Source organism: Coregonus lavaretus, assembly GCF_964263955.1.
Source record: "Coregonus lavaretus genome assembly, chromosome: 7".
Lineage (NCBI taxonomy): Eukaryota > Metazoa > Chordata > Actinopteri > Salmoniformes > Salmonidae > Coregonus > Coregonus lavaretus.
Genome location: NC_139994.1, coordinates 56,634,260 through 56,706,348, shown reverse-complemented (window position 1 = coordinate 56,706,348; position 72,089 = coordinate 56,634,260). Strand labels below are relative to the sequence as shown.

At 46.5% G+C, this 72,089-nt stretch overlaps 1 protein-coding gene across 1 annotated transcript; it reads left to right on the top strand.

The window, feature by feature from the left end:
- The first annotated feature begins 31,885 nt into the window (after window positions 1-31,885).
- Window positions 31,886-40,847, top strand: LOC311133079 (NXPE family member 3-like). The gene is made up of 5 exons (XM_084166514.1): window positions 31,886-31,980; window positions 37,374-38,134; window positions 38,296-38,366; window positions 38,462-38,674; window positions 38,788-40,847. The coding sequence occupies exons 1-5, from the start codon at window positions 31,900-31,902 to the stop codon at window positions 39,336-39,338; spliced, it is 1,677 nt and encodes a 558-aa protein (XP_084022640.1). The 5' UTR covers window positions 31,886-31,899; the 3' UTR covers window positions 39,339-40,847.
- Window positions 40,848-72,089: the final 31,242 nt, after the last annotated feature.

Genomic DNA, 72,089 nt, shown 5'->3' with positions numbered 1-72,089 from the left:
AAGATACAGGTGTCCTTCCTAACTCAGTTGCCGCAGGGGAAGGAAACCGCCCAAGGATTTCACCATGAGGCCAATGGTGACTTTAAAACAGTTTCAGAGTTTAATGGCTGTGATAGGAGAAAACTGAGAATGGATTAACAACATCGTAGTTACTCCCAGGAGCGCAACTTTCACTGGGGACATTCTGAAATTGCATTTTTGTCCCCCCCCCCCCCCCCCCAGTTTTATAATTGGAATGTGATACAAAACAAGGCAACAGTGGGCTTTAGGGCAGGCTGTTTGGAATGTAAAAAATGAAAAAATAATTATAATAATTATGTCCCCCCATCTTCTGAAACCAAAGTTGCGCCCCTGGTATCTCCACATTACTAACCTAAATGACAGAGTGAAAAGAAGGAAGCCTGTACAGAAGAAAGAAATAAAAAAACATGTATCCTGTTTACAATAAGGCACTAATGTAAAACTGAAAACAATGTGGCAAAGAAATGAACTCCATGTGCTGAATATATATATATATATATATATTTTTTTTTTTTCACCTTTATTTAACCAGGTAAGCCAGTTGAGAACAGGTTCTCATTTACAACTGCGACCTGGCCAAGATAAAGCAAAGTAGTGCAATAAAAACAACACGAATACAAAGCGTTAGGTTGGGGCAAATCCAACACAACACATCACTAAGCACCACTCTTCATATTTTCAAGCATGGTGGTGACTGCATCATGTTATGGATATGCTTGTCATCGGCAAGGACTAAGACGTTTTTTTTTGATAAAAAGAAACATAATAGAGCTAAGCTCATGCAAAATCCTAGAGGAAAACCTGGTTCAGTCTGCTTTCCAACAGACACTGAGAGACAAATTCACCTTTCAGCAGCACAATAACCTAAAACACAAAACCAAATATACACTGGAGTTGCTTACCAAGATGACATTGAATGTTCCTGAGTGGCCTAGTTACAGTTTTGACTTAAATTGACTTGCAAATCTATGGCAAGACTTGAAAAGGGCTGTCTAGCAATGATCAACAACCAACTTGATAGAGCTTCAAGAATTTGCAAAAGAATAATGTGCAACTATTGTACAATCCAGGTGTGCAAAGCTCTTAGAGACTTACCCAGAAAGACTCACAGCTGCAATCGCTGCCAAAGTAAATTCTAGCATGTATTGACTCAGGGGTGTGAATAATTATGTAAATGAGATATTTCTGTATTTCATTTTCAATTAATTTGCTAAAATATCCAAAAACATGTTTTCACTGTCATTATGGGGTATTGTGTGTAGATAATTTTTTTTATATTTAATCCATTTTGAATTCAGGGTGTAACACAACAACATGTGGAATAAGTAAAGGGGTATGAATACTCTCTGAAGGCACTGTATGTCCTTGAACCGATTATTTTTAAATCCACAGAATAAATTAAAAGCATAATTTAGTTGCTAATGGTAGCCTGCAGTACCTCAGTCGGCCTTCAAAATTATTCAATGAGAAGGGGCAGCACTGAACTAGCCTACAATATCACTTCCTGGAATAGCTCATACTGACCATGTTATGTCTCTGTGAGACATTTACATTACATTTTAGTCATTTAGCAGACGCTCTTATCCAGAGACTGAACTAAGAGACTGAAACAAAGATTACCTTCTGACCATAGTTAAGTGTTTTAACATTTGTGAAGTTGGTTATAACCACACTTGATTACTTTAAGTGTAGTGCAAACAAGGGCATGTGGTTAGTGTTATATCCGCTTGTAGGGTGTGGCTAGCACTGACGGGAGTGTGGAGGTGGGCCAATTTTATTATAAAAGGAAGGAGTACGATAATATACTATTGTTCATTGTTTTTCTTTTGGACGCTGAATATCTGACAGACCTGTGAGTATTCTGAGGTCATTTTCTTTACAAGTTGTGGAGTTAGTATATTTATAACTAACCCAAGATAGTTTATCTGTGTCGTTTACAGTGGGAGCAAGAAGTTAACATTTTTATCTTGTATTGTACTGTTGATTGTAATTTAAGTATACATACTTTTGTTCCTTGGACACTAAATAAATATTGCTTGATTATTTTAGTATGACGAAAGAAAAACCTTAACAGACCTGCATGAGGAGCTATATGCACAGCTGATGTGTTCGCTAAAGTTATGTTTTTTGTTTTATTTCTTGTATGCTTTTTATGATTTCTTATATAAAATTGATAAAAGGTTTAAGGAGAATACGTTTGCCAGAAATGTATATGGTTTACTTTTTGATCTTAGAGGTAAGCAATAGGAATGGATGTAATTGAAGACTTCGAAATCCTACTGAAAGGTGTCGGCGAGGTAAGATGTATACTGTTAATTTGTTGAAGTGAGTTAAACCATGATGGGATCTGGTAAACGTACAGGACATACTTTCAGTCTAGGTCAAATCTGTATTAGGGATGTACGGGCTTAAACTATGGTGTTGCAGTGGAATATGTGTCCAAGCTGAAGTGAGGCTTGGTGGAATGAGAAACATTTTGTAGATGTTACTAGGTCAAAATGTTAGACTGGAGCAATAATGATAAAGCATAACTGCTGATTGTGACCTTAAGTTTCTAAGTTTCTTTTTTCGTTCCAAGATGGCGTAGTAGTGCAGTTGTGTTTTTATCGTATGTCTGTAAATAGCCTGTAAATACCCTATTTTTCTGTATTTTTCGTACATATTTCCATATCAGACTTTTAATCCTTCTACAAAATATACTTTCCTGCAACCCGCCTCACTCAATGTGGAACGGATTCTATTATTGACTTACCTTTATCTAGAATCTAGAATCTCCAGTTGAAACTAGCTAGCCAGCTAGCCAGCTAACTAGCTACTTGCTATTAGCCTCAGCTAGCGGTATTTCACCCAGAACATTGGATTTTTTCTGCGGGATTAATTTTAATCACTGGACATTAATCACCGGATATTCGGCCAGTCTGCACAGCGCGTTATCGACCCAGAACATATCAGTTTTTCCGCCGGAATCACTGAATCACTGGACCTTTAACTCCGGATTCATCGCTATCAGCTAGCTACAACAAAACGGACGCTGTGGTCTGGCTAATCATCCTGAGCTAGGCCCATCTCCCGGCTATCTACCTCTCTGTCAACCGGACGGGACCACCTAGTGTTGACACGGAGCCCCGCCGATCCTACACGACTGGTCTGCCGACGAAATCGTCTGATGTGGTTACGACGTTAACCACGAAGATTCCATCCATCTGCTAGCCCCGGCCCGCTAGCACACGCTAGCCGTGGCCTCTTACTCACTAGTTTACCACCGGACCTTATGATAACTCAGCTATACAGCTGATGTCTGCTGGACTGTTCTTTTTTACGGTACTACATCCTGTTTATGTTTAGCCTCAGCCCAAACATGGTTAGTTTATTGTTGTTTCGGTTATTTCTAATTTTACTATATCACTGTAGACCCCCCAGCCTAGCTAAACCTGCCTTAGATAGCTCCTTTGCCCCTCCCCCTATACACGCGGAGACCGACTCAATTGATGCCTCCAGCGATGCTATCTCTTTCATTGTTACCCAACGCTTAGGTTTACCTCCACTTTACTCATATCCTTCCATATCCTTGTCTGTACATAATGCCCTGAATCTTTTCTATAACACCCGGAAATCTGCCCCCTTTATTCTATGTACCCAACGCACTAGAAGACCAGTTCTTAAAGCCTTTAGCCGTATCCTTATTCTAGTCCTCCTCTGTTCCTCTGGCGATGTAGAGGCTAACCCAGGCCCTGCAGCCCTCAGTATCATTCCTACTCCCCAGGCGCTATCATTTGATGACTTCTGTAATCGCAAAAGTCTTGGTTTCTTGCACATAAATATCAGAAGTCTACTTCCTAAGTTTGAGTTATTCACTGCGTTAGCACACTCTGCCAACCCTGATGTTCTAGCAGTGTCTGAATCCTGGCTCAGGAAGGCCACCAAAAATTCTGAAATTTCCATCCCCAACTATAACATTTTCCGTCTAGATAGAACTGCCAAAGGGGGTGGAGTTGCAATCTACTGTAGAGATAGCCTGCAGAGCTCTATCATACTATCCAGGTCTGTGCCCAAACAGTTTGAGCTTCTACTTCTAAAAATCCACCTTTCCAGAAATAAGTCTCTCACTGTTGCCGCTTGCTACAGACCCCCCTCAGCCCCCAGCTGTGCCCTGGACACCATATGTGAATTGATTGCCCCCCATTTATGTTAAGGCTATGGTTCAACCCAGCACTCAGAGAAACCAACACGACAAAGGGAGTGGAAGAAACAAAAATGTTTTAATAAAAGTTCAAATTGTCTTAGTCCAAAAACAACTGAAGTAAAGGAACAGAGTGGGCTAGTCGGCTCCGGAGGAAGGAGAGGCTGAGGCAGGCAGGCAGGCAGGCAGGCAGGCAGACCGACCGGCAGGAAGGCAGGCAGGTTGGGAGGTATGTCCGAACGCTCTGGTAAGAACAACGATCTGGCGCCGGTGGAGAGCCATGCCCAGGAATAAGTAGTGCAGGTTGATGAGAGAATAGGATGCAGCTGCATAGGCAGGAATCACTGGAAACAACCCGCAGCTGCACAGGAGAGGCAGATCCTGAGCACGCCCCCTGCTCCACTCCAGACACACCCACATAAAGGGGACAAACACACATACAACAGAAAAAGAGGGGACAAAACAAGGAGGAAGGGAAACAGAAAAGGGAGAGACAAGCTGCCCACATAACAATTTATCCTCAGAGTTTGTACTGCTTGGTGACCTAAATTGGGATATGCTTAATACCCCAGCCATCCTACAATCCAAGCTAGATGCCCTCAACCTCACGCAAATTATCAACGAACCTACCAGGTACAACACTAAATCCGTAAACATGGGTACCCTCATAGATATCATCCTGACTAACATACCCTCTAAATACACCTCAGCTGTCTTCAACCAGGATCTCAGCGATCACTGCCTTATTGCCTGCGTCCGTAACGGGTCCGCGGTCAAACGACCACCCCTCATCACTGTCAAACGCTCCCTAAAACACTTTAGCGAGCATGCCTTCCTAATTGACCTGGCCCAGGTATCCTGAATGGATATAGATCTCATTCCATCAGTAGATGATGCCTGGTTGTTCCTTAAAAGTAATTTCCTCTCAATCTTAAATAAACATGCCCCATTCAAAAAATACAGAACTAAGAACCGATATAGCCCCTGGTTCTCCTCAGACTTGACTGCCCTTGACCAGCACAAAAACATCCTGTGGCGTACAGCATTAGCATCAAATAGCCCCCGCGATATGCAACTTTTCAGGGAAGTTAGGAACCAATATACACAAGCAGTCAGGAAAGCAAAGGCTAACTTTTTCAAACAGAAATTTGCATCCTGTAGCACTAACTCCAAAAAGTTTTGGGACACTGTAAAGTCCATGGAGAATAAGAGCACTTCCTCCCAGCTGCCCACTGCACTGAGGCTAGGAAACACTATCACCACCGATAAATCTACAATAATCGAGAATTTCAACAAGCATTTTGCTACAGCTGGCCATGCTTTCCATCTGGCTACCACTAACCCGGCCACCAACTCTGCACCCTCTGCTGCAACTTGCCCATGCCCCCCCCGCTTCTCCTTCACACAAATTCAGACAGCTGATGTTTTGAAAGCGCTGCAAAATCTGGACCCCTACAAATCAGCTGGGCTAGACAATCTGGACCCTTTCTTTCTAAAACTAGCCGCCGAAATTGTCGCTACCCCTATTACTAGTCTGTTCAACCTCTCTTTCATAACGTCTGAGATCCCCAGAGATTGGAAAGCTGCCGCGGTCATCCCCCTCTTCAAAGGGGGTGACACTCTAGATCCAAACTGCTACAAACCTATATCCATCCTGCCCTTCGAAAGTATTTGAAAGCCAAGTTAACAAACAGATCACCGACCATTTCGAATACCACCATACCTTCTCCGCTATGCAATCCGGTTTCCGAGCTGGTCACGGGTGCACTTCAGCCACGCTCAAGGTCATAAACGATATTATAACCGCGATTGATAATAGACAGTACTGTGCAGCCGTCTTCATCGACCTGGCCAAGGCTTTCGACTCTGTCAACCACCGCATTCTTATTGGCAGACTAAATAGCCTTGGTTTCTCAAATGACTGCCTCGCCTGGTTCACCAACTACTTCTCAGATAGAGTTCAGTGTGTCAAATCGGAGGGCCTGTTGTCTGGACCTATGGCAGTCTCTATGGGGGTGCCACAGGGTTCAATTCTTGGGCCGACACTTTTCTCCGTGTATATCAATGATGTCGCTCTTGCTGCTGGTGACTCTCAGATCCACCTCTACGCAGACGACACCATTTTGTATACATCTGGCCCTTCATTGGACACTGTGTTAACAAACCTCCAAACGAGCTTCAATGCCATACAACAATCCTTCAGTAGCCTCCAACTGCTCTTAAACACTAGTAAAACTAAATGCATGCTTTTCAATCGAACGCTGCTGGCACCCGCCCACCCGACTAGAATCACCACTCTCGACGGGTCTGACCTAGAGTATGTGGACAACTACAAATACCTAGGTGTCTGGTTAGACTGTAAACTCAACTTCCAGACTCACATAAAGAATCTCCAATCCAAAGTTAAATCTAGAATCGGCTTCCTATTTCGCAACAAAGCCTCCTTCACTCATGCTGCCAAACATGCCCTCGTAAAACTGACTATCCTACCGATCCTTGACTTCGGCGATGTCATTTACAAAATAGCCTCCAACACTCTACTCAGCAAATTGGATGTAGTCTATCACAGTGCCATCCGTTTTGTCTCCAAAGCCCCATACACTACCCACCACTGTGACCTGTACGCTCTTGTTGGCTGGTCCTCACTACATGTTCGTCGTCAAACCCACTGGCTCCAGGCCATCTATAAATCACTGCTAGGCAAATCCCCGCCTTATCTTAGCTCATTGGTCACCATAGCAGCACCCACCCGTAGTCTGCGCTCCAGCAGGTATATCTCACTGGTCATTCCCAAAGCCAACACCTCCTTTGGCCGCCATTCCTTCCAGTTCTCTGCTGCCAATGACTGGAACGAATTGCAAAAATCTCTGAAGCTGGAGACTCTTATCTCCCTCAATAACTTTAAGCATCAGTTGTCAGAGCACCTTACCGATCATTGCACCTGTACACAGCCCATCTGAAATTAGCCCACCCAACTACCTCATCCCTATATTGTTATTTATTTTGCTCTTTTGCACCCCAGTATCTCTATTTGCACATAATCTCTTGCACATCTAGCATTCCAGTGTTAATACTATTGTAATTATTCTGCACTATAGCCTATTTATTGCCTTACCTCCATAACTTGCTACATTTGCACACACTGTATATATATTTTCTGTTGTATTTTTGACTTTATGTTTTTTTACCCCATATGTAACTCTGTGTTGTTTTTATTGCACTGCTTTGCTTTATCTTGGCCAGGTCGCAGTTGTAAATGAGAACCTGTTCTCAACTGGTTTACCTGGTTAAATAAAGGTGAAAAAAAAAATAATAAAAAAAAAATAATAGTTACAACTGTTAATTTGGCTAAAAGGATGGATTTGAGTTGATTATGGATTATGATTAACTTAATAGTTGAGCCAATATATTACATGTGACTGCTTGCTGACACGTGTTCACATTACAGTATTTCCTTGGTGGGTTACTGATTGACGTTGTAATTTTGAGTTTGAACACTGAATGTGCAGGAGCTTTGGAATGATAGTGGTGCTAAAACCTGGACAATCTGAAGCTTTGCAGCATTGGTGGAGAGAGGCAATTTTCTTCCCTTTTTAGTTAGGCTGAGGGTCACCCTTTAAGTAGAAGAGACTCAGTACAGCAAAAGGAACAATACACAAGTGAAGACTTTTGACAGACTCACCACCAACACTGGCAATGATTCTACAGCGAGTTGAATTAGCCTTATAAAAGGTTCCTATACTGGAGCCTGGTCTTTTTGTTTTTCAGAACTTGGCTCTGTGATAAACCAAGACCGCTGGTGAGTGTGAGCTCTGATCATATACTTGCTCTTTGTAGTCTGAACCTTGTTGCATTAAGAAATGCCTAAATGGGATGTTACTTTTTTGAATAATATCTTCTGTGTGATTTAAGGAGAAGTAAAATGAGGCCTTAAGTGTCGAGGAAGTTTTTTTATGATATGCCAATTAGCAGACGCTTTTATCCAAAGGGTCTTACAGTCATGCGTGCATACATTTTAAGTGTAGGTGGACACGGGATTCAAAACCACTTTCCTACCAACTGAGCTACAGACAACTGGAGGGTTATAGTGAAAGCAGAGAAAAGAGTTAGTGCATACTAATTTTTGTGGGTATGCACTAACTGTCAGTTAGGGTTCAGATGACAGAAAACCACAGATGGGCGTCATGGCCTAAACAGGAAGACCTAAAAGGAAATGAACCAACAATATTTGACTGAAGCTCATTTCCTGCAATCTTATGTATTTTTACATGGCTTAGGCCTATGACCAGGGTGGGGGAAAAAAACACAGGTCTGGTGTATTCAGAATGCTTTGAACATTAAATGAACACAAAGAAATTGACGACTTTGTTACTTTGACATTTTGGGAGGATGAAATGTATTTTTTAGGTGGTTTGACACTTTATTCAGACAGTAATGACATTAGATGGGGAGACAGGCAAATGGGAGAAACAGTGGGAAGGTCAGTGGGAATGCTCTGCACAGGAAATACTAATATTAATGGTTAATGGCAGTGGGTAACAAAAATCCTAGATTGCGGTCTCCTTGTCCATAGACTGCTTTTAAAGGTAAGGACACAAACATTTAGTATTGTTGGTGAACTCTCTCTTTAAAATAGGTCTGGAAGAAAATCCTGCTTGCTCTCCAGGAGGGTTGACCACCCCGGATCTGTTTCAGTGTTGGGAGAAATTAATTGCTATAACAAGAACATTTTCAATCACCCAACCTTCAAAAATGAATATCAATATTCATATACCTACTAGTTGAAGATCCTTGCCATCATTTTACTCTAGACAAAATATATGATGTTTTTATGAGTTTTGAGTCTCCCTCTGACATCTCTGCCTAGCATATGCACCAATGTTCCCTCAAATATTTTTAGGCACTGAGCAAATTTCAGGTCTGCTGAGCGCAACTTCCAGCACGTGTTTACTGTGAACACAGAGGCTGTACTCGCTTTAAGTTACAGTTTCAGACAGTGGCCAGATAGGCTACTGTGGCTATTTGATAATGGCAGGAACGGAGCATATGGAATGGACTCAACCACCTGGAAACCATGTGTTTGATACCATTCCACTGATTCTGCTCCAGTCATTACCATGAGGTCGTTCTCCCCAATGAAGGTGCCACCAACCTCCTGTAATAGAATACATACTGACTTACAGCAAACACTATTCTGGGTGCAGCAGTAAAAGTACTGTAGGGAATACTCAGTAGGGTCTGTAGAATGTACAGTGCCTTTGGAAAAATATTCAGACCTCTTGACTTTTTCCACATTTTGTTAGGTTACAGCCTTATTCTGAAATTGATTAAATATTTTTTTCCCTCATCAAGATACACACAATATCCCGTAATGACAAAGCATAAACTGTTTTTTAATATCACATTTAAATACGTATTCAGACCCTTTACTCATAACTTTGCTGAAGCACCTTTGGCAGCGATTACAGCATTGAGTCTTCTTGGGTATGACGCTACACCCTGGCACACCTGTAGTTGGGGAGTTTCTCCCATTCTTCTCTGCAGATCCTCTCACGCTCTGTCAGGTTTGATGGGGAGCATTGCTGCACAGCTATTTTCAGGTCTCTCCAGAGATGTTCGATCAGGTTTAAGTCCAGGCTCTGGCTAGGCCACTCAAGGACATTCAGAGACTTGTCCCGAAGCCACTCCTGCGCTGTCTTGGCTGTGTGCTTAGGGTCTATGTCCTGTTGGAAGGGGAACCTTCGCCCCAGTCTGAGATCCTGAGCGCTCTGGAGCAGGTTTTCATCAAGGATCTCTCTGTACTTTGCTCCGTTCATCTTTGCCTCGATCCTGACTAGTCTCCCAGTCCCTGCCACTGAAAAACATCCCCACAGCATGATTCTGCCACCACCATGCTTCACCGTAGGGATGTTGCTAGGTTTCCTCCAGACGTGACGCTTGGCATTCAGGCCAAAGAGTTCAATATTGGTTTCATCAGACCAGAGAAATCTTATTTTTCATGGTCTGAGAGTCTTTAGGTGCCTTTTGGCAAACTCCAAGTGGGCTGTCATGTGCCTTTTACTGAGGAGTGGCTTCCGTCTGGCCACTCTACCATAAAGGCCTGATTGGTGGATTGCTGCAGAGATGGTTGTCCTCCACAGAGGAACTCTAGATCTCTGTCAGAGTGACCATCGGGTTCTTGGTCACCTCACTAACCAAGGCCCTTCTCCCCCGATTGCTCAGTTTGGCCGGGCGGCCAGCTCTAGGAAGAGTCTTGGTGGTTCCAAACTAATTCCATTTAAGAATGATGGAGGCCACTGTGTTCTTGGGGACCTTCAATGCTGCAGATTTTTTTTTATTGAATCAATTTTAGAATAAGTCTGTAACGTAACAAAATGTGGAAAAAGTAAAGGGGTCTGAATACTTTCCGAAGGCAGTGTACAGTGCATTCGGGAAAGTATTCAGACCCCTTCCATTTTTCCACATTTGGTTACGTTACAGCTTTATTCTAAAATGGATTCAAGAATTTCTTTTTATCATTAATCTACACACAATACCCCATAATGACAAAGCGAAAACAGGTTTTTAGAAATGTTTGCAAATGTATTAAAAATAATAAACAGAAATACCTTATTTACATAGGTATTCAGACCCTTTGCTATGAGACTCGACATTGAGCTCAGGTGCATCCTGTTTCCATTGACCATCCTTGAGATGTTTCTACAACTTGATTGGTGTCCACCTGTGGTAAATTCAATTGATTGGGCATGACTTGGAAAGGCACACACCTGTCTATATAAGGCAGGGGTGTCAAACTCATTTTAGCTCAGGGGCCACATGGAGGAAAATCTATTCCCAAGTGGGCCGGACCGGAAAAATCATGGTATATATAACTTAAAAACAACAACTTCAGATTGTTTTCTTTGTTTTAATACGATCAACATACAACATAAAGCTGGAGCCTGAGGACAGTGTGTCCAAAATAGTACAAGCACAACATCACTATTAATCATAAAACACGTCAAGTTTATTTGAAAATTCTAAAGAAAAAGAACACACAAACACACAATGCCTCAGTGATTAACAGAACTGTTTCACAGATCACAGAACTATATCAGGGTGTCATTTCTCAGGCAGAAATGTAGATAAAAAATAATGAAATCCTGTTCCCCAAACAAGTGCAAGAACCACAGAGTCAAGAATAGGTTAAATATACAAATAAAATAAAATCAATTAAAAACAATAGCACATCAACATAAAAACATATAAACATAAAGCTGGAGCCTGAGGACAGTGTCCAAAAGCACAACATCACTATTAATCATAAAACACCTCAAGTTATTTGAAAGTTCTGAGGACAAAGAACACACAAACACACAATGCCTCAGTGATTAACAGAACTGTTTCACAGATCACAGAACTATATCAGGGTGTCATTTCTCAGGCAGAAATGTAGATAAAAATAATGAAATCCTGTTCCCCAAACAAGTGCAAGAACCACAGAGTCAAGAATAGGTTAAATATACAAATAAAATAAAATCAATTAAAAACAATAGCACATCAACATAAAAACATATAAACATAAAGCTGGAGCCTGAGGACAGTGTCCAAAAGCACAACATCACTATTAATCATAAAACACCTCAAGTTATTTGAAAGTTCTGAGGACAAAGAACACACAAACACACAATGCCTCAGTGATTCACAGAACTGTTTCACAGATCACAGAACTATATCAGGGTGTCATTTCTCAGGCAGAAATGTAGATAAAAATAATGAAATCCTGTTCCCCAAACAAGTGCAAGAACCACAGAGTCAAGAATAGGTTAAATATACAAATAAAATAAAAACAATTAAAAACAATAGCACATCAACATAAAAACATATAAACATAAATCTGAAAGCGTTGCTCAAACTCCCGTAACAGTCCCGTTATTTTATCTTTGAACCGCTTCATGTCTGCCACATGTTGGGTCGCGCACACATTTTTCAGACAGGGGAAGTGAGCTGCATCACCACCGGCAAGTTGCCTCTCCCACAATGACAGCTTCAACTTGAAAGAACGTATACTGTCATAATACTGCCTGACAACTTTGTTGCGCCCTTGCAGCTGTTTGTTCAAGTTATTCAGGTGCTCTGTAACATCCACCATAAATGCAAGGTCCTGCATCCATTCTGCGGAATGAAATTCTAACACTGGTTTGCCCTTTTCTTCCATGAACTGTTCAATTTCTTCTCGTAAATCAAAGAAACGCCTCAGCACAGCACCTCGGCTTAACCATCTTACCTCAGTGTGGTATGGCAGGCCATAGATGTGGTCTTTCTCTCTGAGAAGGCTGTCAAACTGACAGTGATTCAGGCTTCTGGATCGGATGAAATTAACAGTTTGGATGACCACCTTCATGACGTTATCCATCTTTAATGACTTGCAACACAAAGCCTCCTGGTGCAAAATACAGTGAAAAGTCAAAAAATCACGTCCTCCATTTGCAGATTGCACTTTCTCTCTGAACTTTGTCACAACGCCTGCTTTTTTCCCGATCATTGAGGGCGCACCATCTGTAGCCAGGATGACAGCGCGGGACCAGTCCACTCCGACCCTGTCCAGCGCGCCGACGAGTGCGGTAAAAATATCAGCTGCTGTCGTTGTATCTGTCATCGGCACCAACTCCACGAACTCCTCGGTGACGGTCAATGTGTCATCAACTCCGCGGATGAAAATGGCCAGTTGTGCAACATCTGTAATGTCCGTGCTTTCATCAATTGCAACCGAAAACGCAATAAATGACTTTACTTTTTGCTTCAACTGGCTGTCCAAATCCACTGAAAGATCGGAAATCCTGTCTGCAACTGTGTTTCTTGTCAGGCTGATATTTGCAAAAGCCTGCTGCTTTTCAGGGCACACAATCGCCGCTGCCTTCATCATGCATGTTTTTACAAATTCACCCTCACTAAATGGTTTTGAAGCCACTGCGATTTCATTAGCAATGAGGTAGCTAGCTTTCACTGCAGCGTCACTGATGTCTCGGCTGTGAGTAAACACAGACTGCTGTTTCTTCAGACCCGCCAACAGTTCATTCACCTTCTCTCATCTCCGCTGTCTTGAAAGTTGTCATATTTGTCGGCATGAAGACTCACATAGTGGCGACGAAGGTTATATTCTTTCAGCACTGCAACATGCTCTGAACACACCAAACATACAGCTTTCCCATTCAATTCCGTGAAAAAATAGGATGACCATTTTCCTTGGAACACTCTGCACTCTGCGTCCACTTTTCTCTTTTTTTGACAGAGACATATTGGGGCAATGAGGGTGCCAAAGCACATAATGTTAAAAGTAGAAGCCGTAATAAATATCGCGGGCAAAACAAAGTAGCTCATTGGCTGCACGTGCTTGACCTACTTGCTCTGCCCCGGTATAAACAGTTTGCTTGCTTAACACAATTGATATTGCGCCATCCAGTGGACGCAATTGGAACAGCAGTTTATTTTATTGAAAAATTGCAGCGCATTTTTATACTTTACAAAATTATTAACAAATTATTATTTTTTTTTAAATCATCTCGCGGGCCGGATTAAACCAGTTTGCGGGCCTGATCCGGCCCGTGGGCCGGACGTTTGACACCCCTGATATAAGGTCTCACAGTTGACAGTGCATGTCAGAGCAAAAACCAAGCCATGAGGTTGAAGGAAATGTCGGTAGAGCTCCGAGACATGATTGTGTCGAGGCACAGATCTGGGGAAGTGTACCAAAACATTTCTGTAGCATTGAAGGTCCCCAAGAACAGTGGCCTCCATCATTCATAACTGGAAGAAGTTTGGAACCACCAAGACTCTTGGCAAAACGTGTCGATATATCCTCCAAACACCAGCTTCGAGGGCATTGTCACTTTTATACAACGGGTTACCAACATATTCAAATAATGATTGACATATTTTCATTAAAAACGTTATTTTGATTAATTTATTCATACTACTTCATCCTTCCACAAGATATAGTCCTGATGTATGATGGCGCCGGAGGAGATGGCTGCCGTTTTACAGGCTCCTAACCAACTGTGCTATTGTGTGTGTTCTTTCGCGTTATTTGTAACTTATTTTTTTGTTTCTGCTACCATCTCTTATGACCGTAAAGAGCTTCTGGATATCAGAACAGCGATTACTCACCTCGTACTGGACAAATATATATGGACAAAAATAAGGATTTACTTCAGACACTGGACAAGGCCCAAATCCCTGTCATTCACATGAAGAAGAGACGGAGATATAGGGTACGTAGGTCGGGGTACCTTGTAAGAATCCGATGGTGAGTGGGTAACCCGCCTCTACCTTCACTACTATTAGCGAACGTGCAATCATTGGATAATAAACTGGATGAGCTCCGATCAAGACTATCCTACCAACAGGACATTAAAAACTATATTATCTTATGTTTCACCGAGTTGTGGCTGAACGACGACATGGATAACATACAGCTGGCTGGGTTTTCTGTGCATCTGCAAGATAGAACAGCTGCCTCCGTTAAGACAAGGGGTGGCGGTCTGTGTCTATTTGTCAATAACAGCTGGTGCACAAAATCGAATATTAAGGACGTCTCGAAGGTTGTGCTCGCCTGAGGTAGAGTATCTCATGATAAGCTGTAGACCACACAATTTACCAAGAGAGTTTTCATTTATATCTATCGTAGCTGTCTATTTACCACCACAAACCGATGCTGGTACTAAGACCGCACTCAACGAGTTGTAAAAGGCCATAAGCAAACAAGAAAATGCTCATCCAGAGGTGGCGCTCCTAGTGTCCGCCGACTTTAATGCAGGGGAAACTTACATCCGTTTTACCTAATTTCTACCAGCATGTTACATGTGCAACCAGAGGGGAAAAAACTCTAGACCACCTTTACTCCACACACAGAGACACGTGCTAAGCTCTCCCTCGCCCTCCATTTGGCAAATCTGACCATAACTCTATCCTCCTGATTCCTGCTTACAAGCAAAAACTAAAGCAGGAAGTACCAGTGACTCGCTCAATACGGAAGTGGTCAGATGATGTAGATGCTAAGCTACAGGACTGTTTTGCTAGCACAGACTGGAATATGTTGCAGGATTCTTCCGATGGCATTGAGGAGTACACCACATCAGTCACTGGCTTCATCAATAAGTGTATCGATGACGTCGTCCCCACAGTGACCGTACGTACATATCCCAACCAGAAGCCATGGATTACAGGCAACATCCGGACTGAGCTAAAGGGTAGAGCTGCCGCTTTCAAGGAAAGGGACTCTAACCGGGACGCTTATAAGAAATCCCGCTATGCCCTCCGACGAACCATCAAACAGGCAAAGTGTCAATACAGGACAAAGATTGAATCCTCCAACACCGGCTCCAACGTTCGTCGGATATGGCAGTGCTTGCAAACTATTACGGACTACATAGGGAAGCAAAGCTGCGAGCTGCCCAGTGACACGAGCGTACCAGACGAGCTAAATTACTTCTATGTGCGCTTCGAGGTAAGCAACACTGAAGCATGCATAAGAGCACCAGCTGTTCCGGACGACGTGTGATTACGCTCTCCGTAGCCGATGTGAGTAAGACCTTTAAACAGGTCAACATTCACAAGGCCGCAGTGCCAGACGGATTACCAGGATGTGTACTCCAAGCATGCGTTGACCAACTGGCAAGTGTCTTCACTGACATTTTCAACCTCTCCCTGACCGAGTCTGTAATACCAACATGTTTCAAGCAGACAACCATAGTCCCTGTACCCAAGAACATCAAGGTAACCTGCCTAAATGACTACCGACCCATAGCATTCACGTCTGTAGCCATGAAGTGCTTTGAAAGGCTGGTCATGGCTCACATCAGCCCCATTATCCTAGAAACCCTAGACCTACTCCAATTTCCATACCACCCCAACAGATCCACAGATGATGCAATCTCTATTGCACTCCACACTGCCCTTTCCCACCTAGACAAAAGGAACAGCTACGTGAGAATGCTATTCATTGATTACAGCTCAGCGTTCAACACCATAGTGCCCTCAAAGCTCATCACTAAGCTAAGGACACTGGGACTAAACACCTCCCTCTGCAACTGGATCCTGGACTTCCTGACGGGCCACCCCCAGGTGGTAAGCGTAGGTAACAACACATCTGCCACGCTGATCATCAACACGGGGGCCCCTCAGGGGTGCGTGCTCAGTCCCCTCCTGTACTCCCTGTTCACCCATGACTGCATGGCCAAGCACGACTCCAACATACGACTCTATATATAATCTTAAATATAAAATATAAGCTAGCCAACGACATAGCTAACACAATCACTTCAAACTGAAGCTGGAAAGAATGCAAACTAGCTGCATTTCGTTTAGTTTCTATTGACATTTCTTTGCATATATCCATAAAAAGTATGCCAGCTGATTCATGATTCGACTGGCTGAGAAAAGCTGTCTGCCTCTCTGTATCGTCCCGACATGTTCATTACTATGGGACAGCTAGAGATCGAATTTAAATATTGAAACAATGTTGAAAATGTCGGAGAGCCAGATAGCAAGGTTTATACAAATCTCCGCTGTTGAAAACCAAATGCTTGTCTAAAAGAAATGGGAGAAAATGTCTAGATGCTTTTTATAATGGAGATCAAGTTTATAAATTGCCTGGCTGAACATTTCAACATCACAGCTTTAGCCTGGAATGCAGTTTTTACCAACCAGCATCCAGGATTAGACCTACCCGTTGTATAATGTCGGCTGAATCACATCACATGTGCGCTTACTGCACTACAGAAAACCCGCTAACCAAACAACAGTGTAGGGTATGCTCACTGATTTAAAGGGCAACTACACTCAAAAATCTACTTTTCTTTGATTTGTTCCTGATCTCAAAAGTCATCCCCTGATGTGGTTAAGCATTGTTGTGAACACAGACAATCCAATTATGTTGTTTTTCTATTACAAAAGTGTGAAACCAGAAAAAATAATGCTGGTTTGCAGAAACCAGAAAAACTGGAAAACCTGGAAAAACAAACCAATCATATTTTTTGGGAGAAGAAACAGAAGTAGGCAAAAAATATATATATTTTTAACACATGTAGTGTTTATGAAGGCTTTACAAAGCTTTTATAAGCTACATGTAATTTTAAGCGGGACCATATTTTCTATATTCCTGCATTAATTTGACATAAAAAGTGATCTGATCTTTATCAAAGTCCTTATAATAGATGAAGAGAATCTGATTAAACAAATACAGAAATAATTATACTTTTTAATTTCTTTATTGAACAAATTGATCCAACATTCACTTTTTTTTGTCGGACAAAGTATGTGAATCTTTAGATTCAATAACTGGTAGCAGCAATGATTTCAGCCAAACATTTCCTGTAACTGCTGATCAATCCTGCATATCGGCTTGGAGATATTTTCTTAATATAACTGCTTCAATTCATTGATATTTCATGGCTGCCTTGCATTAACTGCTTACTTCAGGTCCTGCCACAACATTTCAATTGGTTTAAGGCCAGGCACCACACCCTCATAGGGTCATTTTTGTCCCTTAATCATATCACAATAAACGTTCATCAGTTGAATGTAGACACAAACATAATAACTTTTTGTATCTTTTTTTTGTGTGGAAATATTATATTAAATTAGGCAAAATCTCATTAATGCACATATTGCATATTACGCAAATCCGTTTTTCTGGACACTGGATGAAAATATTTTTCTTTCATTTTGTTAAGACACTAGGACTGGACTTGTCCAGAGCCGATTGTGGATAAATACTTTTTTGATCTTTCTATCTGTAAAATACTAAACACAAGTATGTAAAAAGCATTTTTGGCAAATTTTTTCTAATAAAATGTTATCGAAATGTTGTAAAAAAAAAAGAAAAACATATCAACAATTCCCTCTGGGCAAGTCTGGAGAATATACTGTATATAAGGATAACCACACAACATTTGGTGCATGCAGATGCTTCTGAAGCTGAGAAAAATGTGTTGCCGTGTGGGAAGAGTCTGACTTTCGGGAAATTACAGTTAAAGACAAGTACACTGAATTTAGACTACCAAATGTCAATCACCTATTTAGACCCTATCACCGTCTTCAAAGTAAGTTAATAAATATAGTCCCGTTTGTAACACTCTAGTGTGGTTAAAATTCATTACAATGTTGATGACAGTAGTATGATGAACTAAAGAAAATATACATTTTCATCAAGTTTTTGACATTTGTATGTTTACTTTTTGAAAATACTAATATTAATGGACCAAAATACCAACAGATCTCAAAACTGATAGGTAGATGCAAAAATATCATTTCAGCCTGTGCTGCCTGACCTTAAGGTCTAGACTTTGACCTGACCATTCCAAAACAATAAATATATTCTACTTCAGCCATTCTGTTGTAGATTTACTTGTGTGTTTAGGATCGTTTTTGGTTTTGTAACCCTTTCCAGACTGATGAGCATCGACAACTCTTTTTCTGAGGTCCTTAAAAATCTCTTTTGATCGGGGCATGAAACACTTTTACAAACTTGTGAAGAGCAGACTCTGATGGCGACAACCCAAAGCTTTTTGTTTTTTTTATGGGGCTGGACCACCCAAACTCACAACTGAGTGTCATCTCATTGATAGAAACACCTGACTCTAATTACCCCCTTAATTGAGCTGATTAACCTAGAGGTTCACATACTTTTTCCGACAAATACAGTGGGGAAAAAAAGTATTTAGTCAGCCACCAATTGTGCAAGTTCTCCCACTTAAAAAGATGAGAGAGGCCTGTAATTTTCATCATAGGTACACGTCAACTATGACAGACAAAATGAGAAGCTTTTTTCCGGAAAATCACATTGTAGGATTCTTTATGAATTTATTTGCAAATTATGGTGGAAAATAAGTATTTGGTCAATAACAAAAGTTTCTCAATACTTTGTTATATACCCTTTGTTGGCAATGACACAGGTCAAACGTTTTCTGTAAGTCTTCACAAGGTTTTCACACACTGTTGCTGGTATTTTGGCCCATTCCTCCATGCAGATCTCCTCTAGAGCAGTGATGTTTTGGGGCTGTCGCTGGGCAACACGGACTTTCAACTCCCTCCAAAGATTTTCTATGGGGTTGAGATCTGGAGACTGGCTAGGCCACTCCAGGACCTTGAAATGCTTCTTACGAAGCCACTCCTTCGTTGCCCGGGCGGTGTGTTTGGGATCATTGTCATGCTGAAAGACCCAGCCACGTTTCATCTTCAAAACCCTTGCTGATGGAAGGAGGTTTTCACTCAAAATCTCACGATACATGGGCCCATTCATTCTTTCCTTTACACGGATCAGTCGTCCTGGTCCCTTTGCAGAAAAACAGCCCCAAAGCATGATGTTTCCACCCCCATGCTTCACAGTAGGTATGGTGTTCTTTGGATGCAACTCAGCATTCTTTGTCCTCCAAACACGACGAGTTGAGTTTTTACCAAAAAGTTCTATTTTGGTTTCATCTGACCATATGACATTCTCCCAATCCTCTTCTGGATCATCCAAATGCACTCTAGCAAACTTCAGACGGGCCTGGACATGTACTGGCTTAAGCAGGGGGACACGTCTGGCACTGCAGGATTTGAGACCCTGGCGGCGTAGTGTGTTACTGATGGTAGGCTTTGTTACTTTGGTCCCAGCTCTCTGCAGGTCATTCACTAGGTCCCCCTGTGTGGTTCTGGGATTTTTGCTCACCGTTCTTGTGATCATTTTGACCCCACGGGGTGAGATCTTGTGTGGAGCCCCAGATCGAGGGAGTTTATCAGTGGTCTTGTATGTCTTCCATTTCCTAATAATTGCTCCCACAGTTGATTTCTTCAAACCAAGCTGCTTACCTATTGCAGATTCAGTCTTCCCAGCCTGGTACAGGTCTACAATTTTGTTTCTGGTGTCCTTTGACCGCTCTTTGGTCTTGGCCATAGTGGAGTTTGGAGTGTGACTGTTTGAGGTTGTGGACAGGTGTCTTTTATACTGATAACAAGTTCAAACAGGTGCCATTAATACAGGTAACGAGTGGAGGACAGAGGAGCCTCTTAAAGAAGAAGTTACAGGTCTGTGAGAGCCAGAAATCTTGCTTGTTTGTAGGTGACCAAATACTTATTTTCCACCATAATTTGCAAATAAATCCATAAAAAATCCTACAATGTGATTTTCTGGATTTTTTTTCCTCAATTTGTCTGTCATAGTTGACGTGTACCTATGATGAAAATTACAGGCCTCTCTCATCTTTTTAAGTGGGAGAACTTGCACAATTGGTGGCTGACTAAATACTTTTTTTCCCCACTGTAAATGTAATGTTGGATACGTTTGCTCAATAAAGAAATGAAAAAATATAATTATTTTTTTAATCAGATTCTCTTCAACTATTAAAATGACTTAGATAACGATCAGAACACATTTTAGGTCAAATTAATGCAGGAATACAGAACCTTCTAAAGGGTTCACAAACTTTCTCTTACCACTTTGTTTGAAAAACAAACAGGACAGAGTGTAACAATTGCAATTTTGTTTACTGCAGGCCTTAATGCTCAAATCAGTTTTGTTTTTGAAAACTGTTCAGGAATACTGACTGCAGTGTTGCCAAAACATTTTCAGTGAGAATCGCTGTTGGCACCAATTTGCCTTCCTGTTGCAGCACAGCTGCAGTCCCTGACATAGCGTTTCCATCCCTTCTCCCACCACACAACACCCCCCTTTGTGTTTCTCTGACTGTGTGCGCACGTTGCTGTGACTTCTGTTGCACAGTGTTGCACAGACAGCTTCTCCCAATCTCGTTTGTGGCAGAATTGAGTGGTAAAAGTAGCTTCTAAACTCTCCAATATAGCCTGAAAATAATCTGACTTTGTCGCTAGGCTCTTTTACCAATAAAGTCGCTGGAGAGGTCTCAAAATAAGTAAGTAAATACTTTTAAAGCCTCAAAGAATGATCCAACTTTCAAAACAAGTCCTTTTTGGCTAGCCACAACATGCCACAAGCTAGCTAGCTGTTTAGCTTGCTAGCACACTCACTAATTTGTTTGTAATGAATTATCAAGCTAGTTAGCTAACACATTTTCTTGTCAAACTGTCAACACTGTAGCTATGTCACGGTTTCGGCCGAGGCTGCCTCTCTCCCTTGTTCGGGCAGGCTTCGGCGTTCGTCGTCTCCGGAATTCTAGCTGCCACCGATAGATGTTTCATGTTCGTTTGCTTTTGTCTGTTTGTTTCCACACCTGTTTCTGTTTTACGTAATTAGTGTCCTATAAGTTTCTCGTTGTGTTTGTCTAGTGTTGTGTATGATTGTTTCCGTCAGTGTTGTGTTTTGCTCGGTTGAGCGTATTTTCTCCACTGTGCTGGAGCTCAGTTGCACTTGTGTGTGCACCATTTCATTTTGTCGCACCTGTTAGTGCGCATTTGCCTTTTCGCCTTCGTGCGTGGTTTTGCTGTCGGGCTTAGTTGTCCTGTTGCCTGTGTTGGGCCAGAAATACAGCTTTTTGGAACATTCAGTCTGCGTCCTGCATTTGATTCCTACACTACACCTACAACACGCCCTGACAGAATCATACACCTACAATGGAATCAGCAGGAGCCGAAGCAGCCCAGACGAGACTGGAAGCCCAGGTTCGGGACCAGCAAGAGTAGCTCCTGCAGATGGGGACCGCCCTGCAGGAGGTGATTACCACACTCCGAGGCTGGGGTGCGCCTCCACCGCCGCCCGCCCTGCCAGCACCATCGGCCAGCCCGCCCATTCCAGCGCCGGAACCTCGAGGAGTCCGACTATCTCTCCCGAGGGCCTACGACGGGACCGCGGCTGGGTGTCAGGGATTCCTGCTCCAGGTAGAGCTATACCTGGCCACAGTGCACCCGGCACCTTCAGGGCATGAGAGCGTGTCCGCCCTGATCTCCTGCCTGGCCGGAAAAGCGTTGGAGTGGGCCAACTCGGAGTGGAGGAAGATCGACGCCACGACGATTACGTACACCGAGTTCTCCCGCCGCTTCAGGGCGGTGTTTGACCATCCCCCGGAGGGGAAAGCGGCGGGGGAGCATCTGGTCTTCCTCCGGCAGGGGAGGAGAAGTGCCCAGGAATTCGCGCTCGAATTCCGTACTCTAGCGGCAGTTGCAGGGTGGAATGATCGGGCCCTCATCGATCTATACCGATGCAGCCTACGAGAGGACGTCCGTCGGGAGCTGGCGTGTAGGGACACCAGCCTCACTTTCGACCAACTGGTTGATATGTCCATCAGGCTGGATAACCTGCTGGCTACCCGCGGACGTCCTGCGGAGGGTCCGTCCATTCCACCCTCCAGCGCCTCCGAGCCTTGTCCTATGGAGCTCGGGGGCGCTGGCGCTAGAGAGAGGAGGAGTCGGCAGGCTAGGGGGTCCATCCACTGCACCAACTGTGGTCGGGGAGGACACACCGCGGCTAGGTGCTGGGGATGGCCTCCTAGGGGAGATGACGACAGGTCCCGCACTGGGGATTCCCTCCAGGTGAGTAGGCGCCCCACTCACCCAGAGCTCTCTGTTGCCCATTTTTGTATGCCTGTACGTTTTCCACAGGTAGCACCTCATTCCCAGCATAAGGCGCTGGTAGATTCAGGCGCGGCTGGGAATTTTATTGATAAAAGGTTTTGTTTAGCGTTAGGGATTCCCCTCCTTCCTGTTGATGTTCCTTTTCCCGTTCACGCCCTAGATAGTCGTCCGTTGGGTACGGGCTTGATCAGGGAGGTCACGGCGCCACTTAGGATGTGTGCGCAGGGGGATCATCAGGAGATGATTCAGCTGTTCCTGATTGACTCTCCTGCGTATCCGGTGGTGCTGGGCATGCCCTGGTTGAGTACCCATAACCCAGTGATTTCGTGGCAGGAGAGGGCTCTGATGGAGTGGTCTGCTCAGTGTGTGGGTAGATGTTTGGGCGTTTCCGTAGGGGCTACCTCGGTGGAGAGTCCAAACCAGGTGCCCGCATTGCACGTTCCACCTGAGTATGGGGATTTGGCTATTGCGTTTAGTAAGGCGAGGGCGACGCGGTTGCCACCCCATAGGCAGGGGGATTGTGCGATAAACCTCCAGGCAGGAGCTGCGCTCCCACGGAGCCATGTGTATCCTCTGTCTCAGGAGGAGAAGAAAGCTATGGAGATTTACATAGACGAATCGCTGAGACAAGGATACATACGGCCGTCCACTTCCCCCGCGTCCTCGAGTTTCTTTTTCGTGAAGAAAAAGGATGGTGGTTTGCGCCCATGCATCGATTACCGTGGTCTCAATCAGATTACGGTGAAGTATAGTTATCCACTCCCGCTGATTGCGACCATGACTGAGTCGTTGCATGGGGCGCGTTTCTTCACGAAACTAGATCTCAGGAGCGCGTACAACTTGGTGCGCATCAGGGAGGGTGATGAATGGAAAACAGCCTTTAGTACCACCTCGGGCCATTACGAGTATCTGGTCATGCCATACGGGTTGATGAACGCTCCATCAGTTTTCCAATCATTTGTGGATGAGATCTTCAGGGACATGCAGGGGCAGGGGGTGGTGGTGTACATTGATGACATTCTCGTGTACTCACCTACCCGTGTCGAGCATGTGGCCCTGGTGCGCAGGGTGTTGCGGAGGCTGGTGGAGCACGACCTGTATGTGAAGGCAGAGAAGTGTCTGTTTTTCCAGGAGTCGGTCTCCTTTTTGGGTTATCAGTTGTCTGCGTCAGGGGTGAAGATGGAGGTAGACCGGGTGTCGGCCGTGCGTAATTGGCAAACACCAACCACTGTGAAGGAGGTGCAGCAGTTTTTGGGGTTTGCAAATTACTACAGGAGGTTTATCCGGGGTTTTGGAGAGGTGGCAGCTCCCATCACGTCTCTGTTGAAGGGGGGTCCGGTGCGTCTGCAGTGGTCGGCCGAGGCGGACAGGGCGTTTGGGAGGCTGAAGGACCTGTTTACCTCGGCCCCGGTGCTGGCGCATCCGGATCCCTCTTTGCCGTTCCAAGTAGAGGTGGACGCGTCGGAGGCCGGTTTAGGAGCCGTGCTTTCACAACGATCTGGCGCGCCACCTAAACTCCGCCCCTGTGCTTTTTATTCTAAGAAGCTCAGTCGGGCGGAGCGGAACTATGACGTAGGGGACAGGGAGCTGTTAGCCATGGTACAGGCTCTAAAGGTGTGGAGGCACTGGCTTGAGGGGGCTCAACACCCTTTCCTCATTTTGACGGACCACCGTAACCTGGAGTACATCCGGGCGGCGAGGAGGCTGAACCCTCGCCAGGCAAGATGGAGTATGTTCTTGACCAGGTTTACTTTTAAGATCTCGTACATCCCTGGGTCACAGAATGGCAAGGCAGATGCGCTGTCTCGGCGGTATGACGCGGAGGAGAGGTCCGTGGAGCCCACTCCCATACTGCCTGCGTCGTGTCTGGTGGCGCCGGTAGTGTGGGAGGTCGATGCTGAACTCGAGCGGGCGTTACGCACCGACCCTAGTCCACCACAGTGCCCGGAGGGTCGGAAGTACGTTCCGCTCGAGGTTCGGGATCGATTGATCTATTGGGCTCACACGTCACCCTCCTCTGGACATCCGGGTATCGGCCGGACAGTGCACTGTCTTAGTGCCAAGTACTGGTGGCCCACGTTGGCTAGGGATGTGAGGGTTTATGTTTCCTCCTGCTCGGTGTGCGCCCAGTGTAAGGCGCCTAGACATCTACCTAGGGGTAAGTTGCTACCCCTGCCCGTTCCACAACGGCCATGGTCCCACCTCTCAGTGGATTTTATAACAGACCTTCCCCTCTCCCAAGGGAATACTACCATCCTGGTCGTTGTGGACCGGTTCTCTAAGGCCTGTCGTTTGCTCCCCATGCCGGGTCTTCCTACGGCCCTGCAAACTGCCGAGGCACTGTTTACCCATGTGTTCCGGCACTACGGGGTACCCGAGGACATTGTGGCTGATCGGGGTCCCCAATTCACCTCCAGAGTCTGGAGAGCGTTTATGGAGCGGTTGGGGGTCTCGGTGAGCCTCACCTCGGGTTACCACCCGGAGAGCAATGGGCAGGTGGAACGCGTAAACCAGGATGTGGGTAGGTTTCTCAGAACATACTGCCAGGACCGGCCGGAGGAGTGGTCAAGGTACGTTCCCTGGGCCGAGATGGCCCAGAATTCCCTACGCCATTCCTCCACTAACCTAACTCCATTTCAATGTGTGTTAGGTTACCAGCCGGTTCTGGCACCCTGGCAGCAGAGCCAGATCGAGGCTCCTGCGGTGGATGAGTGGGCGCGGCGCTCGGAGGAGACTTGGAACGCTGCACACGTCCACCTGCAGCGGGCCCTCCGACGTCAGAAGGCGAGCGCTGATCTCCACCGCAGTGAGGCACCGGTGTACGCACCTGGTGATCGAGTCTGGCTCTCTACCAGAAACCTGCCCCTCCGCCTGCCCTGTCGGAAACTGGGTCGGCGGTTTGTAGGGCCATTTAAAGTCCTGAGAAGGTTGAACGAGGTATGTTATAGATTACAGCTACCTGTGGAGTATAAGTGTATTAACCCCTCGTTCCATGTGTCCCTTCTCAGGCCGGTGGTAGCGGGCCCACTCCAAGAAGATGAGATCTTGGAGACTCCTCCGCCCCCGTTGGACATCGAGGGGGCACCGGCGTACTCCGTGAGATCCATCTTGGATTCGAGACGTCGGATGGGGGGTCTCCAGTATCTGGTGGAGTGGGAGGGGTACGGTCCGGAGGAGCGGTGCTGGGTGCCGAGGAGAGACGTGTTGGACCCGTCGCTCCTGACGGAGTTCCATCGGAGGCATCCGACGCGCCCTGCGCCGCGTCCCCCTGGTCGTCCCCGAGGCCGGAGTCGGCGCACGTCTGGAGCCGCGCGTCAAGGGGGGGGTACTGTCACGGTTTCGGCCGAGGCTGCCTCTCTCCCTTGTTCGGGCAGGCTTCGGCGTTCGTCGTCTCCGGAATTCTAGCTGCCACCGATAGATGTTTCATGTTCGTTTGCTTTTGTCTGTTTGTTTCCACACCTGTTTCTGTTTTACGTAATTAGTGTCCTATAAGTTTCTCGTTGTGTTTGTCTAGTGTTGTGTATGATTGTTTCCGTCAGTGTTGTGTTTTGCTCGGTTGAGCGTATTTTCTCCACTGTGCTGGAGCTCAGTTGCACTTGTGTGTGCACCATTTCATTTTGTCGCACCTGTTAGTGCGCATTTGCCTTTTCGCCTTCGTGCGTGGTTTTGCTGTCGGGCTTAGTTGTCCTGTTGCCTGTGTTGGGCCAGAAATACAGCTTTTTGGAACATTCAGTCTGCGTCCTGCATTTGATTCCTACACTACACCTACAACACGCCCTGACAGAATCATACACCTACAATGGAATCAGCAGGAGCCGAAGCAGCCCAGACGAGACTGGAAGCCCAGGTTCGGGACCAGCAAGAGTAGCTCCTGCAGATGGGGACCGCCCTGCAGGAGGTGATTACCACACTCCGAGGCTGGGGTGCACCTCCACCGCCGCCCGCCCTGCCAGCACCATCGGCCAGCCCGCCCATTCCAGCGCCGGAACCTCGAGGAGTCCGACTATCTCTCCCGAGGGCCTACGACGGGACCGCGGCTGGGTGTCAGGGATTCCTGCTCCAGGTAGAGCTATACCTGGCCACAGTGCACCCGGCACCTTCAGGGCATGAGAGCGTGTCCGCCCTGATCTCCTGCCTGGCCGGAAAAGCGTTGGAGTGGGCCAACTCGGAGTGGAGGAAGATCGACGCCACGACGATTACGTACACCGAGTTCTCCCGCCGCTTCAGGGCGGTGTTTGACCATCCCCCGGAGGGGAAAGCGGCGGGGGAGCATCTGGTCTTCCTCCGGCAGGGGAGGAGAAGTGCCCAGGAATTCGCGCTCGAATTCCGTACTCTAGCGGCAGTTGCAGGGTGGAATGATCGGGCCCTCATCGATCTATACCGATGCAGCCTACGAGAGGACGTCCGTCGGGAGCTGGCGTGTAGGGACACCAGCCTCACTTTCGACCAACTGGTTGATATGTCCATCAGGCTGGATAACCTGCTGGCTACCCGCGGACGTCCTGCGGAGGGTCCGTCCATTCCACCCTCCAGCGCCTCCGAGCCTTGTCCTATGGAGCTCGGGGGCGCTGGCGCTAGAGAGAGGAGGAGTCGGCAGGCTAGGGGGTCCATCCACTGCACCAACTGTGGTCGGGGAGGACACACCGCGGCTAGGTGCTGGGGATGGCCTCCTAGGGGAGATGACGACAGGTCCCGCACTGGGGATTCCCTCCAGGTGAGTAGGCGCCCCACTCACCCAGAGCTCTCTGTTGCCCATTTTTGTATGCCTGTACGTTTTCCACAGGTAGCACCTCATTCCCAGCATAAGGCGCTGGTAGATTCAGGCGCGGCTGGGAATTTTATTGATAAAAGGTTTTGTTTAGCGTTAGGGATTCCCCTCCTTCCTGTTGATGTTCCTTTTCCCGTTCACGCCCTAGATAGTCGTCCGTTGGGTACGGGCTTGATCAGGGAGGTCACGGCGCCACTTAGGATGTGTGCGCAGGGGGATCATCAGGAGATGATTCAGCTGTTCCTGATTGACTCTCCTGCGTATCCGGTGGTGCTGGGCATGCCCTGGTTGAGTACCCATAACCCAGTGATTTCGTGGCAGGAGAGGGCTCTGATGGAGTGGTCTGCTCAGTGTGTGGGTAGATGTTTGGGCGTTTCCGTAGGGGCTACCTCGGTGGAGAGTCCAAACCAGGTGCCCGCATTGCACGTTCCACCTGAGTATGGGGATTTGGCTATTGCGTTTAGTAAGGCGAGGGCGACGCGGTTGCCACCCCATAGGCAGGGGGATTGTGCGATAAACCTCCAGGCAGGAGCTGCGCTCCCACGGAGCCATGTGTATCCTCTGTCTCAGGAGGAGAAGAAAGCTATGGAGATTTACATAGACGAATCGCTGAGACAAGGATACATACGGCCGTCCACTTCCCCCGCGTCCTCGAGTTTCTTTTTCGTGAAGAAAAAGGATGGTGGTTTGCGCCCATGCATCGATTACCGTGGTCTCAATCAGATTACGGTGAAGTATAGTTATCCACTCCCGCTGATTGCGACCATGACTGAGTCGTTGCATGGGGCGCGTTTCTTCACGAAACTAGATCTCAGGAGCGCGTACAACTTGGTGCGCATCAGGGAGGGTGATGAATGGAAAACAGCCTTTAGTACCACCTCGGGCCATTACGAGTATCTGGTCATGCCATACGGGTTGATGAACGCTCCATCAGTTTTCCAATCATTTGTGGATGAGATCTTCAGGGACATGCAGGGGCAGGGGGTGGTGGTGTACATTGATGACATTCTCGTGTACTCACCTACCCGTGTCGAGCATGTGGCCCTGGTGCGCAGGGTGTTGCGGAGGCTGGTGGAGCACGACCTGTATGTGAAGGCAGAGAAGTGTCTGTTTTTCCAGGAGTCGGTCTCCTTTTTGGGTTATCAGTTGTCTGCGTCAGGGGTGAAGATGGAGGTAGACCGGGTGTCGGCCGTGCGTAATTGGCAAACACCAACCACTGTGAAGGAGGTGCAGCAGTTTTTGGGGTTTGCAAATTACTACAGGAGGTTTATCCGGGGTTTTGGAGAGGTGGCAGCTCCCATCACGTCTCTGTTGAAGGGGGGTCCGGTGCGTCTGCAGTGGTCGGCCGAGGCGGACAGGGCGTTTGGGAGGCTGAAGGACCTGTTTACCTCGGCCCCGGTGCTGGCGCATCCGGATCCCTCTTTGCCGTTCCAAGTAGAGGTGGACGCGTCGGAGGCCGGTTTAGGAGCCGTGCTTTCACAACGATCTGGCGCGCCACCTAAACTCCGCCCCTGTGCTTTTTATTCTAAGAAGCTCAGTCGGGCGGAGCGGAACTATGACGTAGGGGACAGGGAGCTGTTAGCCATGGTACAGGCTCTAAAGGTGTGGAGGCACTGGCTTGAGGGGGCTCAACACCCTTTCCTCATTTTGACGGACCACCGTAACCTGGAGTACATCCGGGCGGCGAGGAGGCTGAACCCTCGCCAGGCAAGATGGAGTATGTTCTTGACCAGGTTTACTTTTAAGATCTCGTACATCCCTGGGTCACAGAATGGCAAGGCAGATGCGCTGTCTCGGCGGTATGACGCGGAGGAGAGGTCCGTGGAGCCCACTCCCATACTGCCTGCGTCGTGTCTGGTGGCGCCGGTAGTGTGGGAGGTCGATGCTGAACTCGAGCGGGCGTTACGCACCGACCCTAGTCCACCACAGTGCCCGGAGGGTCGGAAGTACGTTCCGCTCGAGGTTCGGGATCGATTGATCTATTGGGCTCACACGTCACCCTCCTCTGGACATCCGGGTATCGGCCGGACAGTGCACTGTCTTAGTGCCAAGTACTGGTGGCCCACGTTGGCTAGGGATGTGAGGGTTTATGTTTCCTCCTGCTCGGTGTGCGCCCAGTGTAAGGCGCCTAGACATCTACCTAGGGGTAAGTTGCTACCCCTGCCCGTTCCACAACGGCCATGGTCCCACCTCTCAGTGGATTTTATAACAGACCTTCCCCTCTCCCAAGGGAATACTACCATCCTGGTCGTTGTGGACCGGTTCTCTAAGGCCTGTCGTTTGCTCCCCATGCCGGGTCTTCCTACGGCCCTGCAAACTGCCGAGGCACTGTTTACCCATGTGTTCCGGCACTACGGGGTACCCGAGGACATTGTGGCTGATCGGGGTCCCCAATTCACCTCCAGAGTCTGGAGAGCGTTTATGGAGCGGTTGGGGGTCTCGGTGAGCCTCACCTCGGGTTACCACCCGGAGAGCAATGGGCAGGTGGAACGCGTAAACCAGGATGTGGGTAGGTTTCTCAGAACATACTGCCAGGACCGGCCGGAGGAGTGGTCAAGGTACGTTCCCTGGGCCGAGATGGCCCAGAATTCCCTACGCCATTCCTCCACTAACCTAACTCCATTTCAATGTGTGTTAGGTTACCAGCCGGTTCTGGCACCCTGGCAGCAGAGCCAGATCGAGGCTCCTGCGGTGGATGAGTGGGCGCGGCGCTCGGAGGAGACTTGGAACGCTGCACACGTCCACCTGCAGCGGGCCCTCCGACGTCAGAAGGCGAGCGCTGATCTCCACCGCAGTGAGGCACCGGTGTACGCACCTGGTGATCGAGTCTGGCTCTCTACCAGAAACCTGCCCCTCCGCCTGCCCTGTCGGAAACTGGGTCGGCGGTTTGTAGGGCCATTTAAAGTCCTGAGAAGGTTGAACGAGGTATGTTATAGATTACAGCTACCTGTGGAGTATAAGTGTATTAACCCCTCGTTCCATGTGTCCCTTCTCAGGCCGGTGGTAGCGGGCCCACTCCAAGAAGATGAGATCTTGGAGACTCCTCCGCCCCCGTTGGACATCGAGGGGGCACCGGCGTACTCCGTGAGATCCATCTTGGATTCGAGACGTCGGATGGGGGGTCTCCAGTATCTGGTGGAGTGGGAGGGGTACGGTCCGGAGGAGCGGTGCTGGGTGCCGAGGAGAGACGTGTTGGACCCGTCGCTCCTGACGGAGTTCCATCGGAGGCATCCGACGCGCCCTGCGCCGCGTCCCCCTGGTCGTCCCCGAGGCCGGAGTCGGCGCACGTCTGGAGCCGCGCGTCAAGGGGGGGGTACTGTCACGGTTTCGGCCGAGGCTGCCTCTCTCCCTTGTTCGGGCAGGCTTCGGCGTTCGTCGTCTCCGGAATTCTAGCTGCCACCGATAGATGTTTCATGTTCGTTTGCTTTTGTCTGTTTGTTTCCACACCTGTTTCTGTTTTACGTAATTAGTGTCCTATAAGTTTCTCGTTGTGTTTGTCTAGTGTTGTGTATGATTGTTTCCGTCAGTGTTGTGTTTTGCTCGGTTGAGCGTATTTTCTCCACTGTGCTGGAGCTCAGTTGCACTTGTGTGTGCACCATTTCATTTTGTCGCACCTGTTAGTGCGCATTTGCCTTTTCGCCTTCGTGCGTGGTTTTGCTGTCGGGCTTAGTTGTCCTGTTGCCTGTGTTGGGCCAGAAATACAGCTTTTTGGAACATTCAGTCTGCGTCCTGCATTTGATTCCTACACTACACCTACAACACGCCCTGACAAGCTAGCAAAAACATGAGGGCAAATACATCCGATTTGACCGTTCAGACACAAATTGCATGGCCAGAAATCTGATTTGTATCTGATTTCAAACCACCTATGAATTTATACAACTAGTTGCAAACAACAGCCAATCAAAACAATGCTTTTGTCACATGATCCAGTTGTCACAGACCCATATGTCATGTCAACACAGCTGTCAGTGCTGCTGGAACCGCGATCAAGGTTGATAGAAGAGACATTAGCTAAATGGGACCTGTAAATAAATATTGGCATCATGGCAAATCATGGTTTAGGTACTGTACATGGTTGGGTAGTCAATAAATGTAATTTTTGAAGTGGCTACTGTTGCACAAAGGTTGTTACAGTTATGGGTCAATGTTTTTACAAGTGGTTCGCTTCCGAAAGGTGTAAAGCAACAGTCACATGGGAAAATTTGAAATTAGGATTCTTCATCTGGTGTGCCTCGGCCAGGTCAACAGGAATTTGTATGTGGTCTAGTCTAGGTCTGATAAACGCACACCCCGTTTTAGGAAATCAAATACAGCGAAGGTAAGTGGAGAAATCATGTTGTTGTATTTTGAGTGGAACAGCCACATGCTATGCAATCACAAACAGCTCTTTGTGTCAATATCAGGGGGACTGGAGACTGGGGCCATGTGGATGCACCTGTCCAAATATATCAGCATCTTCCTCCTGCTGACCCTTTCAGGCCTGTTCATCATCAACATTCTAGAGGTAAGGAGAGAAAGTGATCTTTCCCCATCACCATCTACCTACATTAGCCTACCACCAGTGGAGGCTGCTGAGGGGAGGACAGCTCATAATAATGGCTGGAATGGAATCAATGGAGTGGAATCAACCTGTCACGAATTCAGCCGAGGCTGCCCCTCCTCCTTGCTCGGGCAGGCTTTCGGCGTTCGTCCTCACCGGAGTACTAGCTGCCACCGATCTATGTTTCTGTGTTCTACTTGTTTTGTCTTTATTGTAAACACCTGGTTCCCATTGTGTTCATGATTTGTTCCCTATTTAACCCTCTGGCTCCCACTGTGTTGTGTGCGTGTTTGTTCTATGTTTGGTGTCATAGACTGGTGAGCGGGATTTGTCCTCCCTGCGTGGAGATTATGTTAATTTATTTTCACGAGTAAAGTACGTTGTCTGCTAGCTTTGTGTCCTGCGCCTGACTCCGTCCTACCGCTACACACTGACGCCTGACAGAAACACGCACCTCAAATGGAGTCAGCAGGTACATTCATTCCTTCAGGATCAGTGGAGGAACACATCCAGCAGCAAGCGACCATGATACAGACTCTCGGCACAGCCATGGATCGCGTGTTGAACACTATGGAGCGATGGGAGAGAGGGGGTTTTCCTACACCTCCTTCAACTACACTGCAACCCATACCGCTGTCCACCCCTTCACCACCTGGACCCAGTGGGATTCGGCTCTCGCTCCCGAGGGCATATGATGGTACAGCTGCCGGGTGCCAGGGGTTCCTGCTCCAGGTGGAGCTCTACCTGGCGACCATCCACCCGGCTCCCTCGGGATACGAGAGCGTGTCCGCCCTCATCTCCTGTCTGTCGGGGAGAGCGCTCGCGTGGGCCAACACCGAGTGGGGAGGAATAGACGCGGCGTCGGTGCGCTATGAAGATTTCAGCCGCCGCTTCCGGGCGGTATTTGATCATCCACCAGAGGGGAGAGCGGTGGGGGAACGTCTGTTCTACCTCAGACAGGGCTAGAGGAGCGCTCAGGACTTCGCACTGGACTTCAGGACCCTGGCAGCCAGGGCGGGATGGAATGAGAGGGCCCTAATTGACCACTACCAACCTACGGGAGGACGTTCGTCGGGAGCTGGCCTGCAGGGACACCACCCTTAACCTGGACCAGCTGGTGGATTTATCGATACGGCTGGATAACCTGTTGGCTACCCGCGGACGTCCGGATCGGGGTCCGCCCATTCCATTCCCCAGCACCTCCGACCCTAAACCGATGGAGCTCAGAGGTGCTGCTCTAAGGGAGACCGGAAGGGGGGCAGTTTCCTGCACCAACTGTGGCCGCAGAGGACACACTGCTGGTCGGTGCTGGGGAGGTTCCTCAGGGAGTCGAGGCAGCAGGCAGAGCACTGGTGGACCATCCCAGGTGAGTAGGCACCCGACTCACCCAGAGCTCCCTGTTGCACACATGTGTATTGACATAGAATTTCCTGAGTTTTCCCCGCATTCCCAGCATAAGGCGCTCGTAGATTCAGGCGCAGCTGGGAACTTTATTGATCGTATATTTGCCCGTAGATTAGGGATTCCTATTGTTCCTGTTGATGTGCCCTTCCCTGTACATGCCTTAGATAGTTGCCCTTTAGGGTCAGGCCTGATTAGGGAGGTCACAGCTCCACTCTGGATGAAAACGCAGGAGGGTCATGAGGAGAGAATTGTTATTTTTCTGATCGATTCTCCTGCGTTTCCAGTGGTGTTGGGGCTTCCCTGGTGAACCTCTCATGACCCAACTATTTCATGGCAACAGAGGGCTCTCAAGGGATGGTCAAGTCAGTGCTCGGGGAGGTGTGTAGGAGTTTCCATAGGTGCAACTACGGTGGAAAGTCCAAACCAGGTCTCCACTATGCACATTCCCCCCGAATATGCTGATTTGGCTCTCGCTTTCTGTAAAAAGAAGGTGACTCAATTACCACCCCATCGACAGGGGGATTGTGCGATAAATATCCAGGTAGGCGCTGCACTTCCCCGGAGTCATGTGTATCCTCTGTCACAGGAGGAGACGGAAGCTATGGAAACACATGTCTCCGAATCTCTGGGACAGGGATACATTCGGCCGTCCACTTCACCTGCCTCCTCGAGTTTCTTTTTTGTGAAGAAGAAGGATGGAGGTTTACGCCCGTGCATTGATTACCGCGGTTTCAATCAGATCACTGTTAGGTACAGTTATCCACTACCTCTCATTGCTAGTGTGACGGAGTCATTGCACGGGGTGTGCTTCTTCACCAAATTGGATCTCAGGAGCGCGTACAACCTGGTGCGTATCCGGGAAGGGGATGAGTGGACGACGGCATTTAGTACCACATCTGGGCACTATGAGTACCTCGTCATGCCGTACGGGTTGATGAATGCTCCATCAGTTTTCCAATCCTTTGTCGATGAGATTTTCAGGGACCTGCACGGACAGGGTGTAGTGGTGTATATAGATGACATTCTCATATACTCCGCTACACGAGCCGAGCACGTGTCCCTGGTGCGCAAGGTGCTTGGTCGATTGTTGGAACATGACCTGTACGTCAAGGCGGAGAAATGTCTGTTCTTTCAACAGTCCGTCCCCTTCCTAGGGTACCGCCTGTCCGTGTCAGGGGTGGAGATGGAGAATGACCACATTTCGGCTGTGTGTAATTGGCCGACTCCAACCACGGTTAAGGAGGTGCAGCGATTCTTAGGGTTTGCCAACTACTACTGGAGGTTTATCCAGGGCTTTGGTCAGGTAGCGGCTCCCATTACCTCCTTGCTGAAGGGGGGACCGGTGCGACTGCAGTGGTCAGCTGAGGCGGACAGGGCTTTTGGTCACCTGAAGGCCCTGTTACCTTGGCTCCTGTGCTGGCTCATCCGGATCCCTCCTTGGCATTCATAGTAGAAGTGGACACATCCGAGGCTGGGATAGGAGCTGTTAGCTGTTGTCCAGGCTCTGAAAGCGTGGAGGCATTGGCTTGAGGGGGCTAAACACCCATTCCTCATTTTGACTGACCACAGCAATCTGGAGTACATCCGGACGGCGAGGAGACTGAACCCTCGCCAGGCAAGGTGGGCCATATTTTTCACCCGTTTTGTGTTCACCCTTTCTTACAGACCAGGTTCCCAGAACGCTAAGGCAGACGCTTTGTCCCGGCTGTATGACACAGAGGAGAGGTCCATGGAGCCCACTCCCATACTTCCGGCTTCTTGTCTGGTGGCACCGATGGTATGGGAGGTTGACGCGGACATCGAGCGGGCGTTACGTACGGAGCCCACTCCCCCCCAGTGTCCAGAGGGTCGTATGTACATTCCGTTAGATGTCCGCGATCGATTGATCTATTGGACTCACACGTCACCCTCCTCTGGTCATCCTGGCATCGGTTGGACAGTGCACTGTCTTAGTGGGAAGTACTGGTGGCCCACTTTAGCTAAGGTCCTGAGTGACTGTTTCCTCCTGCTCGGTGTGCGCCCAGTGCAAGGCACCTAGACACCTGCCCAGAGGGAAATTACAACCCCTACCCGTTCCACAACGGCCGTGGTCACACCTATCGGTGGATTTCGTTACGGACCTTCCCCTGTCACAAGGGAACACCACAATCCTGGTCGTTGTGGATCGGTTTTCTAAATCCTGCCGTCTCATTCCTTTGACCGGTCTCCCTATGGCCCTACAGACTGCGGAGGCCCTGTTTACACAAGTCTTCCGGCACTACGGGGTACCTGTGGATATAGTGTCTGATCGGGGTTCCCAGTTCACCTCAAGGGTCTGAAGGATGTTCATGGAACGTCTGAGGGTCTCGGTCAGCCTGACCTCAGGGTTTCACCCCGAGAGTAATGGGCAGGTGGAGAGAGTAAACCAGGATGTGGGTAAGTTTCTGCGGTCCTATTGCCAGGACCGACCGGGGGAGTGGTCGGTTTTCATCCCCTGGGCAGAGATGGCCCAAAACTCCCTCCGCCACTCCTCCACTAACCTTTCTCCATTTCAGTGTGTATTAGGTTATCAGCCGGTCCTGGCACCATGGCATCAGAGCCAGATCGAGGCACCTGCGGTGGATGAATGGTTTCGGTGCTCGGAGGAGACCTGGAATGCTGCCCATGTACGCCTGCAATGGGCTATCAGGCGACAGAAGGCGAGCGCCGACCGCCACCGCAGTGGGTCTGGCTCTCGACCCGAAACCTGCCCCTTCGCCTGCCCTGCCGGAAGCTGGGTCGGCGTTTGTGGGGCCATTTAAAGTCCTGAGGAGATTGAACGAGGTTTGTTATAGGTTACAGCTTCCTCATAATTACCGTATTAACCCCTCGTTCCATGTGTCTCTCCTCAGGCCGGTGGTAGCTGGTCCACTCCAGGAGTCTGAGGTATGGGAGGTTCCTCCGCCCCCACTGGACATCGAGGGGGCACGGGCGTACTCGGTCCGTTCCATCCTGGATTCGAGGCGTCGGGTGGGGGGCCTGCAGTATCTCGTGGAGTGGGAGGGGTACGGTCCGGAGGAACGGTGCTGGGTCCCTAGGAGGGACACCCTCGACCCCTCCCTGTTGAGCGATTTCCACCGTCGTCATCCGACTCGCCCTACTCCGCATCCTCCTGGCCGTCCCCGAGGCCAGTGTCGGCGCACAGCTGCCACCGATCTATGTTTCTGTGTTCTACTTGTTTTGTTTTTATTGTACACACCTGGTTCCCATTATGTTCATGATTTGTTCCCTATTTAACATTTTTTTAAACATTTTTTTTACATTTTTTTAGTCATTTAGCAGACGCTCGTATCCAGAGCGACTTACAGTTAGTGAATACATATTTTTTTATATACTGGCCCCCGTGGGAAACGAACCCACAACCCTGGCATTGCAAACGCCATGCTCTATCAACTGAGCTACATCCCTGCCGGCCATTCCCTCCCCTACCCTGGACGACGCTGGGCCAATTGTGCGCCGCCCATGAGTCTCCCGGTCGCAGCCGGCTGCGACAGAGCCTGGATTCGAACCAGGATCTCTAGTGGCACAGTTAACACTGCGATGCAGTGCCTTAGACCACTGCACCACTCAGGAGACGCCTCGAAGTGGGGTTTAACCGACCATTTAACCCTCTGGCTCCCACTGTGTTGTGTGCGTGTTTGTTCTATGTTTGGTGTCATAGACTGGTGAGCGGGATTTGTCCTCCCTACGTGGAGATTATGTTAATTTATTTTCATGAGTAAAGTACGTTGTCTACTATCTCTGTGTCCTGCGCCTGACTCCGTCCTACCGCTACACACTGACGCCTGACACAACCACATGGAAACCACGTCTTTGATGTGTTTGATGCCATTCCATTTGCTCTGTTCCAGCCATTATTATGAGCCATCCTCCCCTCAGCAGCCTCCACCGCCTAACACCCTTTCCCCCTTAGTGACCTCTATTCTCCTCCACAGTGGAAATTGGACCTATGCAGCTTGGACCTACGCAGGATCCACTCAGAGGACCCTCCTCCCCTGGACCGCGAGCGAAGCTTCTGTAGCCACCTGGGTAAGGAGCCCTCACCTGAGGAGGCTCTGGAGGAGCGTAACCTCCTGGAATCCATCGCCTGGCCAGAGACTCAGCCATGGCTCACGTCTTCACCCCTGACCCAGACCAGTGACCCTGCACACAGCCTGTTTGCAATCCTCCCAGCAGGGGGTAGGAGAGAGTGGCACGTGGGGGACCAGCTGGAGGCTCTGGTCCTTATGAAAGATTTCCAGGGACGTCCCAAGAGCCATGGTGGGGACTTCTTGCTGGCCCGGCTGCACTCCCCAGAGCTGGAGGCGGGTGTTGCCGGACACGTGCTGGACCACAGGAATGGGACTTACTCTGCCATTTTTCCATTACTGTGGGAGGGGTCTGTATGGGTGGACGTGACATTAGTCCATCCTAGTGAGGCAGTTCCTGTTCTACGACGCTTACGTGAGGAACATCCTGACAGGGTGCTTTACAAGAGCCTGTTCCGCTCTGGAATATTGTCTGAGACCACCATGTGTAACCTGCGCCTGCCAACCAACCAGCAGCCGCTGTGCAATTACACAGACCCCAACACGGGTGAACCCTGGTACTGCTACAAGCCCAAGCAGCTGCTGAGCTGTGACACACGGATCAACCACTTCAGGGCAGGTTACCAGAAAGATCTGATAACCGATAAGGAAGCACTGCTCTTCCAAAGGTAATTGCGGGGTGAAAAGAGTGGTTGTAGGAAAAAGTGTACGTTTTACCTTGGACATATGCAGTATTTTTGCCTTTTGTTATATGTACAATTACAGGGTATGGTTCTGGGGAATGCTATTGCTTGCTTTAAAATGTAAAATTATTCTCTAAATGTTTTAGTGGCGTTAACCTCAAAGCACGTATTCATGCTATGGCAAATGACAGTGTCACTGTGCTGCCTAAGAAAAAAGGTAAGAGTTCCGTAGTGTGAAGGAAAATCAGAGAGTTTCTGTAAAGTGGTGGTAGCTGGTGCCTCATGCCTCCTCTTGTATTTCCGACAAACAAGAGGTGGAAAGCAGCAGTGCAAAGGCAGCGCCTATCAGGACCACAGCCTCTGGTTATTACTTCCAAGGGTCATGGCGGGGGCTGGGTGGTGTCGTGATTCGCCAGTTTAAGGACACCACTGCCATTACTCAGTGTCTGAAGGACAAGATGGTGTACATGTATGGAGACTCCACCGTCAGACAGTACTACGAGTTCCTCACCAGCTTCTTGCCAGGTGAGTGTTGTTTGCCAATACTATTACATCTCATACTCACCTGTCTCAGGTGTACTAAAATTCTCTCTCCCTCTCTCTCCCCCAACATTCATCTCCCTCTCTCTCTGTCAAAGAGCTGAGGGAATTCAACCTTCAAAGTCCTGTGAGCGCAGGGCCCTTCATGGCGGTGGACATCCCCCACAACATCCTGCTAAAGTACCGGAGCCACGGTCCCCCCATCTCTTGGACCCCTATCAGCATCAGTCAGCTGCGCTATGTAGCTAACGAGCTGGATGGCCTGGCCGGGGGCTCAAAAACTGTTGTAGTCATCAGCATTTGGGCTCATTTCAGCACCTTCCCTGTGCAGGTCTACATTCGCCGACTACGCCACATTCGAAGGGCGGTGGTGCGGCTTCTGGACCGGGCTCCGGAGACTGTGGTAGTGGTGCGCTCTGCCAACCTCCGGGCCCAAAGCCTACAGGAGAGCCTCAACTTCAGTGACTGGTTCTCAGTGCAGCTGGACGAGGTACTCAAGGCCATGTTCAGGGGTCTGAATATCTTCTTCGTGGACGCCTGGGAGATGACCCTTGCCCACCACCTCCCCCACAATATCCACCCACACCCTCCCATCATCAAGAACATGATAAACACTATCCTCTCTCACATCTGCCCAGTGAAGAACTAGCAGATAGAGTTAAATTAGTTCTGCCACAATTCTTTATTATTCAACACCTGTGCAATATTGACAAAATCACTAGCATGGGCAGAGAAGTTTGATATGATTTCTCAAAATGGTCACAAGACCACAACCATAACTCTTTTACAGACAAATTTGGAACCAGAAGCCTGTATTCAACAGCTTAAAAAACAAATACATTGTTGAAAATGTGTGTTCATTTTCAATGCATTGAATTCATGATGCTCGTGGTATATGAAAATATCTTAGCGGTCATCAAAGGTGTCATGCCCAAAGGGGACAAAGAGGCACGTGCCCCCTCCGATTTGTCCTGTTAAAAAAATATATATATATATATATATATATACACACAGTGAGGGGAATTTTTTTTTGATCCCCTGCTGATTTTGTACGTTTGCCCACTGACAAAGACATGATCAGTCTATAACCTAAAACACAAAACCAAATATACACAGCACAATAACCTAAAACACAAAACCAAATATACACTGGAGTTGCTTACCAAGATGACATGGAATGTTCCTGAGTGGCCTAGTTACAGTTTTGACTTAAATTGACTTGCAAATCTATGGCAAGACTTGAAAAGGGCTGTCTAGCAATGATCAACAACCAACTTGATAGAGCTTCAAGAATTTGCAAAAGAATAATGTGCAACTATTGTACAATCCAGGTGTGCAAAGCTCTTAGAGACTTACCCAGAAAGACTCACAGCTGCAATCGCTGCCAAAGTAGATTCTAGCATGTATTGACTCAGGGGTGTGAATAATTATGTAAATGAGATATTTCTGTATTTCATTTTCAATTAATTTGCTAAAATATCCAAAAACATATTTTCACTGTCATTATGGGGTATTGTGTGTAGATAAAAAATGTTATATTTAATCCATTTTGAATTCAGGGTGTAACACAACAACATGTGGAATAAGTAAAGGGGTATGAATACTCTCTGAAGGCACTGTATGTCCTTGAACCGATTATTTTTAAATCCACAGAAGAAATGATAAGCATAATTTAGTTGCTAATGGTAGCCTGCAGTACCCCAGTCGGCCTTTAAAGTTATTCAATGAGAAGGGGCAGCACTGAACTAGCCTACAACATCACTTCCTGGAATAGCTCACACTGACCATGTTATGTCTCTGTGAGACATTTACATTACATTTTAGTCATTTAGCAGACGCTCTTATCCAGAGCGACTTACAGTTAGAGCATACATTATTTTATTTTTTCATACTATCCCCCCGTGGAAATCATGCCTTAGACCACTGCGCCACTCGGGAGAAGCCATCTCATTTTACATTTACTTTCCAGATTGTGGTAGAAAATGTACAGTGAGGGAAAAAAGTATTTGATCCCCTACTGATTTTGTACGCTTGCCCAATGACAAAGAAATGATCAGTCTATAATTTTAATGGTAGGTTTATTTGAACAGTGAGAGACAGAATAACAACAACAAAATCCTGAAAAATGCATGTCAAAAATGTTATAAATTGATTTGCATTTTAATGAGGGAAATAAGTATTTGACCCCTCTGCAAAACATGACTTAGTACTTGGTGGCAAAACTCTTGTTGGCAATCACAGAGCTCAGACGTTTCTTGTAGTTGGCCACCAGGTTTGCACACATCTCAGGAGGGATTTTGTTCCACTCCTCTTTGCAGATCTTCTCCAAGTCATTAAGGTTTCGAGGCTGACGTTTGGCAACTCGAACCTTCAGCTCCCTCCACAGATTTTCTATGGGATTAATGTCTGGAGACTGGCTAGGCCACTCCAGGACATTAATGTGCTTCTTCTTGAGCCACTCCTTTGTTGCCTTGGCCGTGTGTTTTGGATCATTGTCATGCTGGAATACCCATCCACAACCCATTTTCAATGCCCTGGCTGAGGGAAGGAGGTTCTCACCCAAGATTTGACGGTACATGGCCCTGTCCATCGTCCCTTTGATACAGTGAAGTTGTCCTGTCCCCTTAGCAGAAAAACACCCCCAAAGCATAATGTTTCCACCTCCATGTTTGACGGTGGGGATGGTGTTCTTGGGGTCATAGGCAGCATTCCTCCTCCTCCAAACATGGCGAGTTGAGTTGATGCCAAAGAGCTCGATTTTGGTCTCATCTGACCACGACACTTTCACCCAGTTCTCCTCTGAATCTTTCAGATGTTCATTGGCAAACTTCAAACGGGCCTGTATATGTGCTTTCTTGAGCAGGGGGACCTTGCGGGCGCTGCAGGATTTCAGTCCTTCAAGGCGTAGTGTGTTACCAATTGTTTTCTTGGTGACTATGGTCCCAGCTGCCTTGAGATCATTGACAAGATCCTCCCGTGTAGTTCTGGGCTGATTCCTCATCGTTCTCATGATCATTGCAACTCCACGAGGTGAGATCTTGCATGGAGCCCCAGGCCGAGGGAGATTTACAGTTCTTTTGTGTTTCTTCCATTTGTGAATAATCGCACCAACTGTTGTCACCTTCTCACTGAGCTGCTTGGCGATGGTCTTGTAGCCCATTCCAGTCTTGTGTAGGTCTACAATCTTGTCCCTGACATCTTTGGAGAGCTCTTTGGTCTTGGCCATGGTGGAGAGTTTGGAATCTGATTGATTGATTGCTTCTGTGGACAGGTGTCTTTTATACAGGTAACAAGCTGAGATTAGGAGCACTCCCTTTAAGAGTGTGCTCCTAATCTCAGCTCGTTACCTGTATAAAAGACACATGGGAGCCAGAAATCTTTCTGATTGAGAGGGGGTCAAATACATATTTCCCTCATTAAAATGCAAATCAATTTATAACATTTTTGCATTTATTTCTTATATATTTTGATGTGTTAGGATACTACCACGTATATTGGAAATACAACAAAACAAAAAGGGGAGCAATGGTTACAAAGCTCAACAGCCCACAAGTGCTGAGCTTTCTGGCAATGAGTTCGTGAAAAATGTGAATGGGGCTGGGGCACATGTGTTATATCACTGTACTATGTTTATCTATTTTACATTTTAGTCATTTAGCAGACGCTCTTATCCAGAGTTAGTGAGTGCATACCTTTTTTTTTTTTTTCATACTGGCCCCCGTGGGAATCGAACCCATGCTCTACCAACTGAGCTACACGGGACCTATACATCTATGAAATGATTAGGGTATACAGGTCAGAGGTCACCGTACTAAGATATGCAAATTATAGGGTTGGGGTGTGCAGCGAATAGCTGGATATAGGTTACTGTTGGTGACTTGGGGAATACAGGCCTAAGGAAAGTGGGTAATAGGGCTGAGATAGGCAAGTAACAGGAATGAGGTGTATTGGCAAAGGAACAGGGGTTGTCATGCCAAATAATGTCCCCCGGCCAAAAAGTGTCCCCCTCTGCTTCACAATGTATTTCGATAAACTATTAGCGTCCATTGCTATATCAATGGTGTGATGTTGGAGAGCATTACAGCCTAAATGACGTTCTTTTCATCAGTGCTATGCAAACAAGGCTGATTTCCACAACAATGTTGCTGTTTAAATAGGTTTTGTTTAGCTAATAAAATGTAAACATTACTTCAAACTACTTTTGGGTACCTTGTTAACATTAAAACATTAAATCCATGTCTTAAACATTGCTACGTTTCTGAAATGGCAAAGACAAACGTGTAATCTGCTTGACACATTAAAGTTTCTTACCTTACAGATCACGAAGTCAGCTAATTTCAACTCCATTCATATGCAAATACATTTGATTCATACACTGGCTTGTCTGGCTGTCATGTTTTTATTTTAACCTGCCCTTCCCTTATCTACACTGAAATAATACAATTTCAGTAGTCCTCTATTATGATTAATTTTCTTCTATCTCGCATAGCTCATTAGTACACCCTTGTGGTTGAATATATATGTATCTATTGTAGGTCCAAGGATACAATGAAAAATGTGGGACAAATAAATACCATCAAAGGATACCTTACAACTTACAATAATGAACACCTTGTGAAACAGCTGTGAAAACCAACCTGGCAATATTAAAGATTTTAATACATAAACTTTGATATTATTTGGTACAGTTGTCATTAATTTATTTTCACAGATTTTTGGACACTCACATGGCAATCATTGACTAAAATACTGAATTCTGGTGTGTGGAATATAGAGGAGGTGGTTGCTGTGTGGGTGGGAGGTTCTGTCTGTCACTTGTTCTCAACAGGCAGCCAGTCTCGGAAGGGGGACTGGAAGAGGGAGACTGCAAAGTCCAGGCACTGCTGCTCTCTTTGTTCTGAGTGTTTGCAGTGCTAGTGTTTTTAGTAAATCTGTGTATCTCACATTATGTGCCCAGTATGATAGAGCAAGAAAACTTTCTTAGCAGATAATGACAACATGATAACAGTAGCTGTAGATGATGTAATGAAAAGTTGGAGGGTGGTTGGTAATGGAGGACATCAGGCGGATCCACAATCGATGGTCCTAAAGTCATTTGGAGAGGTAAATTGAAGAGGTACATTTGGTCCCCTCTTGATTCTGCTCTGGTAGCTCTCCTTCTGTTTCTCCTGTGCCTTGTCGATGTTCAGTCTCACCTTGATTGATAACAGGAATAAATGCAATTATATTTCATATTACAAATACATTTCTTACATATCTCTTGGAGGGCCAGAAAAAATAAATTAACAGTGGACAATAATTTTGACCTGGTCAAAAACCTCCTCAGTCTGTGCCTGAAGGGGGTCCTCGAAGGCGTTCTGATCTGGTTCGACAACTTCCACCACATGAGGTGGGGTTTCAGTGATCTGAAAGTACATTATACAAAAATAGCAATAGACAAACAACAACACCAAGTCAATGACAAATTTGAAAGACTACAGTATATGCAATAATTGTATATACAATTGCATTGTTTACCTCAGTCAACAGCTGCGGCTCCTGTCCGTACTCGGTGGAGGCCTGGATGCTGTTGTTGTGTGCAAAGAGAATTACCTTCAGGTTGTTCTCTCACCCTTCCTGGTACCAATCAAGGGACTTGCCCATGGCAGTCTTGAGGGTCTGGTTGGTTCATTCACCAAACCTGGAGGAGGGGGTAGGAAAGCGATATCTATTGACAATGTAAGATATTGAAATATGTCTGATTATGTACCATGGAAAAACAAAAGCAAATTGTAAAAAATAAATTAAACAAACCATTGGTGACAGAATATATCCTATAACATCCGTACCTTGTTCCAGCGTTCATGACTTCGGTCACTCAAGATGACCTCAGGAGAACCGTGGGTGTAGAAGATATCCATCATCGCCTTGGAGGTGGTCTTGCCAGTCTCGTCCTTGATGGGTATCATTCAAAACTAAAATCAATTTTTGGTTCCAAGTACCCTTTTTAATGGGTTACAGAAGGGAGTTTAGAGTTAAGCACGTACTCTTCCTTTACTGACCTTAATGGGTATTACCTCCACCCACTTGGTAAAGTGATCGGTCGCCGTCAGACACCAATTGTTTCCATTCCTGGATTTTGTGAAGGCTCCGATGAGGTCCACCCCTAACATTTAAAGTGTTAGAGAGAAGATTACTTTATTCTTACCCATATCTGTGTCAGACAGTATGCAGATGTTCATATTTATAAGGGTACTGACACAAACACACACATTCTATAATATTGAACTCTGCTGTGGTCAAATAAAGCAGCCATTACAAAACAACTTATCAGGGCAAAATTTGAATTGGGACACTTACCGATCATGTGCCATGGTGAAACAACTTTGATGGGATTCAACTCCGGCTCCACAGTCTTCGCCCTCTCAAACTTCTGGCAGTCTAGACAGGGTACTGACCTTTAAGCAAAAAGTGACAAATTGAAACATTGTGTGCTCTCTGATATGACATTCATTAAAATCATAATAATTTAAGATATAATAGAATGTGATTGATAAACACAAGGTTATTTCAATTGCCCAGCTGTCCACCTCCTTGACAATTCCCCGTCAGAAGAAGCGTAGGTTGATTTTGCCAATCATGCGCTTCACTCCGAAATGGCCAGCATGCATCTCAGTCAGCACGTCCTCCTCCTCCTCCTTAGTAAAGATCACCCTCCTGTGTGACTGGCCATCCTTCCCCCGTAGGTACATATGATTGCCTAACAAGTTGGAAGAGAAGAGTTGTTGAAATACTCAAGTCTAAGTACATTTCCACTGCTGTCTTTCTCTCTGTTTCTCTCTGTCTGTCTTCCACTCTCTTCCCAACTCTCTCTCCTTCTCTCACTTTCATCCTTTCATCCTCACTTCCTTTTCAAACAAATAATGCCATTTAGAGAAATTACTTGAAGGTGTGTGAAACTCAATCTCTTTGTGCCCACTTTGGTTTTAGAGAAATGTTTGGTACTGAATGGATGAGAAACCACAGGGACTCCCGCTCCGAGGCAGAGAGACACCAACCAAAGGCACACCTGCCCATGGACATTTTCTGGTGCGTTTTTTTAACCATACTACTTTATTGCCTGGTCAGACAAAAGATAATTTACTTACATTTTTCAGACGCTCTTATCCAGAGCGACTTACAGTTAGTGCATACATTATTTTTATCATACTCCCCCGTGGGAATCAAACCCACAACCCTGGCGTTGCAAACACCATGCTCTACCAACTGAGCTACATCCCTGCCGGCCATTCCCTCCCCTACCCTGGGCCAATTGTGCGCCGCCCCATGGGTCTCCCAGTCACAGCCTGCTACGACAGAGCCAGGATACGAACCAGAAACTCTAGTGGCACAGCTAGCATTGCGCCCACTGCTAGCATTGCCTTAGACCACTGCGCCACTCGGGAGACCCACTTAGTAGCAGTTATTTTGGTCTGTCGTCGCCTTAAGGATTCTGTGCCTTTACAGGTAAGAGAGGACGACATATGATGCATTTACAGTGGGGAAAAAAAGTATTTAGTCAGCCACCAATTGTGCAAGTTCTCCCACTTAAAAAGATGAGAGAGGCCTGTAATTTTCATCATAGGTACACGTCAACTATGATAGACAAAATGAGGAAAAAAAATCCGGAAAATTACATTGTAGGATTTTTAATGAATTTATTTGCAAATTATGGTGGAAAATAAGTATTTGGTCAATAACAAAAGTTTCTCAATACTTTGTTGTATACCCTTTGTTGGCAATGACACAGGTCAAACGTTTTCTGTAAGTCTTCACAAGGTTTTCACACACTGTTGCTGGTATTTTGGCCCATTCCTCCATGCAGATCTCCTCTAGAGCAGTGATGTTTTGGGGCTGTCGCTGGGCAACACAGACTTTCAACTCCCTCCAAAGATTTTCTATGGGGTTGAGATCTGGAGACTGGCTAGGCCACTCCAGGACCTTGAAATGCTTCTTACGAAGCCACTCCTTCGTTGCCCGGGCGGTGTGTTTGGGATCATTGTCATGCTGAAAGACCCAGCCACATTTCATCTTCAATGCCCTTGCTGATGGAAGGATGTTTTCACTCAAAATCTCACGATACATGGCCCCATTCATTCTTTCCTTTACACGGATCAGTCGTCCTGGTCCCTTTGCAGAAAAACAGCCCCAAAGCATGATGTTTCCACCCCATGCTTCACAGTAGGTATGGTGTTCTTTGGATGCAACTCAGCATTCTTTGTCCTCCAAACACGACGAGTTGAGTTTTTACCAAAAAGTTCTATTTTGGTTTCATCTGACCATATGACATTCTCCCAATCCTCTTCTGGATCATCCAAATGCACTCTAGCAAACTTCAGACGTGCCTGGACATGTATTGGCTTAAGCAGGGGGACACGTCTGGCACTGCAGGATTTGAGTCCCTGGCGGCGTAGTGTGTTACTAATGGTAGGCTTTGTTACTTTGGTCCCAGCTCTCTGCAGGTCATTCACTAGGTCCCCCCGTGTGGTTCTGGGATTTTTGCTCACCGTTCTTGTGATCATTTTGACCCCACGGGGTGACATCTTGCGTGGAGCCCCAGATCGAGGGAGATTATCAGTGGTCTTGTATGTCTTCCATTTCCTAATAATTGCTCCCACAGTTGATTTCTTCAAACCAAGCTGCTTACCTATTGCAGATTCAGTCTTCCCAGCCTGGTGCAGGTCTACAATTTTGTTTCTGGTGTCCTTTGACAGCTCTTTGGTCTTGGCCATAGTGGAGTTTGGAGTGTGACTGTTTGAGGTTGTGGACAGGTGTCTTTTATACTGATAACAAGTTCAAACAGGTGCCATTAATACAGGTAACGAGTGGAGGACAGAGGAGCCTCTTAAAGAAGAAGTTACAGGTCTGTGAGAGCCAGATATCTTGCTTGTTTGTAGGTGACCAAATACTTATTTTCCACCATAATTTGCAAATAAATTCATTAAAAATCCTACAATGTGATTTTCTGGAAATGTTTTCCTCAATTTGTCTGTCATAGTTTACGTGTACCTATGATGAAAATTACAGGCCTCTCTCATCTTTTTAAGTGGGAGAACTTGCACAATTGGTGGCTGACTAAATACTTTTTTTCCCCACTGTATGCATGAATCAACAATACAAGTTGATTTCAAGACAATGGAAGGTTAAAATAAGCAAGCTTATCTTAGGAAAGTTATGTGTAGCCTCTTTAAAGGGGCAATCTGCACTTGCTACATATATTTTTGGATTTACAAATTAATGAAACACTATACAGTACAAGTAAAAAAGGCACACCTACTAATTTGTTTATTTAAAAAAAAAAATTACATTGTAGAATAATAGTGAAGACATCAAAACTATGAAACAACACATATGGAATCATGTAGTAACCAAAAAAGTGTTAAACAAATCAAAATATATTTTATATTTGAGATTCTTCAAATAGCCACCCTTTGCCTTGATGACAGCTTTGCACACTCTTGGTATTCTCTCAACCAGCTTCACCTGGAATGCTTTTCCAACAGTCTTGAAGGAGTTCCCACACATGCTGAGCACTTGTTGGCTGCTTTTCCTTCACTCTTCCGTCGGACTCATCCCAAACTTTTGACTGGTGGTGTATATAGAAAATTATGTGGACACCCTTTCAAATGAGTGGATTCAGCTAGTTCAGCCACACCCGTTGCTGACAGGTGTATAAAATGGAGCACACAGCCATGCAATCTCCATAGACACATTTTGGCAGTAGAATGGCCTGTGCTGAAGAGATCAGTGGCTTTCAACGTGGCACTGTCATAGGATGCCACCTTTCCAACAAGTCAGTTTGTCAAATTTCTGCCCTGCTAGAGCTGCCCCGGTCAACTGTAAGTGCTGTTATTGTGAAGTGGAAACTTCTAGGAGCAACAACGGCTCAGCCGTAAAGTGGTAGGCCACACAAGCTCACAGAACGGGACCGCCAAGTGCTGAAGCGCATAGCACATGTCCTCGTTTCCAAACTGCCTCTGGAAGCAACGTCATTACAAGAATTGTTCATGAAAAGGGTTTCCATGGCCGAGCAGCAGCACACTAGCCTAAGATCACCATGCACAATGCCAAGCATCAGCTGGAGTGGTGTAAAGCTCATCGCCATTGGACTCTGGAGCAATGGAAACGTGTGCTCTGGAGTGATGAATCACGCTGCACCATCTGGTAGTTTAACGGACTAATCTGGGTTTGACGTATGCCAGGAGAACGCTACCTTCTCGAATGCATAGTGCAAACTGTAAAGTTTGGTGGAGGAGCAATAATGGTCTGGTTCTGTTTTTCATGGTTCGGGCTAGGCTCCTTAGTTCCAGTGAAGGGAAATCTTAAAGCTACAGCATACAATGACATTCTAGACGATTCTGTACTTCCAACTTTGTGGCAACAGTTTGGGGAAGGCGCTTTCCCGTTTCAGCATGACAATGCCCCCATGCACAAAGCAAGGTCCATACAGAAATGGTTTGTCGAGATCAGGGTGGAAGAACTTGATTGGCCTGCACAGAGCCCTGACCTCAACCCCATCGAACACCTTTTGGATTAATTGAAACGCAGACCGCGAGCCAGGCCGAATCGTCCAGCATCAGTGCCCAACCTCACTAATGCTAGTGGCTGAATGGAAGTAAGTCCCCGCAAAGATGTTCCAACATCTAGTGGAAAGGGGGGACCAACTCCATATTAATGCCCATATACAGCGCCGGAAGAAGATGGCTGCCGTTTTACAGCCCTCTAACCAATTGTACTATTATGTGTGTTTTTCCGCGTTATTTGTAATTTATTTTGTACATAATGTTTCTGCCATCGTCTCTTATAACCAAAGAGAGCTTCTGGATATCAGGACAGCGATTACTCACCTCGCGTTGGACGAAGACTTTTTCTTCAACGAGGCGTTCGCGAAGGATATTCTACAGACACCCAACAAGGCCCAAATCCCCGTCATTCGCGTGAGGAAGAGACGGAGATATCGTGGACGCAGATCCGGGTGCCTTGTAAGGATCCGACGGCGAACGAGTAAACTGCCTCTCCCATCAATCCTATTAGCCAACGTTCAATCTTTTGAGAATAAAATTGACGATTTAAGATTACGGTTATCCTACCAACGGGACATTAAAAACTGTAATATCTTATGTTTCACGGAGTCGTGGCTGAACGACAACAATGACAACATTCAGCTAGCAGGCTATACGCTACATCGGCAGGACAGAACGTCTGACTCTGGTAAGACAAGGGGCGGCGGTCTGTGTATATTTGTAAACAACAGCTGGTGCACAAAATCAAATACTAAGGAAGTCTCGAGGTTTTGCTCGCCTGAGGTAGAGTATCTTATGATAAGCTGTAGACCACACTATTTACCAAGAGAGTTTTCATCTATATTTTTCATAGCTGTCTATTTACCACCACAAACCAATGCTGGCATTAAGATTGCACTGAATGAGTTGTACAAGGCCATTAATCAACAGGAAAACGCTCATCCAGATGCAGTGCTCCTAGTAGCCGGGGACTTTAATGCAGGGAAACTTAAATCCGTTCTACCTAATTTCTACCAGCATGTTAAATGTGCAACCAGAGGGGAAAAAACTCTAGACCACCTTTACTCCACACACAGAGATGCATACAAAGCTCTCCCTCGCCCTCCATTTGGCAAATCTGACCATAACTCTATCCTCCTGATTCCTGCTTATAAGCAAAAACTGAAGCAGGAAGCACCAGTGATTCGGTTAATAAAAAAGTGGTCAGATGACGCAGATGCTAAGCTACAGGACTGTTTTGCTAGCACAGACTGGAACATGTTCCGGGATTCTTCAGACAGCATTGAGGAGTACACCACATCAGTCACTGGCTTCATCAATAAGTGCATCGATGATGTCGTCCCCAAAGTGACCGTACGTACATACCCCAACCAGAAGCCATGGATTACAGGAAACATCCGCACTGAGCTAAAGGGTAGAGCTGCCGCTTTCAAGGAACGGGACTCTAACCCGGACGCTTATAAGAAATCCCGCTATGACCTCCGACGAACCATCAAACAGGCAAAGAGTCAATACAGGTCTAAGATTGAATCATACTACACTGGCTCTGACGCTCGTCGGATGTGGCAGGGCTTGAAAACTATTACAGACTACAAAGGGAAGCACAGCCGCGAGCTGCCCAGACGAGCCTACCAGACGAGCCTACCAGACGAGCTAAACCACTTCTATGCTCGCTTCGAGGCAAGCAACACTGAAGCATGCATGAGAGCACCAGCTGTTCCGGACGACTATGTGATCACGCTCTCCGTAGCCGATGTGAGTAAGACTTTTAAGCAGGTCAACATTCACAAGGCCGCAGGGCCAGACGGATTACCAGGACGTGTACTCCGAGCATGTGCTGACCAACTGGCAAGTGTCTTCACTGACATTTTCAACATGTCCCTGACTGAGTCTGTAATACCAACATGTTTCAAGCAGACCACCATAGTCCCCGTGCCCAAGAACTCTAAGATAACCTGCCTAAATGACTACCGACCCATAGCACTGACGTCTGTAGCCATGAAGTGCTTTGAAAGACTGGTCATGGCTCACATCAACAGCATAATCCCAGAAACCCTAGACCCACTCCAATTTGCATACCGCCCCAACAGATCCACAGATGATGCAATCTCTATCGCACTCCACACTGCCCTTTCCCACCTGGACAAGAGGAACACCTACGTGAGAATGCTATTCATTGACTACAGCTCAGCATTCAACACCATAGTGCCCTCTAAGCTCATCACTAAGCTAAGGATCCTGGGACTAAACACCTCCCTCTGCAACTGGATCCTGGTCTTCCTGACGGGCCGCCCCCAGGTGGTAAGGGTAGGTAACAACACATCTGCCACACTGATCCTCAACACGGGGGCCCCTCAGGGGTGCGTGCTCAGTCCCCTCCTGTACTCTCTGTTCACCCATGACTGCATGGCCAGGCACGACTCCAACACCATCATTAAGTTTGCCGAGGTAGGCCTGATCACCGACAACGATGAGACAGCCTATAGGGAGGAGGTCAGAGATCTGGCCGTGTGGTGCCAGGACAACAACCTCTCCCTCAACGTGACCAAGACAAAGGAGATGATTGTGGACTACAGGAAAAAAAAGAGGACTGAGCACGCCCCCATTCTCATCGACGGGGCTGTAGTGGAACAGGTTGAGAGCTTCAAGTTCCTTGGTGTCCACATCACCAACGAACTATCATGGTCCAAACACACCAAGACAGTCGTGAAGAGGGCACGACAAAGCCTATTCCCCCTCAGGAGACTAAAAAGATTTGGCATGGGTCCTCAGATCCTCAAAAAATTCTACAGCTGCACCATCGAGAGCATCCTGACTGGTTGCATCACCGCCTGGTATGGCAACTGCTTGGCCTCTGACCGCAAGGCACTACAGAGGGTAGTGCGTACGGCCCAGTACATCACTGGGGCAAAGCTCCCTGCCATCCAGGACCTCTATACCAGGCAGTGTCAGAGGAAGGCCCTCAAAATTGTCAAAGACTCCAGCCACCCTAGTCATAGACTGTTCTCTCTGCTACCGCACGGCAAGCGGTACCGGAGTGCCAAGTCTAGGTCCAAAAGACTTCTCAACAGCTTCTACCCCCAAGCCATAAGACTCCTGAACAGCTAATCATGGCTACCCGGACTATTTGCACTTCCCCCCCACCCCATCCTTTTTACGCTGCTGCTACTCTGTTAAGTATTTATGCATAGTCACTTTAACTCTACCCACATGTACATATTACCTCAACTACCTCAACTAGCCGGTGCCCCCGCACATTGACTATGCAACGGTACCCCCCTGTATATATAGCCTCCCTACTGTCACTTTATTTTACTTCTGCTCTTTTTTCTCAACACTTTTTTGTTGTTGTTTTATTCTTACTTTTTTGTTTAAAATAAATGCACTGTTGGTTAAGGGCTGTAAGTAAGCATTTCACTGTAATGTCTGCACCTGTTGTATTCGGCGCATGTGACCAATACAATTTGATTTGATTTGATTTGATTTGAGATGTTTGACGAGCAGGTGTCCACATACTTTTGGTCATGTAGTGTATATAACCATTGATTCTTGAAGAATATAAAATATAAATGCATCATGAGCTTAGGGCAACTGTCATACCCCATCAGAAACTTGTTTTATTCCAATGTTTGTACACATTTGTAAATGTAAAGTATAGCCTCAAAACATGCTTAAAACTATAATTTTCATATATTGGATCGTCAGATCCTTAAAAGGATCATCCACCCATATATATATATATTTGTTTCTATAGACAAGGTCCATGTTTTCATTTTGTTTACCTGGCCTCTATATCAAAACGCAAACTTCCCGTATATCCCCTATATCAGGGGTTCCCAAACTTTTTCACTCAGGCCCCCCTTCCATCATTGGGGAACATCCCGCGCCCCTCCACGAGTGCGCGCGCCACGTCTATTTCTATGGGCACAAGCACTCTTCATGACACAAACTGTTCATGCCTCTCTTGTTGGTGGAGAGAACATCTTGCAGGTTTTAAAGCTCATTTTCTTGCAATTCTATACATGTGGCCATGTCTAATGTGTATTCATGTGATATTTGAGTGACTCAAACATTACAACAAAATCTATGGGATAAAAAACCTAGCTAAAAAAACTTAAGATGACATGGGCTAGTTGATCTGGACATTTCTGACAAGTTATAAATAGCTCTCTAAGGTATGCAATGACTGACATGACAAGAGGATTCTACTAGTGCATTCTACTATAAACATTTTTAAGAGTAAATTGAAAGCCGGACTGAGTTCATAAAAAAACAAATACAGTGGGGAGAACAAGTATTTGATATACTGCCGATCTTGCAGGTTTTCCTACTTACAAAGCATGTAGAGGTCTGTAATTTTTATCATAGGTACACTTCAACTGTGAGAGACGGAATCAAAAAATCCAGAAAATCACATTGTATGATTTTTAAGTAATCAATTTGCATTTGATTACATGACATAAGTATTTGATCACCTACCAAACAGTAAGAATTCCGGCTCTCACAGACCTGTTAGTTTTTCTTTAAGAAGCCCTCCTGTTCTCCACTCATTACCTGTATTAACTGCACCTGTTTGAACTCGTTACCTGAATAAAAGACACCTGTCCACACACTCAATCAAACAGACTCCAACCTCTACACAATGGCCAAGACCAGAGAGCTGTGTAAGGACATCAGGGATAAAATTGTAGACCTGCACAAGGCCGGGATGGGCTACAGGACAATAGGCAAGCAGCTTGGTGAGAAGGCAACAACTGTTGGCGCAATTATTAGAAAATGGAAGAAGTTCAAGATGACGGTCAATCACCCTCGGTCTGGGGCTCCATGCAAGATCTCACCTCGTGGGGCATCAATGATCATGAGGAAGGTGAGGGATCAGCCCAGAACTACACGGCAGGACCTGGTCAATGACCTGAAGAGAGCTGGGACCACAGTCTCAAAGAAAACCATTAGTAACACACTACGCCGCCATGGATTAAAATCCTGCAGCGCATGCAAGGTCCCGCTGCTCAAGCCAGCGCATGTCCAGGCCCATCTGAAGTTTGCCAATGACCATCTGGATGATCCAGAGGAGGAATGGGAGAAGGTCATGTGGTCTGATGAGACCAAAATAGAGCTTTTTGGTCTAAACTCCACTCGCCGTGTTTGGAGGAAGAAGAAGGATGAGTACAACCCCAAGAACACCATCCCAACCGTGAAGCATGGAGGTGGAAACATCATTCTTTGGGGATGCTTTTCTGCAAAGGGGACAGGACGACTGCACCGTATTGAGGGGAGGATGGATGGGGCCATGTATCGCAAGATCTTGGCCAACAACCTCCTTCCCTCAGTAAGAGCATTGAAGATGGGTCGTGGCTGGGTCTTCCAGCATGACAACGACCCGAAACACACAGCCAGGGCAACTAAGGAGTGGCTCCGTAAGAAGCATCTCAAGGTCCTGGAGTGGCCTAGCCAGTCTCCAGACCTGAACCCAATAGAAAATCTTTGGAGGGAGCTGAAAGTCCGTATTGCCCAGCGACAGCCCCGAAACCTGAAGGATCTGGAGAAGGTCTGTATGGAGGAGTGGGCCAAAATCTCTGCTGCAGTGTGTGCAAACCTGGTCAAGACCTACAGGAAACGTATGATCTCTGTAATTGCAAACAAAGGTTTCTGTACCAAATATTAAGTTCTGCTTTTCTGATGTATCAAATACTTATGTCATGCAATAAAATGCAAATGAATTACTTAAAAATCATACAATGTGATTTTCTGGATTTTCTGTTTTAGATTGTCTCTCACAGTTGAAGTGTACCTATGATAAATATTACAGACGTCTACATGCTTTGTAAGTAGGAAAACCTGCAAAATTGGCAGTGTATCAAATACAGTGTATCAAATATATGTGAACTTTCATGTGCCTTAATAACAAACTTGTATGCCATCTGTAAATACAAAATTGTTAAATTATGAGCCTAGTTGGTTTAGCCATGGAAAAAGACAGGAACCTTCCCGCCAGCCATGATTGGCTGAGATAATGGATGCCGAGAGATGAGTTCGGATTGGTCTGCCATGTAGCATGCTTCTGTTTATAACATGAGCTGCTCAGTATGTGTAGATAATCCTTGCTACCGCTGCTTTTTTAAAGATAACTCATCCAGAACGCTGCAGCCCGTCTGGTGCTACCTGGGGTGGCAGGTAGCTTAGTGGGTAAGAGCGTTGTGCCAGTAACCGAAAGGTCGCTGGTTCTAATCCCCGAGCCGACTAGGTGAAAAATCTGTCGATGTGCCCTTGAGCAAGGCACTTAACCCTAATTGCTTCTGTAAGTCGCTCTGGATAATAGCGTCTGCTAAATGACTAAAATGTAAATGTAAATGTGTTCAACCTTCCCAAGTTCTCTCATGTCACCCCGCTCTTTCGCACACTCCACTGGCTTCCAGTTGAAGCTCGCATCTGCTACAAGACCATGGTGCTTGCCTACGGAGCTGTGAGGGGAACGGCACCTCCTTACCTTCAGGCTCTGATCAGTCCCTACACCCAAACGAGGGCATTGCGTTCTTCCACATCTGGCCTGCTGGTCCCCCTACCTCTGCGGAAGCACAGTTCCTGCTCAGCCTAGTCAAAACTGTTCGCTGCTCTGGCACCCCAATGGTGGAACAAGCTCCCTCACGACGCCAGGACAGCGGAGTCACTGACCACATTCCGGAGACACTTGAAACCCTACCTCTTTAAGGAATACCTGGGATAGTATACAAGTAATCCTTCTACGCCCCACGACCCCCCCCCCCCCCCCCACTGGCTATAAAGTGAATGCACCAATTTGTAAGTCGCTCTGGATAAGAGCGTCTGCTAAATCACGTAAATGTAAATGTTAAATGGATTTTTAACGACAATAGGTTAAAAAATACAACAACAAAAAAACAATATCTATATACAAAAAATGAAAATCAAAAATATACAGAAAAAAATATGAAAAAAATGAGATAAAAATAACATTAATATAAAATACAAAAGAGATTTTAAAAAATGAGACAAAGATAAGTTAAAATAAAAATACAAAATAATTTGTAAAGTGGTTGTCCCACTAGCTATCATAAGGTGAATGCACCAATTTGTAAGTTGCTCTGGATAAGAGCGTCTGCTAAATGACGTAAATGTAAATGTAAATATTATGGAGAACTGCAAAAGTGTTGCTACTGCGCTCAACAACATCGCTGCCCTGAATTTAGCAGGCGCTATCGACAAAGATCAGTGGGAAAAAGTTGTGATGGACTACTTTCTGGAGGATGATCGTGCCATCCGTGACAACAACACAACAACTCTACAATGTCTGGTTAAATGAAAATGTTTTTTCCTAAATCAGGGATTTCCTCATCGTTGGATTCATTTTCAGTCAGAGAGAGTCAGCATGACACGATCATCCTCCAGAAAGTGAAGCACATTAGCAACACTTTTGTAGTTCTCCATGATATTTTTCAAAAGATTATATTATGTATGTCCATGCTGTGTACTTCATTATGTTATTAATCTCTTTCTACCGTATAGGGTTTGGAACTTTGGATGTTTTGTTCTGGTCCTGATGTTAATGTCTACGTTACTTAAGTACAAATGATGCGCGATTTCGCCTGGCATAAAGTATTTGCTCTCTCGCCAGGACACAGTTCAGAGGAGTTAGAACTACACAGATAACACGGTCACTTCAAACTTAAGCTGGAAAGACAGCAAACTGGCAGAATTTAGTTTAGTTTGACTAGTTTTTCTATTGACATTTCTTTGTATACAGTGCCTTCAGAAAGGATTCATACGCCTTGACATATTCCACATTTTGTTGTTACAGCCTGAATTCAAAATGTGTCAAATATATATATTTTTCTCACCCACCTACACACAATACCCAATAATGACAGTGAAAACATGTTTTAGAAATGTTAGCAAATGTATTGAAAATGAAATGCAGAAATCTCATTTACATAAGTATTCACACCCCTGAGTCAATACATGTTAGTATCACCTTTGGCAGCGATTACAGCTGTGAGTCTTTCTGGGTAAGTCTCTAAGAGCTTTGCACACCTGGATTGTACAATATTTGCACATTATTATTTTTAAAATTCTTCAAGCTCTGTCAAGTTGGTTGTTGATCATTGCTAAACAGCCATTTTCAAGTCTTGCCATAGATTTTCAAACTGATTTAAGTCAAAACTGTAACTAGGTCACTCAGGAAGATTCAATGTTGTCTTGGTAAGCAACTCCAGTGTACACTGAGTATACCAAACATTAGGAACACCTTCCTAATATTGAGTTGCACCTCAGAACAGCCTCAACTCGTCGGAGCATGGACTTTACAAGGTGTCAAAAGCGTTCCACAGGGATGCTGGCCCATGTTGACTCAAACGCTTCCCACAGTTGTGTCAAGTTGGCTGGATATCGTTTGGGTGGTGGACCATTCTTGATACACACGAGAAATTGTTGAGCGTAAAAAACCCAGCAGCGTTGCAGTTCTTCACACAAATAGTGCGCCTAGCACCTACTACCATACCCTGTTCAAAGGCACTTAAATATTTTGTCTTGCCCATTCACCCTCTGAATGGTACACCTACACATTACATGTCTCAATTGTTTCAAGGCATAAAAATCCTTCGTTAACCTGTCTCCTCCCCTTCATCTACACTGATTGAAATGACTATCCCCCCATAGCACTCACCTCTGTCATCATGAAGTGCTTTGAGAGACTAGTCAGGGATCATATCACCTCTACCTTACCTGTCACCCTAGACCCACTTCAATTTGCTTACTGCCCCAATAGATCCACAGACGATGCAATCGCCATCACACTATAGCTCAGCGTTCAACACCATAGTACCCTCCAAGTACCCCTGACGAGACAGCCTATAGGGAGGAGGTGAGGGCTCTGGGAGTGTGGTGCCAGGAAAATAACCTCTCACTCAATGTCAACAAAACAAAGGAGATGATCGTGGACTTCAGGAAACAGCAGAGGGTGCACCCCCCTATCCACATCGACGGGACCGCAGTGGAGAAGGTGGAAAGCTTCAATTTCCTTAGAGTACACATCACTGACAAACTGAAATGGCCCACCCACGCAGACAGTGTGGTGAAGAAAGCACAACATAGTCTCTTCAACCTCAGGAGACTGAAGAAATTTGTCTTGGCACCTAAAACCCTCACAAACCTTTACAGATGCACAATTGAGAGCATCCTGTCGTGCTGTATCACCGCCTGGTATGGCAATTGCACCGCCCGCAACTGCAGGGCTCTCCAGAGGGTCTGCCGAACGCATTACCGGGGGCAAACTTCCCGACCTCCAGGACACCTCCAGCACCCGATGTCACAGGAAGGCCAAAAAGATCATCAAGGAAATCAACCACCTGAGCAACTGCCTGTACACCCCGCTATCATCCAGAAGGTGAGGTCAGTACAGGTGCATCAAAGCTGGGACCGAGAGAATGAAAAACAGCTTCTATCTCAAGGCCATCAGACTGTTAAATAGCCATCACTAGCACATTAGAGGCTGCTGCTGCCTATTGAAATCACTGCCCACTTTAAGAAATTGAACACTAGTCACTTTAATAATGTTTACATATCTTGCACTACTCACCTCATATGTATATACTGTATTCTATAATATTCAACTGTATCTTAGCACATGCCGCTCAGTCATTGCTTGTCCATATATGTATATATTCTTAAATTCCAATCCTTACTTAGATTTGTGTGTATTGGGTATATTTTGTGAAATTGTTAGGTATTACTTGTTAGATATTACTGCACTGTCGGAGCTAGAAGTACAAGCATTTAGCTACACCCGCAATAACATCTGCTAAACACATGTATGTGACAAATACAATTTTATTTTATTTTATTTTATTTGAAGTGGATTTAAGTGACATCAATAAGGGATCATAGCTTTCACCTGGATTCACCTGGTCAGTCTATGTCATGGAAAGAGCAGGTGTTCTTAATGTTTTGTATACTCAGTGTATATTTGGCCTTGTGTTTAAGGTTATTGTCCTGCTGAAAGGTGAATTTGTCTCCCAGTGTCTGTTGGAAAGCAGGCAACCAGGTTTTCCTCTAGGATTTTGCCTCTGCTTAACTCTATTCCATTTATTTATATCCTAAAAAACTCCCTAGTCCTTGCCGATGACAAGCATAACCATGACATGATGCAGCCACCACCATGCTTGAAAATATAATGTAGTATTTGTAGTGACTGGGTGTATTGATACAGCATCCAAAATGTAATTAATATCATCATCATGCTCAAAGGGTTATTCAATGTCTGCTTTTTTTCTACCCATCTACCAATTGGTGCCCTTCTTTGCGAAGCATTGGAAAACCTCCCTGGTCTTTGTGGTTGAATCTGTGTAGAAATGTAATGCTTGACTGAGGGACCTTACAGATAATTGTATGTGTGTGGTACAGAGATGAGGTAGTCATAAAAAAATTATGTTAAACACAATTATTGCACACAGAGTGATTCCATGCAACTTACTATATGACTTTTAAAATACATTTTTACTCCTGAACTTGGTTAGGCTTGCCATAACAAAAGGGTTGAATACTTATTGACTCAAGCCATTTCAGCTTTTCATTTCTAATACATTTGTAAACAAATATTTCCACTTTGACATTATGTTTTTTTTTCGTGTAGGCCGGTGCCACAAAATCTCAATTTAATCAATTTTGTATTCAGGCTGTAACACAACAACATTTGGAAAAAGTCTGGGGGTGCGAATGCTTTCTGAAGGCACTCTGATCATAAAACTGGCTTTGAGAAAAGCTGCCTGCCTGTCTCGTCCGGACACCCAACACTTTATTACTGCTGATGGAGATAGCGGGAGATGGAATTGAAATGTTGAAACAATGTTGCAAATGTTGGAGAGACAGACAGCAAGATTTATACAAATCGCTGCTGTTGAAAAACAAATGCTAGTCTAAAAGAAATGGGAGATAATGTCTAGATGCTTTTTACAGTGAAGATCAAGTTTATACATTGCCTGGCTGGGCTGATGAGACAGTGGATTGTGGAGTGAGATGGAACAATGAATAGGCATTTCAACATCATAGTCTTAGCCAGTGGTAACTTGTGGAATAGACACCAGCTGGAACGCGGTTTTAACCAATAAGCATCCAGGATTAAACCCACCCATTGTATAATGGCCATTAAATACTGCCAACGGTTCTGCATAGGGGTCATGGGGTTCAGTATGATAATTCTGATCTGGATCTGTGCTGGTGAGTGAGATCCTCAAACCAGACACATGTGGTTTGAACTTCTTTTAAAATGCATCTCCTATTCTCACAGCATCATCATGGCGCCACCCTAGTTCTATCTTACATAACAAGATAAACTATAAGTACAAGTTTATTTTACATGATCTAATTAGGAGTCCAATCAGCAAAGATGCATTTGCTCTAATTCCAATGTAATCACTTTTTGTGTTTATGTAGTGAAGACATACAATGACAATTATTTTAGATCTGTTTTACCTTATGATCGCTGGAGACATGTGAAACCAGTCATATGGCAACAAACTGAAAAGCATATCAACATGACAGTTATTTATGGCCCTTTCCCACAGTGAAGTATGAAATGCTGCGCCGTTATGCAGAATTTAAATTGGATGGCTTTATAACTTGCAGGGATGAAATTTGGAGACCCAAGCTATGGAAACCCGTGCGCAAATGACAGTAGCGCCGAACCTACCGAGTTGATTTATGCACTCTAGAATGTTTTATAGGGATGGTTCGAAATGTACATAATGGGAACCTGGAGGAAAATGAGGGAGGGTCATGCTTTTTCAATTTCAGTCAGGGGGAGGTTTCAGTCTTTTAAAAATCTAGTCCAGGGGAAGGTCATGTAATTTGTAATTGATGAAAAGTAACTATTTCTCAGTGTTTTAGAATTAGTTGCTTATCAGGCTATATTGATGTGTGCCCGATGCCACCCCTCATCTCTGATTCTCCGCTGGGCGCGTTATACCAAGTGCGACTATCGGCTATTTAGTGTGGTGTCAACAAAATTATCCACAGCCTATAATGCTCAGAGAAGCACAGAGCAAAGTTATATTTCTAAGAAAATGTACTTCCTTCCCGAGTCTTTTGTGCTGCTGCGATGGTGTAAATAAAACTATGCTACATTACACACTGCAATGGATATTCCAACCCTGAGCCCCGGCCTGCTCTGCTCTTGCTGATCAAAACCTTTCTTTGTGCTGCCTTACCAATGGCTGTGCTGTGTAGGCCTACGGTGGCAGTTCAGGAAGAGAGTCAAAGGCTTCTTCTGATTACAATTTTGTTCCCTAAAATGTTATATCGTGCATGCAAACCAGCCTACAGTGGGGAAAAAAGTATTTAGTCAGCCACCAATTGTGCAAGTTCTCCCACTTAAAAAGATGAGAGAGGCCTCCAAACACGACGAGTTGAGTTTTTACCAAAAAGTTCTATTTTGGTTTCATCTGACCATATGACATTCTCCCAATCCTCTTCTGGATCATCCAAATGCACTCTGGCAAACTTCAGACGGGCCTGGACATGTACTGGCTTAAGCAGGGGGACACGTCTGGCACTGCAGGATTTGAGTCCCTGGCGGCGTAGTGTGTTACTGATGGTAGGCTTTGTTACTTTGGTCCCAGCTCTCTGCAGGTCATTCACTAGGTCCCCCCGTGTGGTTCTGGGATTTTTGCTCACCGTTCTTGTGATCATTTTGACCCCACAGGGTGAGATCTTGCGTGGAGCCCCAGATCGAGGGAGATTATCAGTGGTCTTGTATGTCTTCCATTTCCTAATAATTGCTCCCACAGTTGATTTCTTCAAACCAAGCTGCTTACCTATTGCAGATTCAGTCTTCCCAGCCTGGTGCAGGTCTACAATTTTGTTTCTGGTGTCCTTTGACAGCTATTTGGTCTTGGCCATAGTGGAGTTTGGAGTGTGACTGTTTGAGGTTGTGGACAGGTGTCTTTTATACTGATAACAAGTTCAAACAGGTGCCATTAATACAGGTAACGAGTGGAGGACAGAGGAGCCTCTTAAAGAAGAAGTTACAGGTCTGTGAGAGCCAGAAATCTTGCTTGTTTGTAGGTGACCAAATACTTATTTTCCACCATAATTTGCAAATAATTCATTAAAAATCCTACAATGTGATTTTCTGGATTTTTTTTTCTCATTTTGTCTGTCATAGTTGACGCGTACCTATGATGAAAATTACAGGCCTCTCTCATCTTTTTAAGTGGGAGAACTTGCACAATTGATGGCTGACTAAATATTTTTTTCCCCCACTGTATATGTTCTGTTCAGTTTGAGAAGGAGAGCGTGAAGATGAGAAGGAGGACCAGAGGTCAACTTTAATAGCTTGCTACTACTATAATTGATTTGAATAAAAACTACATGTTTCTTGCACAATAAGCCAGATTCAAGTAATTTACATTGTGATGCTAAAACTTGACGCGGAAGCCGCGACACAACTAATTGAAAATGGACAGCTCATGGTGCTGAAAGTAGGCAAATTCGAGTAGGCATAGTTAATTTAAACCGTCTTCATAACATTTTGACTTTACGAAGAACAACAGGGCTTTGTGTTGGAGCCTATTTCTTCCTATTTAAGAAGTAAGATGTATGCCTACCTGTTTTGTCTGCCTCAGACAACTCGTAGAACAGCTAAGTGCATTGTTAGATGCCCTCCCCGCATCACTTTATACACAGAAGATCTCCGCTAAACATAGAATCACAGTGTTTATCCGTCTCTCCATGACAGCCGATAACTTCACAACAAAGTTGACTTCAAATACAAAGATGCCAATGTCTTTGCAATTGTTACAAACAAGCGACCCTTAAAAGTGCAGTAACTGCAGTCGACTGTGGTATTTTGGACGCAGTAACAGTTATACTGCACTCTGACTGCAATCTTTTTTCGTAAGGGGAGGATAGAAATAGCCTACAGTATAGGCTATAGGCCTGTATATTTCAATGATAATGAAATACAGTGGGGGAAAAAAGTATTTAGTCAGCCACCAATTGTGCAAGTTCTCCCACTTAAAAAGATGAGAGAGGCCTGTAATTTTCATCATAGGTACACGTCAACTATGACAGACAAATTGAGAAAATGTTTTCCAGAAAATCACATTGTAGGATTTTTTATGAATTTATTTGCAAATTATGGTGGAAAATAAGTATTTGGTCACCTACAAACAAGCAAGATTTCTGGCTCTCACAGACCTGTAACTTCTTCTTTAAGAGGCTCCTCTGTCCTCCACTCGTTACCTGTATTAATGGCACCTGTTTGAACTTGTTATCAGTATAAAAGACACCTGTCCACAACCTCAAACAGTCACACTCCAAACTCCACTATGGCCAAGACCAAAGAGCTGTCAAAGGACACCAGAAACACAATTGTAGACCTGCACCAGGCTGGGAAGACTGAATCTGCAATAGATAAGCAGCTTGGTTTGAAGAAATCAACTGTGGGAGCAATTATTAGGAAATGGAAGACATACAAGACCACTGATAATCTCCCTCGATCTGGGGCTCCACGCAAGATCTCACCCCGTGGGGTCAAAATGATCACAAGAACGGTGAGCAAAAATCCCAGAACCACACGGGGGGACCTAGTGAATGACCTGCAGAGAGCTGGGACCAAAGTAACTGTCACGGTTTACTAAGCCAGAACCCAGAAGCAGACCAGGACAAGGTGAGTTGAAACGAAGGTGAGTATTTATTTAACAGATTCAAAAAACGATGTAGAATAATCCAGGGGACAGAGCGGGCAGCGGAGATGAGTTGGTGGAGGTGCAGTGGCAGATCCAAGAATGGCTCGGCAGCCGCCGACAACCAGGCAGGGGTTGGGTGAAGGTTCCGGGAGATTGACTGCAGATAGAAACAAAACGGAGGTAAGTACACGGCAAGCCAACAAGGTGCAAAACAACAAAACTAACGCTAGAAGCTCCAAGGCTGATACACTGACAAACATACTGTTCATGGCTAACAATCCGGCAGGGAATGGATGTCAGGTCAGGGCTTAAGAAGGGTGATGATCAGGACCAGGTGTGCAGACCGCTGATGAGATGCAGGTGCGGTTAATCGGGAGATCTCCCGCCTAGCAACGCCGCCCGGCAACCAGGCCGGGAGCGTTCACGAACCCTCAGGAAACTGGAGATTCCGAGCAGAAAAATGGCAACACAGGCAGGAACCGACTCAGGATGCAGGGTTCATGACAGTACCCCCCCTCCGACGAACGCCACCGGGCGGACTACCCAGAGCACCAGGATGGAGGCGGTAGAAGTCACGAAGGAGGTCAGCATCAAGAATCTGGCGCCGAGGAATCCAACTCCTCTCTTCAGGACCATACCCCTCCCAGTCCACGAGATACTGGAAACCCCGGCCCCGCCGTCTGGAATCCATAATGCGGCGCACCGTGTAGGCAGGACCACCTCCGATCATCCGAGGGGGAGGAGGAGGAGGCGGAGGGGGTAACAGAGGACTGAGGAGAACAGGCTTGAGGCAGGAGACATGAAAGGTGGGATGGACTCTGAGCGTTCTAGGTAACTTGAGTCGAACCGCAACAGGATTGATCACCTTCTCCACCACAAACGGACCAATGAACTTCGGTGACAGTTTCTTAGACTCAGTCCGCAGAGGAAGATCCCGTGTGGCCAACCAGACCCTATCTCCGATGGTATAGGTGGGGGGCGGGAATCCGGCGACGATTCGCCTGGAGCTGATACCGGTCAGAAACTCTAAGGAGGGCCTTTCTGGCCCGATGCCAGGTCCGGTGGCAACGACGAATGTGGGCCTGAACAGAGGGCACTGAGAGATCCTTCTCCTGAGAAGGAAACAAGGGAGGTTGGTAGCCATACAGGCACTGGAAGGGAGACATCCCAGTGGCAGATGTAGGGAGAGTATTGTGGGCATACTCAACCCAAGGCAACTGAGAGACCCAGGAGGTGGGGTTGGAGGAGACAAGGCAGCGTAGCGTGGATTCCATCTTCTGGTTGGCTCTCTCCGCCTGACCATTAGATTGGGGGTGAAAACCAGATGTGAGACTGACTGTAGCTCCAATGGCCAAACAGAAAGACTTCCAGACAGCAGAGGTAAACTGAGGGCCACGGTCGGAAACTATGTCACTGGGCAACCCGTGGACCCTGAAAACCTCCCTAACCAGGATCTCTGACGTCTCAGAGGCCGAGGGAAGCTTGGAAATGGGCACAAAGTGGGTGAACTTGCTGAATCTGTCCACGATAGTCAGAATGACTGTGTTCCCCTCAGAAGAGGGCAACCCAGTGACAAAGTCCAGGGCCAGATGCGACCATGGTCGCCGGGGAATAGGTAGGGGGTGAAGTAGTCCAGAGCTGGGCCGATTGGCACTCTTATTCTGTGCACACACTGGACAGGCAGCAACAAACCTCAGAGTATCTTCTCCCATGGCAGGCCACCAAAATCGTCTGCGAAGTAACGCCATCGTCCGAGCCACGCCAGGGTGACAAGCCATCTTGCTGGCGTGGGACCATTGGAGGACAGCAGAACGAACCGACTCAGGCACAAACAAACGACCGGGTGGACCGTTACCGGGACCGGGCTGCGTCCGAAGGGCCGCCATAACCTCCTCCTCAATCCTCCACATAACTGCTCCCACGACACAGTTCCGGGGAAGAATCGTCTCGGTCTTGGCCCCACTCTCCTCCGTCTTGGAGAACATCCGGGACAAGGCGTTCGCCTTGCCGTTCTTAGACCCAGGTCGGAACGTCAGGGAAAAATTAAAGCGTCCGAAAAACAAAGCCCACCTGGCCTGACGGGAGTTGAGACGTCTAGCCGATTGCATGTAAGCAAGATTCTTGTGGTCGGTCCAGACAATAAACGGTTGCTCCGCCCCCTCCAACCAGTGGCGCCACTCCTCCAAGGCAAGCTTCACCGCGAGAAGCTCCCGGTTACCCACATCGTAGTTCCTCTCCGCAGACGAAAGACGACGAGAGTAGTAGGCGCAGGGATGGAGTTTCCCGTCAGTGGAGCATCGCTGGGACAGGATGGCGCCAACCCCCACATCAGACGCATCCACTTCCACGACGAACTGACGGGCCGTGTCAGGTTGAGAGAGAATCGGTGCGTTGGTGAATCGCCTCTTCAAATCCAGGAACGCTCGGTCCGCCTCAGGGTTCCAACTGAAGGTCCTGGTACTGGAAGTCAGGGCAGTTAAAGGAGTGGCCACACGGCTGTAATCCCGGATGAATCTGCGATAGAAATTCGCAAACCCCAGAAACCTCTGGAGCTGCAATCTCGTACCGGGCTGGGCCCATTCCAGAACCGCCCTAACCTTCTCCTGGTCCATCCTAATCTCTCCCCTGGAGATGATGTACCCGAGGAAGGATGTAGTGTGGGCGTGAAATTCGCACTTCTCGGCCTTCACGAACAGGCGATTCTCCAACAATCGCTGCAGAACCTGCCTGACATGCTGGACGTGGCTGGAAGGTTCCTTCGAGAAGATAAGAATGTCATCCAGGTAAACAAACACAAAGAGACCGATCATATCTCTCAGGACATCATTCACCATACTCTGGAACACTGCTGGAGCATTGGTCAGTCCAAACGGCATCACCTGATACTCGAAGTGACCCATCGGTGTATTGAAACCCGTCAACCACTCGTCCCCCTCTCTGATCCGGACCAGGTGATACGCATTGCGTAGGTCTAGCTTGGTGAACACAGTAGCACCCTGTAAGGAGTCGAAGGCAGAGCTCATCAAGGGCAGGGGATACTTGTTCTTGACCGTGATATCATTCAACCCCCGATAATCAATACACGGTCGAAGAGAGCCATCCTTCTTACCCACAAAGAAGAATCCTGCCCCCAGGGGTGATGACGAGGGACGAATGAGACCAGCAGCTAGGGACTCCTTGATGTAGGTCTCCAAAGCCTCACGTTCAGGTCGGGAGATGCTGTATAACCGTCCCTTGGTATAGACAGCTCCAGGGAACAGGTTTATGGCACAATCATATGGTCGGTGGGGAGGGAGTGACAGAGCCCTCTGCTTACTGAACACTTCCCCCAAATCGTGATATGTCTCGGGAACCAGGGACAAATCTGGGGGTTTAGCCTCAATCACCTGACTGGGAACAGAATGGGAACAGGCAGTCTTGAGGCAGTTAGCATGACAATCAAGGCTCCAACTAGTTACCTTGCCAGTCACCCAATCAAACGTGGGATTGTGTTCTTTCAGCCAGGGGTATTCAAGGACCAGAGGAACATGGGAAGAAGGCAGAATGAAGAATGAGATCACCTCAGAATGATTCCCTGACAACAGCATCTTAACCGGTTCAGTCCTCATCGTGATACGTGCCAGACTACTGCCGTTCAGAGTGGTAGCTTCAATGGCTTCCGGTAATCGCTCCTTGGAAAGCCCCAGCTGTTCCACCACTTCGGCATCAATAAAGCTTCCATCGGCACCTGAATCGACGAAAGCGTTAATCGCTAAACTCTGATTCCTGTTCATGAGGGTAGCCGGGAAACGGGGTCTGACAGAGGTATTGAGAGGTTGAAACTGGCTCGCTAAAAGTCCTCCCAACTTTAGCGAGCCGAGCAGTTTGACGACCGCCGGGAACAAGTGGAGATGTAATATCCCGAACTACCACAGTAGAGGCAGCAGTTGGTCTTACGTCTATGTTGGCGCTCATCCTTGGTTAACCCGTGCCGCCCCACTTGCATGGGTTCAGAATCTGGAGGCAGGACCTCTCCACTAATCCTGTGTGGTGGACAATGATCGACGTATTCTGGTCCACCCCCTGACCCAACTGGGAACTGAGAAGCTGATTGATTGGACGGGCCCCATTGCTTCTTGCTCCTTCTCTCTCGAACTCTATTAACCACCCGAATAGACAAGGCTACCAAGCTGTCCAGGTCACTAGGCTCCGGATAGGAGATCAACTCATCCTTGAGCTGCTCCGACAGCCCCTGGTAAAAGGCCGCTTGCAGAGACTCCTCATTCCACCCACTCTCCACAGCCAAAGTCCTGAACTCGATCACGAAGTCGGCAACGCTGCGAGTTCCTTGGCGAAGCGAAAACAGGCGCCTAGCTGCGTCCATACCTCGGACGGGATGGTCAAATAGCTTCCTCATCTCGGCCGTGAACTCCTGGTATGAAGCCATGCAGGTGTCCTGTCGTTCCCAAACGGCTGAAGCCCACTCCAGAGCTCGACCACGCAGCAACTCAATGACAAAGGCTATCCTAGCCTTGTCTGTGGCATAAGAGTGGGGATGTAGATCGAACACTAATCCACACTGCATAAGGAAAGAACGGCATCTTCCCAACTCCCTCTCATATTTATCAGGCGTCGGAACCTTGGGCTCACGGAAGGGCACAGCTCCAGAAGCGGCAGGCGAGATGGGTGAAACCGGTCGTGGATTCTCCACCGGCAAACTGAGCTGAGCCTGGATCTTCGTCAGACTGGTAGAAAAGTTCAGAACGGACAATGCTATCTCCTGTAGTGCCGTGCTATGTTGTCCCAACATCTTCTCCTGATGGGTAATGGCATGGCGAACAGAGTCCAGGTCCGCTGGGTTCAATTCTGGCCAGATCGTTCTGTCACGGTTTACTAAACCAGAACCCAGAAGCAGACCAGGACAAGGTGAGTTGAAACGAAGGTGAGTATTTATTTAACAGATTCAAAAAACGATAATAATCCAGGGGACAGAGCGGGCGGCGAAGATGAGTTGGTGGAGGTGCAGTGGCAGATCCAAGAATGGCTCGGCAGCCGCCGACAACCAGGCAGGGGTTGGGTGAAGGTTCTGGGAGATTGACTGCAGATAGAAACAAAACGGAGGTAAGTACACGGCAAGCCAACTAGGTGCAAAACAACAAAACTAACGCTAGAAACTCCAAGGCTGATACACTGACAAACATACTGTTCATGGCTAACGATCCGGCAGGGAATAGATGTCAGGTCAGGGCTTAAGAAGGGTGATGATCAGGACCAGGTGTGCAGACCGCTGATGAGATGCAGGTGCGGTTAATCGGGAGATCTCCCGCCTAGCAACGCCGCCCGGCAACCAGGCCGGGAGCGTTCACGAACCCTCAGGAAACTGGAGATTCCGAGCAGAAAAATGGCAACACAGGCAGGAACCGACTCAGGATGCAGGGTTCATGACAGTAACAAAGCCTACCATCAGTAACACACTACGCCGCCAGGGACTCAAATCCTGCAGTGACAGACGTGTCCCCCTGCTTAAGCCAGTACATGTCCAGGCCCGTCTGAAGTTTGCTAGAGTGCATTTGGATGATCCAGAAGAGGATTGGGAGAATGTCATATGGTCAGATGAAACCAAAATATAACTTTTTGGTAAAAACTCAACTCGTCGTGTTTGGAGGACAAAGAATGCTGAGTTGCATCCAAAGAACACCATACCTACTGTGAAGCATGGGGGTGGAAACATCATGCTTTGGGGCTGTTTTTCTGCAAAGGGACCAGGACGACTGATCCGTGTAAAGGAAAGAATGAATGGGGCCATGTATCGTGAGATTTTGAGTGAAAACCTCCTTCCATCAGCAAGGGCATTGAAGATAAAACGTGGCTGGGTCTTTCAGCATGACAATGATCCCAAACACACCGCCCGGGCAACGAAGGAGTGGCTTCGTAAAAAGCATTTCAAGGTCCTGGAGTAGCCTAGCCAGTCTCCAGATCTCAACCCCATAGAAAATCTTTGGAGGGAGTTGAAAGTCTGTGTTGCCCAGCGACAGCCCCAAACCATCACTGCTCTAGAGGAGATATGCATGGAGGAATGGGCCAAAGTACCAGCAACAGTGTGTGAAAACCTTGTGAAGACTTACAGAAAATGTTTGACCTGTGTCATTGCCAACAAAGGGTATATAACAAAGTATTGAGAAACTTTTGTTATTGACCAAATACTTATTTTCCACCATAATTTGCAAATAATTCATTAAAAATCCTACAATGTGATTTTCTGGATTTTTTTTCCTCATTTTGTCTGTCATAGTTGACGTGTACCTATGATGAAAATTACAGGCCTCTCTCATCTTTTTAAGTGGGAGAACTTGCACAATTGGTGGCTGACTAAATACTTTTTTCCCCCACTGTGTCAGGAGCCGTCTCACAAGCAGACAACAGAGAAAAAAACACAACTTTGACCAAGGCACATGTAAGCTTTCAGTCATGAAGGAAGATGAACGAGTCAGGATCAGACAGGACAACAAATGGCAACCAGCAATTGTACTTGGAAAACATGACCAGCCAAGTTCATACATAGTACAAACACCAAACGAGAGAATCTACAGAAGGAACCGGAGACACCTGTTAAAAACACATGAAACACACCCAGAGAGACACTCAGAAACCATAATGGACTTACCTTATCCTGTGGAAAGAGAACCTGAAACAAGTGTCAGCCTGGAAGAAAACTCCTCACCAAAACAAACAGTGGAAAGCAACAATGTGAACACTGACACACCAGTGAAATCAACTCGTTATGGAAGACCTATCAGAATGCCAAAACGCTACCAGTACTGAAAAGACTATACTGAAAAGACTGTAAAAAAATGAAGAAAATCATGACAGCTATTTTCAGGTCTCTCCAGAGATGTTCGATCGGGTTCGAGTCCAGGCTCTGGCTGGGCCACTCAAGGACATTCAGAGACTTGTCCCGAAGCCACGTCTGCGTTGTCTCGGCCATGTGCTTAGGGTCATTGTCCTGTTGGATGATGAACTTTTGCCACAGTCTGAGGTCCTGAGCGCTCCTTTTCATCAAGGATCTTCCGGTACTTTGCTCCGTTCATCTTTCCCTTGATCCTGACTAGTCTCCCAGTCTCTGCCACTAAAAAACATCCCCACAGCATGATGCTACCACCACCATGCTTCTCCGTAGGGATGGTGCCTGGTTTCCTCCAGACGTGGCACTTGGCATTCAGGCCAAATAGTTCAATCTTGGTTTCATCAAACCAGAGAATCTTGTTTCTCATGGTCTGAGAGTCCTTTAAGTGCCATAAAGGCCTGATTGGTGGAGTGATGCAAAGATGGTTGTCCTTCTGGAAGGTTCTCCCATCTCCACAGAGGAACTCTGGAGCGCTGTCAGCGTGACCAAGGCCCTTCTCTTCCTGCTCCCCCGATTGCTCAGTTTGGCAGGGCAGCCAGCTCTAGCAAGAGTCTTGGTTCCAAACTTCTTCCATTTAAGAATGATGGTGGCCACTGTGTTCTTGGGGACCTTCAATGCTGCAGAAATGTTTTGGTACCCTTCCCCAGATCTGTGCCTTGACAAAATCCTGTCTCGGAGCTCTATGGACAATTCCTTTCACCTCATGGCTTGGTTTTTGCTCTGACATGCACTGTCAACTGTGGGACCTTTATATAGACAGGTGTATGCCTTTTCAAATCATGTCCAATCAACTGGATTTACCACAGGTGGACTCCAATCAAGTTGTAGAAACATCTCAAGGATGGCTCAATTTCGAGTCTCATTGCAAAGTGTCCAAATACTAATGTAAATAAGGTATTTCAGTTTTTATATTTTTATACATTTGCCAAAAAATCTAAAAACCTGTTTTCGCTTTGTCATTCTGCGGTATTGTGTGTAGATTGATGAGGAAATAAATTAATTGAATCAATTTCAGAATAAGGCTGTAACGTAACAAAATGTGGGAAAAGGGAAGGGGTCTGAATACTTTCAGAATGCACTGTAGATAGGGGTAAAGTGACAAGCAGCAGCGTATGTGGTGAGTGTAAAAGTGGGTGAGTGTGTATGTGTGTGGCGTCAGTATGCGTGTGTGCATGTTATGTATGTGTGGGCGTATGTAGTGTGTATGTGTGTGTTGGGGTGTCAGTGTGTGTTTGTGTGTGCATAAAGTCAGTGCAAAAGAGTTAGTTAATAAAAGGGTC

Bases quoted from the DNA above. Each gene is read 5' to 3' on its own strand.
- LOC311133079 (XM_084166514.1), top strand. From the start codon at position 31,900: ATGTGGATGCACCTGTCCAAATATATCAGCATCTTCCTCCTGCTGACC. The intron at 38,135-38,295 runs GTAATTGCGGGG...TAAATGTTTTAG, and splicing joins GAAGCACTGCTCTTCCAAAG to TGGCGTTAACCTCAAAGCAC. The intron at 38,675-38,787 runs GTGAGTGTTGTT...TCTCTGTCAAAG, and splicing joins CCTCACCAGCTTCTTGCCAG to AGCTGAGGGAATTCAACCTT.